The 67312-nt window shown below is 50.3% G+C and overlaps 5 protein-coding genes across 23 annotated transcripts in view; 2 read left to right on the forward strand and 3 right to left on the reverse strand.

Moving 5' to 3' along the window:
* The window catches only part of MFSD1 (major facilitator superfamily domain containing 1), a 20271-nt gene extending 17802 nt beyond the window's left edge, over positions 1-2469 (reverse strand). For 5 of the 14 annotated variants that reach the window (XR_009275153.1, XR_009275152.1, XR_009275151.1 and 2 more), the window contains exons 1-5: positions 2274-2469; positions 2129-2181; positions 1399-1511; positions 985-1027; positions 233-300 (exon numbers count right to left, since the gene is read on the reverse strand). Coding sequence is in view for 8 of the 14 variants with exons in the window: in XM_058812196.1 (XP_058668179.1) it covers positions 233-300; positions 985-1027; positions 1399-1511; positions 2129-2181; positions 2274-2427 (431 nt within the window). In the remaining 6 variants the exon portion in view is untranslated. The remainder of the gene's footprint in view (positions 1-232; positions 301-984; positions 1028-1398; positions 1512-2128; positions 2182-2273) is intronic. The other 9 variants (XR_009275154.1, XM_058812198.1, XM_058812197.1 and 6 more) reach the window with 5 other exon arrangements.
* A 17288-nt stretch (positions 2470-19757) lies between these two features.
* On the forward strand, positions 19758-27381 carry RARRES1 (retinoic acid receptor responder 1). The gene is made up of 6 exons (XM_058812104.1): positions 19758-20011; positions 24162-24224; positions 24988-25162; positions 25782-25918; positions 26534-26596; positions 26815-27381. Exons 1-6 carry the CDS (start codon positions 19787-19789, stop codon positions 26971-26973), a joined length of 822 nt encoding a protein of 273 aa, XP_058668087.1. The 5' UTR covers positions 19758-19786; the 3' UTR covers positions 26974-27381.
* Positions 27382-29598: 2217 nt separating this feature from the next.
* Positions 29599-45873, reverse strand: GFM1 (G elongation factor mitochondrial 1). Its single transcript, XM_058811836.1, has 18 exons — positions 45751-45873; positions 44962-45114; positions 44524-44656; positions 43930-44134; positions 43144-43260; positions 42483-42633; positions 42046-42200; positions 41231-41315; positions 39990-40127; positions 39395-39496; positions 39249-39305; positions 38791-38928; positions 38009-38091; positions 32560-32722; positions 31651-31795; positions 30820-30980; positions 30270-30323; positions 29599-30009 (listed from the first exon to the last, which is right to left on the reverse strand). The coding sequence occupies exons 1-18, from the start codon at positions 45802-45804 to the stop codon at positions 29878-29880; spliced, it is 2226 nt and encodes a 741-aa protein (XP_058667819.1). The 5' UTR covers positions 45805-45873; the 3' UTR covers positions 29599-29877.
* Positions 33095-39079, forward strand: LXN (latexin). Its single transcript, XM_058811837.1, has 6 exons — positions 33095-33255; positions 34272-34334; positions 35011-35185; positions 35713-35849; positions 36921-36983; positions 37592-39079. The coding sequence occupies exons 1-6, from the start codon at positions 33127-33129 to the stop codon at positions 37682-37684; spliced, it is 660 nt and encodes a 219-aa protein (XP_058667820.1). The 5' UTR covers positions 33095-33126; the 3' UTR covers positions 37685-39079.
* A 901-nt stretch (positions 45874-46774) lies between the features above and the next one.
* On the reverse strand, positions 46775-60702 carry MLF1 (myeloid leukemia factor 1). Of its 6 annotated transcripts, none has more exons than XM_058812084.1 (8): positions 60633-60702; positions 54909-55083; positions 52017-52061; positions 51102-51191; positions 50666-50794; positions 49080-49239; positions 48701-48833; positions 46775-48553 (listed from the first exon to the last, which is right to left on the reverse strand). In XM_058812084.1, exons 1-8 carry the CDS (start codon positions 60677-60679, stop codon positions 48451-48453), a joined length of 882 nt encoding a protein of 293 aa, XP_058668067.1. In that variant the 5' UTR covers positions 60680-60702; the 3' UTR covers positions 46775-48450. The 6 variants fall into 6 exon arrangements, with proteins under 6 accessions (XP_058668067.1, XP_058668069.1, XP_058668070.1 ...); XM_058812086.1 differs by lacking the exon at positions 60633-60702 and adding an exon at positions 55986-56068; XM_058812087.1 differs by lacking the exon at positions 60633-60702 and adding an exon at positions 55937-55957.
* Between the last annotated feature and the right edge of the window lie 6610 nt (positions 60703-67312).

Here is a 67312-nt window from a genome sequence, read left to right on the forward strand (position 1 = left end):
GGGATTGCAGAACAACTCCAGAGGGTTTGATTCAGCAACTCCTGGGTTTGGTTTTTTAAGTTACACAATGGAAAGAACTGGAGATCCTGCATTCCCCAGCTCCAGAGGGCTCAGATGCTCAGTTTTGGCTCCAAGTGGCAGCACTTTTCCAGGAGAGCTTTCCAGGGTTGGTTTTTGTAGTTTTCCAGATGGCCTTACCTCAAAGAGCACAAATGTGCCCTTCCAGACTCACCCAAAAATGAACCTGCCCACTTCCATCAGCCAGAAGGTGTTGAACAGTGCTCCCAGAGCAAACACCACCTGCACAGCAGCAAAGGAAAATGGTGAGTGTGCATTTCAGGCATGGAACAAGGCAGAACTGGCTGAAAACAGGAACAAAAATAGGTTTCCCTTCCCACATCCATTTCCTGCTCATCTTGGTTTTTGCTCCCTCTGCTGTTCATCATCTCCAGCCTGGCCCACCTGGGACTGGGTTATCCTCAACCAATTTCACATCAAACATATAAAAATGTGGGTCCTTCCCACAATTCCAGCCACACTCCAAGGTGAAATGTGGATCCTTCCCACAATTCCAGCCACATCCCAAGGTGAAATGTGGGTCCTTCCCACAATTCCAGCCACACTCCAAGGTGAAATGTGGATCCTTCCCACAATTCCAGCCACATCCCAAGGTGAAATGTGGATCCTTCCCACAATTCCAGCCACACTCCAAGGTGAAATGTGGATCCTTCCCACAATTCCAGCCACATCCCAAGGTGAAATGTGGATCCTTCCCACAATTCCAGCCACATCCCAAGGTGAAATGTGGATCCTTCCCACAATTCCAGCCACATCCCAAGGTGAAATGTGGGTCCTTCCCACAATTCCAGCCACACTCCAAGGTTCCCCTTCCCACCAGAGCCCAGGGTTCTCCCATTCCAGCTCTCTACAGTGAAACCCAACCTGCAGGCCCAGCCCATGCTCTGCTCCCTCCCTTGCACTCACCTGCCCAGCACACACAAAAATGCTGAATATTACAGTGCCCAGCCTGCAAAGAGAATAAAATCACTTCATGCACAACCACAATCCTTTATTTTCCTTACAAAACTCTATTTTAGACCTGCAGCAGGGAAACAAGGGGAGGTGGATGGGCAGTTAAAGGGTCTGTGCCATAAATTGTGCAGCTCAATGATTCCCACAGAGAACAGGTAGTACAAAGTGCTGGGTTTGAAACAAATTTATTTAAGTTATAAAGGAAAGGAAGCTCATCTATATTGTTAAAAAATCTTAAGTTGAGTGGGAAAAATATTGAAGAGGTTGATTATAACCTTGATAAGCTTTAGAATATAAAGTCCAAACCTCCCCTGCAGTTTTAGCCCAGGGTTCCCTGCACAGGAGAGGCACAAAGGCTGCACTCACCGGATCCCAAACACTCTGTCTATCAGGAAGCCCCCAAAGAAGCACAGCACCACGTTGGGCCACGAGTACCAGGCATAGAGTGCCATGAACTGGGCCGTGTTCACCTTCATGTCCTGCACAGCACAGGGGCAGGGGGAAAAAACCTTATTGCAGAGTCAGCATTCAGGAGGAGCCAAGCAGAAACAGCATTTCCTGTAATCCACACAATTCCTGATGGACTGGGTGGAAAGGAATTATTTTGTTCCAAGCCCTTCTACTATCAGGGGGTGCCCAAATGGTCTTGGGCACTGCCAGGGATCCGGGGCAGCCACAGCTGCTCTGGGCACTGCCAGGGATCCACGGCTGCTCTGGGCACTGCCAGGAACCAGGGGCAGCCACAGCTGCTCTGGGCATTGCCATAGATCCAGGGGCAGCCATAGCTGCTCTGGGCACTGCCAGGGATCCATGGCTGCTCTGGGCGCTGCCAGGGATCCACAGCTGCTCTGGGCACTGCCAGGAACCAGGGGCAGCCACAGCTGCTCTGGGCATTGCCATAGACCCAGGGGCAGCCATAGCTGCCCTGGGCACCCCGTGCCAGGGCCTGCCCACCCTCCCAGGGAACAATTCCCTCCCAAATCCCAGCTCCCATCTCCCCTCTGCCCCCGGACTCCCTTCCCCGCTGCCCCGTTAGCCCATGCCCACACAGAATCTCACTCTCCGCGTTTCTCAAAGCGCCCTGAGCGCGACTCACCCGCTGGACCTGGGTCTGCAGAGCGGCCGGGTTATCGTAGCAGAAGTAGCTGCCTGCGGGGAGAAGGGGACACCTCAGGGCTCCGTCCCGGCCCCCACACCCCAACCCCCCCCGGCACACGCCGCCCCCCGGGCCCGTGCCGCACCGAATCCCAGGAAGCACATGAGGGCCAGGACGAGCAGGCGGTGCGGGAGGCGGCGAGGGTCGCAGGCGGCGGGCAGGGCGCGGGGCGGGCCGGGGGAGCCGCCGCAGCCATCGCCGCCCTCAGCGCCCAGCAGCGCCCGCTGCTCCTCCGCCATCGCGCCCGCCCACGTGAGCGCCCGCCACGTGACACCCGCCCGCCACGTGACGCCCGCCCGCCACGTGACGCCCGCCCGCCACGTGACACCCGCCCGCCACGTGACGCCCGCCCCGCGTGACCCCGTTGCCATGGCAGCGCCGGGCCGGGGCCTGCGAGAGAGGCCCAGGGAAAAGGGAAAGTGAGACGTGAAATAAATATAAAAAATGGAAATGGAAACTGTGAAAAACGAAGTTCCGTTTTTTACGTTTAGTAAGCTTTTTAAATTTTTACGAGTTAAAATTTAAAAATTTTACTAAAAAGCCAGTATGAGACGGCAGTAAAGCAAAGGGTTAAAAACAGCCGGGTGCGTGGCACTCAGCCAAGAGCACAGCTGCTGTTCTGCAAACACCCTTTAGTTACCAGTTCTGTTGTATCAGCCTGATACATAGCCATAGACCCCCATGTCAGCATGATATTGTATGAAAAATCCCTTCACCAGGATCTTTTCTCCTGGGAAGCTGGGAAGCTTCAGCTTCTCCATGTTTTGCTGCTTTGGAATGGGATTTGGAGAACTGTTCATCCAGCATGGGAATTGTTTTTAATTGATGGCAAATCACAGCCAGCTGTGTGTGGTCTGTCACAGGTTTTTATTCTTCATTCTTGTTCTAGCCTTCTGGCTTCTTTCTCTTTTTTAGTATAGTTTTAATATAATATCATAAAATAATCGACCTTCTGCAAACTTGGAGTCAGTTCTCATCTCTCACCTCATCCTGGGGACCCCCACAACAGCACAACACCTTCCTCATGCATAGTAAACTTTTCCCCAAACTCATTTACATGCTCTCAATGAGGCACAACCACTTGTGATTTAAGCCAAAGGATTTATTTACCTTTCCAAGGCAATAATAATTTATTTACCTTTTTGAGGTGTAGAAAGCAAAGGGCTGAGTTTTACCTGAGATGCTGAAGAACACATTCACCTCCCAGCCACCCTGTCATGAATTTGGTAAGCAACCATGGAAGAAAGTCAAAACAACCTCTCCAAACATGCAGGTATCATGTTGTGAATCAGTGCAGACTCCTCTGGGACATCAATCACTTCATTTCCCTTGGTACATGTCTGTTCAGAGACCTGCCAAAAGAGAGATGTGTTAATAAATGAATCATGTTCAACTGCTCCAAACTCCTTTAGATTCCTTGAAATCTGAGCATCTCAGTTTAGCACAGTGGCTGTGAAAAACATGGTCTGAAATTACAAGGCTTCCTTGGAAAAGCAGTTGTGCAACAAATTTGAGGGTTTCAGTGACAAACTCAAGGGTTTCAGGGACAAATTCAAGGGGTTTTGTAAAAACTTGAGGGTTCCAGGGAAAAACTCAAGGATTTCTGTGACAAACTCAAAGGTTCCAGTGACAAACTCAAGGGTTTTTGTAAAAAACTCAAGGGTTTCTGTGACAAACTCGAGGATTCCAGTGACAAACTCGAGGGTTTTTGTAAAAAACTCGAGTTCCAGTGACAAACTCAAGGATTTCTGTGACAAACTCAAGGGTTTTTGTAAAAACTCGAGGATTTCTGTGACAAACTCCAAGGTTTCATTGCCACTTGAGGGAGCTCAAAGATAATTGTCCTTGCAGAGCCACCTGGAGTTTCCTGATTCCAGGGAGACAATTTCTATCCACAGGTCAAACAGATAACTGTGGGGAGCAAAGCTAAATCGAGCCTGGGGTTGTGTTTATCTCGTTGTGTGTAACATCAGGCTCTTTATCAGAGAGTGAGAAACTACAGCCATGCATCCAGAATATTTAACAGGAGCAAAAGACAGTTTTCTATTTGTAAATTCCCAGTATTTGCCTTTCCCCCATCACCTCCACCTTGCCCTTGGCTGTCTGTGATGTTCCTGTGAGCTCACATGCATTGCAGTGAGCGTTTACATCCCAAATAAATACAGTAGATTGCTATTAAACTGAGGCTTTAGAATGTTGGTTACAGATGCAGTTGGTGCCTCCCCATAAATCAGAGCTTTTAAAGTGCCATATGATGCCAAATGCTGTGGTTAGCAGCAGCAGATGGAGGAAATGCTGTGCACAGAACTTTATGGGGGCCATAAAACCCTCGTGGCCTCCCCTCCTTGCCCAGATCAGGTGCAGGGAGCACTCAGGACAGCAAACACTCCCAGGAAACAAGGAAGAATTTCAGGGTTCAGCTGCTCAGAGCCATTGCTGCCCTTGGGGAGATGTTTCAAACTGCAGCGAAGCAGGAGCTGTGTTCCACATGATTAAACTGACTCCACCATCATTGCCCCATTATCCATTTCCTGAAGGAAAACTCATCTTTCCCCCCAAAGGATGAGGGATCTGTCATACACAGGCATGCAAACAGTTTTTAACCCCTCCACGTGCTGAGGAATGGGTTATTACAAACCTCTGTCTCACTCAAACATTACTGGGTGTTTGTGCACCATCCCAAGGCAAGTCTGATTTGTTCAGAGTGCTGGGACTAGGCTGAGGAAGCTTTTCTGCCCTCTCTGAGAGCAAAGATCCTGGCCTGAGGCAGCTCCTGTGGCTGGGAGGGATCCAGTGCCACACAAACAGCTCCTGCCTCTGCTGAGTGCCACGAGCACAGGTGGGGTGGGTTTGTGGCTCCTGGTGTTAATAGTGTTCAACATTGTTCTGATCCTCCCTGAAATTCACAGCTCCTCCCAAGGGCAGCTGCTGCCAGGCTCCTTCTCCAAAGCCAGCTCAGGTAATGGAGTGGAAATTCCCCCCAGAAGAGTGTAGGAACACATTAGTGATGTGCAGCTTCTCAGCCAAGGCAGGACTTCCAGGAGATTTTTCTGATGTTCCTGGCCAGGCTGGACAGGGCTTGGAGCAGCCTGGTCCAGTGGAAGGTGTGGGATGAGATGATTTTAAGGTCCCTTCCCACCCAAACCAGTCTGGGATTCTGTGATTCTGGGAATTCAGAGGGCTGTGGGGACTGTACCTGAATTTCTGGGTAACACTTGAACTTGGCTCTGTGCACAACTTTCCTCTGTGCCTGTTTTCCTCAGGGTACACAAATTCCTGGTGGACCTTAACAGTGCTGAGTTCTAAAAATCCCCAAGTTATTTGGTGGAAATAGTGAACAACAATAGTTCCTGAGAGCCACTGAGCATTTCCATAGTTCATCTTTGAAAAGATGCCTTCTCAAACATTCACACTTCTTAAAACTCTCATGTTTCTTCCAGCAGGATGGACATGAAGGGTTTCAGGACATGAAGGGTTCCAGGACATGAAGGGTTCCATAGCTCAGCCCTGGAATTTCAGGAGGGAGCTCTGATCCTGACTCAGATGCTGCAGGGTGGTGCCACCCAGGCTCAGTGCCCTGGGAATGAAGGAAGTTCCCACCCTGGCTGTTCCCTCTGCTCCCTGCCCTGGCTGAAGGCCAAGGAGAGCTCACTGTCACAGGGCTCCTCATCCTCTGGAGAAGGCAGTGCTGGAATGGGTGCCAGAGGGAGCTGCTCCCTGGCAGTGCCCCCTGGCATCCCTGTAAGCACAGGAGCCCTCCTGTTCCCACAGCCAGAGCTGGGGAACGTGGGATCTCAGCACCTCAGGACGGAGGTGCAGAGAGGCCGAGACCACCCTTGGGGGGCTCGGGAATCCTGGAATGTTGCCAGAAGTGTCTGGTGGCAGGACTTTGATCCTACACAGGAGACGACGCCTGTATGAGGACTGGGAGGAATTCACTGGGTGAATGGTGAAGGGATAAGTTAATTAGAGTGTAAGACACAGGGTTTAGGATTTTGGTACAGGGGGGTCTAAAGAAGTAAGATGGAGGAATTGGGGCGTGTCCTGTCCTTCTTCTTCTTCTTCTTGGCCTCCATCTTCTGTGGTGGTGGTGGCACTTTGGGATTGGTTATTACTAGAAGTGCACCGGTTAATAAGGGTAGAAGGTATTGGGGAGAAATGATAAATATTGTACACGTAACTTAGGGTATGAAGATAAGTGACCGCCCGGGGGCTCGCAGTGTGCCCATGGCTGACTTGCTGTGCAGACCTCTGTCGGGCTGAAAGAAAATCTTTTAGATAAACAATTAATAAACACCGAGACCGAGACAAGATCAGAAGTCTCCTCTCGTCCTTTGAAGCGTCGGCTCTTCAAGGCCATCCCTGGGCCTTTCCAGGCCACCTAAACAGCACAGAAAACTTACAGGGGAACACCCCAAGAATCCCCAAGGATCCAGCTCCTCTCCCAGGCTCCTGCAGGCCCCTCTCAGCTCTGCTCTCTCCCTCAGCTCCTTCATTCCCAGGCACATCTCCTGCCAGCCTCCTGCTCTTGTCCTGCCCAAGGCTGAGCATTTCTGCACATCCAGCAGCTCCTCCTCAGGCATTTCCTCTGCCCTGAACGCTGCTGGAGCCTTTCCAAGACCTGCCTGAGGTGGGCTGGACTTCTTTCCCTCTCTCTGCTGCAGCCTGGAGAACTTTCCAAGCAAACAACTTTGATTCAGTGGGCCTGTTGTTCCCTGAGCTTGAATTCCTTTGCTGATACACCTGATCCCTCACTTTCAATTCATTCCTCCCTTCAGTGGAATTCCTTCTCAGCAGCTCTCCCAGACCTTGGAGCGGAGGAAATTCAAGTCAATTCCATCCCTGTAGTTGACATGGCTATGTTAAATATTCTCATTGGGTTGAGATGGTTTAAAATAAAACCAAAAATGAAAAATCACAATTATTCCAATAATCCTGAGTCATTTCCATATATCCAGCTTTATCTCTGAGTATGAGGCATTGCTTCATAACCCAAGAAAGTGATACTATGGGGGAAAAAATCACAGAAAGCTCTAATTTTGAGGAAAAGAGAAAAGGTGGGAAAGGGGGAGCATAATCATTTCCTTATAGGCAAAGAATTGGAAACAAGCTGGAGAGGGGATGAAAAAACCATTTCACAAACTGATAATTCAAATTAGAGGACAAGAAATTCTGCCTAAGTATTCGTTAAAGTAAGGGGCTGGAGAGGGAGGTGAAATGCAATTTTCTTTTTCATTTCCTTCAAAGAGTGAATGAGAAATTATTCTGCACAGCAAGAAAAAAAATCCCTTGTGATCTAATTCTGAAAATATATCGTTTCCTTTAGAAGCATCTTGCTCAACACTTGATTTCACAGTTTCACTGACAGATTACAATTCTTTGCATTTTTATATCCCTGACCTCCCCACCTTGTGGTTTCCAAGTGCAAACAATTTCCTCAATATTATTCATGGCCTGGCAGAAGGAAACGAGAGTTGTTTCCCATAACTGACAAGTGAATAAATCCAAGTGCTCCGGGTGAGTAACTGGAATACTCCCCTCACCTTTCCTGGTACACAGCCAGCTCATCCCACTCAGGAAGTGTGAAGGGAGTTATTCCTAGCCCAGAGTGTCAAGGAAAGGCCATTCCAGCTTCCCTGGCTTGGAAATGTTGTCATTTCTTAGGGAGCTCCAGGACTCACCTTCCTCCCTCGAGGCAGGGAAATGGTGCTGTGCTTTCACCACCTGGGTCTGAGCTGCTCCTGGGCTCCACATGTCCTTGAAAAGGAGAACAGAATTCCTTGAAAATAGCCTGGTTTGAGCAGAAGGAAATGAGTAAAGCAAGTTCTAGATGGTTTTAGTGGAAGTTGTGCTGTGCTGGGAGAACCTTTCCCTCACAGCCTGGTTTATTTCTATATTTACCTTTTCCATTTAGGCAAATCCTGAATTCCACCCAGCCCTTAGCAGCAGCACAAGGAACTGATCCCAGAGATGTGGGGGCCACATGGGATTTCACCTCTGCCTGCTTCCAGTGGGAACAACATTCCCATTGATATTAATATTTAAATGACTGAATTGCACATATAAACCAAATTCTCCTTGCATGGGGGAGGAAATACCACCGTGCTGACCAGGCCATGGACAGCTCCTGTGGAATCTGCTTTGGTTACACACAGAGGAGCTGAAACCCTTTTGAACAACAAGTTCTTCGTCCTTTTAGAATCATCCCAGAATCCCTAAAGTTGGAAAAGGCCTCCAGGACCATCAGTCCAGCTGTTAACCCAGCACTAAACCACATCCTCAGGATTTTTAAACACTTCAGGCAGGGGTGGGGACTCCACCATCCCTGCATGGCAACCAGGAGATGAAGTCAGATCAGAAGAAATTGGAGAGAAAATAAATGAAGTTTTCTTTTTCTCTCTTATCTGGAAGACAAATACAGCTTTTGGGTTGGTTTTTTTTTTCCCCTGGAAATTTGAGATCCACAACCACAAAGCATTCATAGAAAATCAGCTCCAAGTTCAAATATCTGACATCTGACAACAAGTGCCAAGGGCAAGGCTCTGGAAAGCGATAGGGAATGGAAAATGGGGAGGGGAAACTGAACTCAGGAAAGGGAACAGATAAAAATCCTGCTTTAGAGAGCCAGGCCAAGTAAGGACATCCCATCCTGCAGCTGGAGTGTTTGCTTCCTTGTGTGAGCTTGCTGGCAAAGCCTGAACTCACACTTCTTATGTTGCACCCCAACAATAGGAGCTTTGGGGCAGCCTTGGCTCCAGCAGCCCCCGCTGAACTCCCTGGGTCCAGCTGCCACGGAGCCCTCTGGGAAAGGACCTCATTCCTGGGGGACTGATGGCACCCCTGGGCTCTGCCCAAGCCTGGTACCCACTGGGGGGTTTCCTTGGCTCCCCTGAGTTTACATCCCCACCAAACGAGGAGAAACAACTGCTGAGGCTTTTATAGCTGCTAAAATCTGATTACTGCAGGGAATGAGAGCCAGCAGATGCACTGGAGACAAGGGAGGAGCACGTCTGAGCCCTGCTCTGCTGCTGGGGAGGGGGGAGGGCAGCACCCCCAAAACTCAGATCACGGCTCTCACAGCCCGGGGTCCAAATCTGCACCCTCAGGAATCCAAACCCTTCTTTTCCAAAGTCACTTCACCAAATTCACTCTGCAAATTGCTCATAATTCATCAGCTTTGTATAATTTTTTTGTCTAGAATTCACATGTTAAGTTTTCCTTTTAAGGCTGCCTGTTCCTTCCCTGCTGAGCATTCCTGCCTCCAGCCCGAGCTGTCCCAACATCATTTCAGCTTCTACTCCTCACATTCCCAGCCCATTTTCCTGCACTTTCTGCTCACCAAGCACAACTGGAGCTTTCCATAAGCCTCTTACAGTGACACCTGAAAGAGCAGTGCTGCTGTCAGCACATTCCCAGCCTTCCTTCCCGGGGAATATTTCCCAGAGCCAGCCTCACACCCTGTGTGCCCCAGAGGAAAAGTGATTTCCCTACCAGGCTGGAGGACTGGGATTCTCAGGGAGTTGCACCCAGCAGAAAATGCCTGAGAGTGGCTGTGGGTGGTGTCCAGCAGCTCCTCCCCTGTGGCCCAGCAACCTTCCCCAAACACCGAGTGCTTCCAGGAAATGGGAAACAAACACAAATCCCTCGGGATTGGGAAGAGTGCCTGGATGAGTCACTGCCCTCCACAGCCTTCTTCAAGGAAATGAGGAAAAAGAAATGAGTTCCACACAGCACAACTGGCTCCCTGGGGCCTTGGCTGGGGGTCTGTCCTACAGCCACAGCATCCCAGTCCCCATGGAGGCAGTGCCTGGCCCAGTCCCACTTTGGGGCTGGAAGAAAAGCACCAGCAAACAACTCTGCTGACACAGCAACCTGTGGTGGATCTGCAAGGAAACCTTTGTGCTGCTGCTGCTCTCCTGGTTGCTTTGTGCACTCTGCAAACAGATTTGGCAAGCAGGCATTGTTACCCTGGGATCCTCCTGCAGGGTTTATTCAGGGTGTTTAATACCTGCCACAGCCATCCTGCATTTCTCTGAGCTGGCACTAAATGCTGGCCCTCAAGTGACAATTTATTGTTGGTTCTGTTGGCTCAGGATAAGCCTCAAAGCCAATAATGGGTATTAAAGTGCCACTCCCAAAGTGTCCCATTCCCAAAGTGTCCCCTTCCCAAAGTGTCCCCTTCCCAAAGTGTCCCACTCCCAAAGTGTCCCCCCCCAGGGCTTGGGGATGCTCCTGTGGTTGTTCCCATCACCTCTCAGCTAAGGGATAAGCAAGAAAAAACAGATAAAATGTCTGCAATTCCTGTTCAGATCAACAGCTGGGAAGGTGCTTTAGCCCCCAGTCACTGCTGGCTCCATAACCAGGCTCTCTTTGGGTGGGAATCATGGAGTGCTTTGGGATGGAAGGGCCTTAAAGCTCCTCCAGCCCCACCCTGCCATGGCAGGGACACCTCCCACTGTCCCAGTGCCCAGCCTGGCCTTGGGCACTGCCAGGGATCCAGGGGCAGCCACAGCTGCTCTGGGAATCCCAGCCCAGCCCCACCCTCAGAGGGAGGAATCCCTTCCCAAGATCCCATCTAATTCTCTCCTCCTTAGTTTAAAGCCATTCCCCCTTGTCCTGGCACTCCAGGTCCCTGTCCAAGGTCCCTCTCCAGCTCTTTCAGGCTCCCTTTAGGTCCTGGAATCCCCAGTTAAATCCCCAATTAAATCTCCCCAGATCTTTCTCTTCTCCAAGCTGGACACCCCCAACCTTCAGGCAATAGTCTGAGAAAAATCTCCTGCAGCCAACTGCAGAAAAATGCACAACTATCCAACAGCTTCTCAAATTCTGCATTTTTAGTTAATTAAATAAATTGACCAGGGAAACCCAAATTGCTTTATGAGCAAGACTGACCTGAACCAGACTCTCCTAAACTCCTGCCCCTTCCTTGCTTTGGAAAGGAAACACAGCAAATGGAAAGATGGAAACACAGCAAAAATAAAAGAAGGAAGAATTGATTTGGTTTGATTTTGGTATTGATCTTCCATCCCTGACATTTCTTTTAACACACGACCTATTTCTGTTACCTCCTCCAGCTCATTGAAACCTTCTCAGACTGCAGTGATGGCACCTCCTGAGCCAGGCTTCTCTTGCTCTGTGTCAGAATTGTTTTCTGTTCCACTCACAATGAGCAATGAGATCATTCCTGCCAAAACTCTGGGTGAGTTCAGCACAGGTGCTGTGACTCTTCCCCTGGGACTGCCGGGCATTTCCTCTCCAGCCATGTGAAATATTAACATCACTCCCCTCCCTTTGAAGAGTCTGGCTAAGAAATGGCAAATCAAACCTGAATCACATTTAGGTATAAATGAAGTACCTCTGAAACCCTGCCATCACTACAAATATGGAAAGCTGATCATTAGAGTTAAGAAGGCTGGAAAAACCATTCATTAACAATAAATCTCTGACCTTTGGAGCTGTTAGAGTCAGTGTAAGTCCCCCAGTAGCACCTTGTGAATGCAGCAGGAAAGGATCCTGAGGTTCCCTGTGCCTCCCAACGGTGCCCCTGCAATCCAGGAGTTTTCCATGGTCACCATTCCCCTGGGGAAGAGGCTCTGGAGCAGAGGATCCACCAGGGCAGGGAGAAGGGCTCTGTGCTGATGGAGCATTTCCCATCATTGTGCTGGAAATACCCTCAGCACTCACTCCCCTCCATTGTTCTCCTCTGGAACCGAGGGCAGCCAGGATGAGGGAAAGAAGGAAACCAAAATGTCAACACAGGTTGGAGCTTTCTGCAGGGAAACTCTGCAAAGGCTTGCACAGAAATAAGGGAAAGTTCTCCCTTTTTCCTCTATGTAAGAATTTCCCCTAAACTTTCTCTATTTGTTTGGACAATTAAACACTCAATTAAAAATCCTTTCAGAGGGAAAGGTGGATGATATCAGAGATTCAGCCACAAAATCACATCAATCATGGGTTACACCTCTCTCATTAAATACATATATATATTGATTTGTAATTTATATAGATGTGGCACTGTGGTGTTTGTCAACACATCACCAATTTGAAGAGATCTATATTTAATAAAAAATTATAGCACCAAGGTCTTAACTGGCAGCAAATTATTTAATCTGGGATAATTTCATCAATTTCATCCATACAAATAGTTCAGCACACTCTGTAACACCAATACCTGGAAGAATAAAATTCTACAAGTCTGAAGGCATTTTTTCCTTTGGAAAAAAAATTAACAAACCCATCGTGGACATGGTTTTATAACCGAAATCCCTCCCTGGGAGGGTGGGGAGGGGCTGGGCTGGGATTCCCAGAGCAGCTGTGGCTGCCCCTGGATCCCTGGCAGTGCCAAGGCCAGGCTGGAGCACCTGGGACAGTGGGAGGTGTCCCTGCCATGGCAGGGGCTGGGAATGAGAGATTTAAGGCCCCTTCCAACCCATCCAGTCTGGAGTTCCATAATTCTGTGAACATTTGATGGTACCAAAGGCCCATTTTCCAAGCCAGAACCACCTTTTAGACATTAAATAGACATTGAGACATGAACTGTTCCCAATTTCATTTGCTGTCTCTCCTGAAAACTCTCACTTTACAGGAAAACCAGCAAACCTGAGTGCCCCTGGCAGCATTTCTGGTGCATCCCTCAGTGGAGCAGAGGGCATGGTGAGCACAGCCCTGTCACTCCTCTCTGGGATGGGGCTGTTGGTGGGGTGGGGGAGCTCTGCCAGACCACCCCAGCTCCCTCCCTTTCTTTCCCAGGGATCAGAGGGGAAGAGCTTTCTCCTTGGAGTGCCTCCAAGGGGGATGGAGCTGCTGGGTCCCTCTGCTGCTCTCCACAAGCTGCTCCTGGAGCCTGGCATGTCTGGAAGGCCTTTGGGCAGCTGCTGGATGGATCAAACCACACTGAGCTCACAGCTCTCACCCTTCCCTTGGAGCTTGTACAGGATCAACACTGGCCAGGCACTCCACACTCATGAAAAGCACCACACTGCCCACACTGAGCTTTGGAAAAGCTGAGATTTCACCAGATTTTTACATCCAAATATTCAGCTGGGCTCCCCCATCCTCCTGCTGGTTAAGGCTGTGGAGAAATAAACACAGTGGTGCTGATACATTTCTTGAGGAAACAAGGCCATGTTTGTCCAAACACCGTGACTAATCCAGGGAAAAAGATCCTTTTCTTAGAAGTTCTGGGAACACACAGTGATGCAGAACAGAACAAAGGAGGAGTTATTGCTAATCACAACCAAGAAAACGAGATTATTGTGAGATAATTCACTGACCAATGTGAGATGAGAGAAACCAAACCATGCATCAGTATGGAAATGAGATTTTATATACATTAATTACTTAAAGAACTGGACACTGCTGCTCTGTTTTAATTCCATGTCCATCTAATACTCAGACTAAAATGCAATCGTGGTTGATTTTTAAGTCCCAGGAGTGGTGCCTACAATAACCAAATAAGAACTTTGCAATACAGACAAATCACAATGTGGATTTTGATTTGTTCTGTGAAATAATTGTAGGGGTTTCTGAAGACCAACCTGCCTTTTCTGCTGTCAGGGTGCTCAGTCTGCTTCAATCACCTGGTTACTGGAAATCCTGCAGAAGAGTAAAATTAAAAACCTGCAAACTGTCACCACACACTTTATAGGGTGAGCTGAAAATTGGATAATAGAATCCCAGAATCATTAAGGCTGGAAAAGATCGCCAACATCATCAAGTTCAATGAATAATTCCATGAGTAATTTATGCATCTACTGACATAAATACAGGCTTAAGTGTTTAACTTTGAGCAAACCTTTAAAAAGCCTAAATACAAAATTTGTATGTGAAGATAAAACACCTCATTTAAGTTAATTAATCTCCCTGCAACACAAATTCTTGTTATAGCAGAATTAACAATAAATGTTTTCCACTCTAAATAACATCCCCAGCTCCTCAAGGAAAGTCTCAACGAGGAATTTTTTGTGTTGTATTTTGTCTAAGAGATGTTAACAATTATGAAATCAATAATGTTGGGATCACCTTTGGGGTGTGCCCAGAGCAGTGACAGTGCAGGGCTGTCCCCACAGGGGTTTCTGTCCCTTCTGGGTTTTGATGAAAGGAACCTCGGAGCTCAGCATCCCCAGCTCCTGGAAAGGGGCACAGAGAGGGGACCAGGAGCAGGACATGGAAAATTCCTTGCTCTGAGGGGCCACTGTCACCTTGCAGAGAGGGGTGGCTGCTGAGACAGTGCTGGGGAATTTTGGTGAGAATCCCTCTGCTGTCCTCACCTTGTTCCAAACATCCCTGAGGCATCACCCCCTTGTTGCGCAAATATTTAATGCCTTCTCCAAACATTGTGCAACCAAACACCTCCCAAGTTATTGTGCTGTTGCAACCCTTTCACAGGGGTGTGCACTGAATCTTTACAGAATCAGTGTCACAAAGTCAGCATTACAAGGGGATTTTTATTGCTATCAGGTAAGTAAATGTTAGCCTCAAACAAATTAAAGTTTTGTGGGGTGAGGGGTTGTGCCTCCACATCCATCATCTGCCAGGAATTCCACCTGGGCAGTGCTGTAGAGGCTTCATTGCAGATTCCCATCTTTTAGGGATCTGCCCAAACATCTCTGGAGAGGCAGAAGTGCTGCAAGAGCTGTCCACCAACCAAACATCCCAGCTGAGCTCCCCTGTGACAGCCAGCAAGCACTCCAAAAAGCAAATATTCCCCTCAGCAGCTCAGCTCCAAAGGGCTGCTTTAATTATGTTTGTTTTTAAACAGGCCTGAGCATGATCCCACACGCTTTTGTTACAGTTTCACAAGGCAACACGGTAATTTCAGGTTATTAACAGGGATTATTTACTGCCCATGTTTATTCCTGGCCCTGGGTGATGGCAGCTCACTGGGCATGGAAGGGATTTGTTTGTCTGGAAAGGTTTCTCTGTTCCAGAACAGCTCCAGGATTCAGAGGCAATTATCCCAGAGAGGTTTGCCAATGTTCTGTGTCTCTCCAACGTCAGTACCACGGTGATCATCTGCAATGATTGACTCCCTGTTTATAATCCATGTCCTCTCACTTTCCTGGGTAAAGTCATGGCAGATTCATTCCAATTTCCTTGCAAAACAACTTTTGGGGAAGTGCAGTAAAAGAGGATCCTGTAAATGCTGACGTGCTTGGAGTTTCTGTGCTTCTCTGTTTCACTGGGTTCACCAGGGGATTTTTCTGTGTGGGAATGTCTGACACTGCAGAAGTATTGGTTTGAGACAGTAAAAACCCCAAACTGAATGAAATGGGGCACTAAAGGTGACTTCACACCATGAACCTTCAGGCTGGAGGGGCCTCCAACAACACCAGCAGAAGTGCTGATGGATAGTTCACTGGAAAAGTGGGAACAGCAGCTAAGAGAGCTCAGAAACTTCCTGGTGCCATTTCAGTTGTGCAGGACCTTGGCACACATTTTAAACCCAACATAAAAACACACAAAATAATGCAAACAGCATCAATGAGCTTGGTTTTGACCAGAAGGCCTTACCAGACCTTCCTGGCCGACTTAAATATTGTCCCTTAAAAGTCAAGTGCTGGGGTCACCTAATTATGGCCTTCCAGTACCTGAAAGGAGCTACAGGAAAGATGGACAATTTGCAAGGGCTTGGAGTGACAGAACTGCTGACACAAAATACAAATATTTCTTTAAAAAAAAAAATTCTATTTGTGATTTTAAAATAATCAGAAGCCTTCAAACCCAAATTTTTCTGGAAAAAATGAGCCTCACTAAACCAATACCCATATTTTATTCCTATAGGTAAGGTCAGTCCAGCAATGCATTAGAAGGTGACCAATTCATGGTTTAGCCAGCAAAATATTTGGAGAGTCATTAAAAACAAATTCTTGGGATTAATTATTGAGACTAAATCCCAAATCAGTTAAAATCAAGTAACAGAACTTGTTCATAACTACAACAAGATGGTGAAGTTAAAACTGGAAAAGTTGCACAACCAAATAAAGTGAGTTTTGTCCAAATTCACTGTATTAAATTACAGACAGCTGGTAATGATTGTGAGCCAGTGAGGTCTGGTGTATACAGGGGATATAGAAATCGCCTCCAAATATGAAACTAATTAGGGATAACTGGCACTAAACAAGCACTTGATGTATGAAAAAGGAAAATGCAAACCTCAGAATGCTTTTCAGAGCCCCTGCCTTCACCAAGCCTTGCTTCCAGTTCCACAGGGTCCAAGTCAGCTGTGGCAGAAGTGTGATGCAAACCTTGGGAGCTTCCCAGAATGTCCTGGCTCCTACAGGGGTGGAGAAGGGGACGGGGAGAGAGCTCTGTGAGATGGAGCTGGCACCAGCTCTGCCCTCCTTGGGCTGCAGCAAATGATGTGGGATGAGAGGGGAAAATACTGCCAAGGACAAACCCCCCTGCACCACATTCTAATTAAGCACAAAACACACAATCATGGAATCATGGAATGGTGTGGGTTGGAAGGACCTTAAAGCCCATCCAGCCCCACCCCTGCCATGGCAGGGACACCTCCCAGTGTCCCAAGTGCTCCCAGCCCCAGTGTCCAGCCTGGCCTTGGGCACTGCCAGGGTTCCAGGGGCAGCTGGACCTGGGCACCCTGTGCCAGGGCCTGCCCACCTTGCCAGCCAGGAATTCCTTCCCAGTCTCCCACCCATCCCTGCCCTCTGGCAGTGGGAGCCATTCCCTGTGTCCTGTCCCTCCATCCCTTGGAAATAGTCCCACTCCATCCTTCTTGTAGCCCCTTCAGATGAGGCCTCAGTGAGGTCACCCCAAGGCTTCTCCAGGCTCAGCAATCCCAACTCTCCAGCCTTTCCTCCCAGCAGAGCTGCTCCGTGCCTCTGACCATCCTCGGGACTCACTCCAGCAGTGGATGCATCCCCCCAGGGCAGGTAATTCACCTCAGCTCCTCGGGTTCAGCTCTGACACACGGCACAGCTTCATTTCACCAAAGAGCCTGCAGCAACCTTGGCTCTTGGAGGCTGCACTTCCAGCTTTTGAGGGTCCAAAACCTTCAGAACTCAAAGGAAATACATTTCCTAAATGTTGTGGAGGCACAAAATCTTGCGCTTGTACACATTTACAAACATGCCCCAGCCTTGACCTGGACCTGTTCAGCACATGAACTTTTGTTTTTCCCAAGGCAAACTGTTTTGTAAATTCAGATGAAGGGCAGATTACGGCAGCACGATCTCTGCGGCAGGGTAGGAAACTGCGCTGGGATTGTCCCTGCTGTGTCACAGGGCTCAGTGTCCTTGTCACTCTGGGTTACTCACAGTCCCCGGGCTGCCCTCGGGAGGAAGGGAACTGCCCTGTCACTGGGACAGCAGGAAAAGGAGGAGAGGGCGAGGGGGAAGGAAGCGCATCCAGAGTCAGGGATGGGGGCCCAGGGCTCGGCTCTGAGCCTGGCAGGCTCCTTGTGACAAACCTTAGAGGCTTTTACCTCTGTTTATCAAACTCCCCCAGCATGGAAGGCGCCGAGGCTGTGAGTGTGAAACCCCCACGCTGGGTGGGTTTACCTCCTTCCCTGGGCAGCGGGAGCAGGAGCAGCCGCTCCCACCCCACCGCACCCTGCCGACATCCTGCGCCAAAGGTTCCTCACGGGCCATCCCCGCTCGCCTGTCCCTGATCGGCGCTTCCTGCGCTCCCACGGGATCCTCGGCGCTCGTCCCACACCCAGCGCGCTGCAGGAAGGGCAGGAAGGGGACAGCGGGACACGAATGGCACTGCCCGACCCCTCCCAGTGCCAGGAGGGCAGGCAGCCTCGGGATTCCGGCCTGAACGGGGCATCAGCGCTGCCACCTCTGCGGGGATAAACGAGAAAATGTTGGTTTCTTCCAGAAAAATATTGGAGACAAACGTGGCATGTGTCCCAATAAGGAAAAAATCATCCTTCAGCTAGCCTTGGCACCAAGCAGGGACACCTTCCACTAGTCCAGGTTGTTCCAAGCCCCCTCCAGCCTGGCATGAAAAGATACGAACCGTTAATTACAGAATCTGTTTCAGCAGGGAAAATCATAATAAACAAATTCAGGAAGGTTAGCTGGGTGGTATAAAAAGCTGTAATAAAGAATGATATTATACCTTTACTGTAATAACTCTTGCCCTCACTTAGGAAAGCCTCAGAAACACTAAACTTCCAGTTCTGTGAAAAAGCATTCCAGTAATAAAAAGAGACTTTAAGCTCCACAGGAGACAGTTTGAGTACTTAAGCAGAGTTTTGATTTAGTTTTGATTTACTTCTCTGAGGTCCCAACCCTGAAACCTGCCCCAATACTCATGCAGAGCACAAAAATAGATTCCCAGCTGCACATACAAACCCCCGTCTGCTGGGATGGTAATAGAGCAGGTCATTAAAAATCAGCTTTTTTAACACAGGAAGTGCTGCAGCCTTTTACATTTTACCACATTCAGTCTCTCCAAAGGAGATGCTTCCAGGAGGAGCAAGGCAACAAGCCCACTTGTATCCCAAACATCATTTTAAGGGAATCTGGCTGCTCTCTCTGTTGATTTTCTTCACGTTACCAAGACATGACTGTACTGGTTCCAAAAACTTCACTAAGTGAGATTTATCCCAGAGATGAATGCTTCTTGTGCATTGTATTTGGAATGTTTCAGCTGTGTCCCAGGCAAAGTGTGCCATGGTCTGAGTAAGGCTCTGGACTTTTGGGAGGTGTTGAGTTGTGGTAACGCTGAGAAGGAGCTAAGTGTGTTTTTGCAACCATTACCTGTGTGTGCTCTGATCTGTGTCAGGATTGCACATCTGGCTTGAGCTGCAGGCTCCCTTCAGACAAATCCTGTGACTGTCAGTGCCCCTGGCTCCCCTCAGAACCCCTGGTCCTGCTCCAGTTCCAGTATTTTTCAGGTCCCCCTGGCTCCCAGCCCTCCTTGAGTACCCCCTGTCCCCCTCGCCTCCTCTCAGATCCCCTGATCCCCCCTGAGTCCTCTTGGCTTCCATTAGGGCCCCTCAAATCCCTCCGACCTCCCCTGATACCTCTCAAACTCCTCTGGCTCCCCTCAATGCCCTTTGGCTCCCCTTAAAACCCCTGGTCCCCCTGGCTGCCCTCCAAGTCCTCAGTCCCCCTCAAATCCTCCTGGTTCCTCTCAGAACCCCTGGTCCCCATCAAGTGCCCCAGGCTCCCCTCAGTACTGACACCCCTTAAATTCCTCTAACTCCCCTCAGAAGTCTCAGACCCCCTCAAACCTCCCAGGCTCCCCTCAGTGCTGACACCCCTCAAATTCAGGCGGCTCCCCTCAGAAACCTCAGACGCCCTCAAATTCCCCGGCTTCCCTCGGAAGTCTCAGACTCCCTCAAACCCCCCTGGCTCCCCTCAATACCCCGGTCCCTCTCAAGTCCCCCCAGCACCTTCAACCCTCCTGGTTCCCAGAAGGTCCCGGCTACCCCCAAGCCCCCGGTTCCCCCCAGCCCGCGGGGCTCCGGGGTGGGAGGGCTGAGGGAAGGGGAGTCGCCGCCGGGCCGGGCCCTCCGGCGGGCGCTGGCAGCGGGCGGAGGGCGGGCGGGAGCAGCGGGCCGGGCCCCGCTATTTGTACGGGAGCGGGGCCGAGCCCGCCCCAGTGCCCGCCGCTGCCCGCACCATGCCGGGGCTCCGCGCCCTGCCCGGGCTCCGTGCCTCACCGCCCGCCTTGCTGCTGCTCCTGGCGCTCGCCTTGCCCCGGGGCAGCCTCGCCGTGCAGCAGCTGGAGCCCGGCAGCCGCTCGGCCGCGGCGGCGGCGCGGGTGGCCCTGCAGTACCGCAACTTCCAGGCGGGATCCCTCGGCGGGCTCCGGGCGCTCGGGCAGGTCCGCAAGGCTACGCTGAAGGTAAGCGGGGAGCCGGCGGGGTGTAAAGGGGCGCCGGGGAAGTGTAATTAACAGCGTGTAATTAATTATTACATTCGTACTGCTGTATGTAACTGAGATTAGCGCGTTCCCACGCAGGGCACCGGGCGCCTTCCCGCGTCCCTCAGGAGCCGCTGCCCCATCCTCGGGCATAGCCGGGTCCCCGCGGGGACCGCTGTCCATCTCCCCTTCCTCAGGAACACCCGGGTCCCCGCAGGGACCGCTGTCCCTCCTCCCCTTCCTCAGGGACACCCGACTCTCCTCAGGGACCGCTGTCCCCTCTCCCCTTCGTCAGGGACACCCGACTCTCCTCAGGGACCGCTGTCCCACAGCCTCATCCCTCAGGGACCCCTGGCTCTCCTCAGGAGCTGCTGTCCTGTAGTCCCTCCCTCATACCACGAGCTTCGTCTAAAGGCGGTGCAGTTCCCACCAGAAAATAAACCTTAATCTTCCAAAAATCACCTGGAATTGAGGTGGCAGAATGGGACAGGAGTCCCAGAGAGGAGCAGCTACGGGGACAGAGCCTTCCCGTCATGGGGAGCTTACCGGGGATGCTCGAGGTGGTACTGGGGTGCAGCCCTTCTCCTCCTCCAGGTCTGGGGTTTTTTTACAGCTTATTCACTTTCTGAAAGTACAGGATCAGGCAAAAACTTCTGGGGAATGTTTGTCCCGGGCTGTAGATCCTGGAAGGAATGCATCCTCTTCCTGGAGAGCCGAGGGATGGGATTTAAATCCAGCCCTGTGCTCCTGCTGCTGGGCAGCTCCTGAGAGCAAGGGCTGCTTGTTCTGGGTTCCCAAATCAACAAATTTGGGATTCTGGATTCTGCTGGGCAGCTCCTGAGAGCAAGGGCTGCTTGTTCTGGGTTCCCAAATCAACAAATTTGGGATCCTGGATTCTGCTGGGCAGCTCCTGAGAGCAAGGGCTGCTTGTTCTGGGTTCCCAGAACAACAAATTCTGCATCCTAGGGCAGCTCCTGAGAGCAAGGGCTGCTTGTTCTGGGTTCCCAGTGTCAGGTGCCAAAGGCAGCACTGGATTCCACTGGATCCTTTCCAGGATCTGGAGATCTTCCACTACTTGTCCTGTGTAGCTCCTAAAACTGAGTAAGAAAGTGTAGTGTTAAATCTCCCCTTTCCAAAAAGATGTTCCAAACCAACCAGGAATATCTGGGATGCATTAATTAATGCAGCCCCTGTGTTAGAGAGATTATTGGGTGCTGAGCATGGAGGTGCTCCTGGGATACTGAAGTTTTCCTGTGAAATTGCTACAAACACCTATGACAGGGATTCTCTGTTATTTTATACTCTCCAAAAGTATCCATGCTCCTTCTGTATTTCCTGGGCACTTTGCATATGTCTACATGTGAACATTTCCTTATATAAACACCTGTGCCTGGCTGAAGAATAAGTGAATATTTGTGGGGAGGGAAAGGGGTTTTTCCCCCTCCATCAGCCACCTGCCTCCTCATACAGGGAGGAAAATAACTGCCTCATTATAGAGAAGTGAAATTGCTCCTTATTTCCTCAGGGCTGGCTGCTGTAGGAGCTCCCTGGAACCACTCTCTGCAGTTTATTTCCTCCCCCCTTTTTTTTGCATACTCTGTGAAAACAAGAGGAGAAATGCATGAAAAGTGGGCACTTCCTTCTTTCCTGTCCTCCCCTGGAAAAAAATGAAAAGCATTTCCTGCAAGGAATTGGCTGTATTACATAAAGGCAAGGGACAAAAATATTGGGATTTGGGTATTTTTTAGGTTTGTCTGGTATTTAATTGTTTTTGAAAGTGGGCTAATTTCCTATTGGTTACTCTATTACTGGATGCCATAAAATCAGGATAATTTTTAGTGGAATTTAATAATGAGCACAGTAATTTAATACTAACTTTATTAGCCCACGAGCTGGTGAAACTGGTAATTGGAAACAGGGAACTCTCTTAGATGGGAAAGATCTTTCAAGTTCAGGTAAAATGAGACTTTGTTTCCTGGCAACAAAATGCAAAACCTGGAATAATCCTTACTTTGCTGTTGGATGCAGATGGTTTTTGTTGTCCCTTCTTTTCTCTTGAGTGAGGATCTTCTAGGAAACAGCAGCTCCTGGAGTTGTTGTCCTGCACTTTAAAATGGACTTTTGATAATGAAGCATTAGTTTGTGCCAGATAAAATCTCAGAATTTAAAGGGAAGCTTTGGGGAGCAGTGCCCTGTCCCAGTCTGCCCTGGAAATCCTAAGTCAGGAGTAGGGAGGTGAAGAGGAAAGGGAAAGGTGGCCTCATGCAACATTTGCTTAAATTGGGCTAGAAAATCCAGTTTTCAAATACCCAGATGGACATTTCACAGCCTCAGCTGGACACAACAGCAGCACCACAGCTCTGCTCCCTGATACCAGCAATCAATTAGAAATGTTCTGTCACCACAGCTCTGCTCCCTGATACCAGCAATCAATTAATTAGAAATGTTCTGTCACCACAGCTCTGCTCCCTGATACCAGCAATCAATTAATTAGAAATGTTCTGTCCCCACAGCTCTGCTCCCTGATACCAGCAATCAATTAGAAATGTTCTATCAATGTGCAGCAGCCAGAGCCCCACGGTGGGTGGGAAAGGCAGAATCCAAGCAGGGGCAGCTCTGACTCCTTCTCCCAGCCCAGTGATCCAGGCAAAAACTGATCCCAGGGGAAAATCCTGCTGGGGAAACAGAGCGGGACAGATGGAAGGGAAAACTGATGGAAACTGATTGGAAACTGATTGGAAACCGATTGGAAACCGATTCCTCAGGGACCTGCAGTGAAGCTGCTCTGAAATTGCTGTTTTGGCCTTCCCAGGAGTAAAAATCTGTCAGTTTTGAAAGTCACAGTAATTTGGAGCCCAGAAGTAAAAGAATCCCGTGACCCAGATATTGAGTGGAAAAATGAATTACTCACTTGTTTTCTTCCCTTTTTGGACACTTTTATCTTTGGCTGCTTCCCTGGGGGTTGCCAGACATCCCTGAGCTCTGCTCAGCCCACACTCTGGGATTGGGCAACAGCATTTGGGATGAGAGCGGGGAAAATAGTGGAAATAAAAGTTTCCCTTCTGGACTACAAACACTTTTGTACAATTATTTTGTGCCAAATGGAGCTTCTCCCTTCTCCCCGGTGAGCTCAGGAAGCCTCAGGTGTTCACACCAGATTAAATATTTGTTTTAGCTGTGTGGCATCATTTGCAAGCTGTCTAGGCAGCAGTAGTAGGATGGTAGTAGCTACTAGCAGTGCTGTGGGGAGTTGCTGCAAATCAGGAGGGAATCTCTGCTTCAAAACCCCCAGAAACACAGAATTCTGCACTCTTTTAAAAGTCCTGCTGAGTATTGCAGCTTCTCTCTCCTGCAGGACTGATGGTACACAGGAGCAATCCTGGGTCACTGTAAAAATTTAATCAGGTTAGGGGTGGTATAAACCATGGCAATAACATCTCTTAGTTGGCTTTACAGCAGTTGGAATCTTAGACTTCAATGTGGTTATTGCACGAGGTGAGACCCTTCCAAACCTAATTCCACTGCAATCCCTCTTTCTTTGGTGATCCTGCATTGCAGAAAGTCACTGTCACTACCCTGCCCATGTCCCACTGTCACTTGGAGGACAGTGTTTGAGGCAATACACAAAAAGGGCAAAGGGGAGAAGGAGGATGCAGAGAAGAAAGAAATTATCAGAAAGTCTGAGCTCATCTTCTCTGTTTCCTGCACCTCCTTCATGGTGAGATTTGGCTCCATACTGGACTTGCCTCATCCTAAAGCTGCAGGAGGGGATTTTTAATAAAAATAGAGTGACTGAAGCAATTGTTTACCTGCATTTCCCAGCTCTGCAGGTGCCACAGGCAAGTGTGAGCTGAGGATCTGCTGTGGGTATGAAACCCCACTCACCTTGAACCATTAGACATTTCCTGGGAAAAGTGTGCTGAGAACAGGAAGGCTCAGGGTTAGATAAATAACACAGAGGTTTGCTTTGGGACCTGCAAACAGCCAGAATTGTACTTAAACACCAAGAAGGACTAAAACTCAGTGATGCTGCACTCAAAACCAGGGAATCCAGAAGGACCCTCCCTCCTCAGAGCTCCTTGCAGCACACAAGGCTTTAATCCCACTGCTGGCTCCATCTTCTCTCTTCCAGAACACCCCAGAGTCTGGCCACAAGTATTACCTGCAGTTCAGCACTGAGGACTACAGGACTGGGGTGAGTTCCTGCTCCTCCTCACCCTGGCCATCAAATCCACTGCAGCAGCTCCCAAACAGGGACATGTGTGTCCCAAATGGATCTGCCACCATGGAAGGACCTTGCTGTTCCTCCCTGCCTGGCTTTGCTCCAGGGCTCACCTGAGTGATCCCCAGGCCTCAGTCCCAAAGGGAATTCTTGCTCAAGTCATGGAGGCCACCAAAGGCCTGAGTGGAACTGTGCAGTGGCCCAAGCTGGTGACAATGTGACAGTGTGGGGCCTGTTCCCCCCCTCAGGTCCCCGTTTTCCTGCTGTCCACCCCCCAAAATGGGAATCAGGAGTTGGCAGCTCCATGGTGTTTCCAATTCCACCCCTCCATTCGCTCTGCCCCAGCTGTCAGCAGCGTTTTACTGCCCTCTTCCTTCACACACACTTTGTGGAATTCAAATGATTTTCAGAACTTACCGTGAAGCCTTAGATTATTTTTGTTTCAAGGCTGGCACAATCAAAGTCCCTGTTATCAATTAATGTTGTTTTTTGAGCTCTCACAAACATATTTCCAAGATGACTTAGAGCATTGTCGTGCCCTGAAAGCAGGACAAGCATTAATGAAAACCTTCTGTTAAATCCCTTTAGCCTTGTGGTTTTAACCTCGTTCCTGGAAAAAAGACAAATAAAATCCTCCTTGACACTTTCCTAATCCCTGAACAGCTCCATACAAAGAATGAGTTGCTGGTAGATAAAATCTTGATTAAAAGAACAGTTTTAAACTCTCCCTTGACAGGAAGATGCTGGGAACTGCCTGGCCACAGTGCTCTTTCCAAAGAAAAAGTCTCGTCCTGTTGTCAGCATCAAGTGCTCCCACACCAAAGACCAGAAGGAAATCCAGGAGGAGGACAACAAATTTTACCAAAGGATCAGGCACCAAAGCAAGCCAATAACTGCAAACAACATTCCAGGTATATTCCTCCAAATATTCACCTGTATTTCACTTTATCTCAAAGGGCATGAAGGACACCAGCATTTGAAAAGGAGACACGTTACTGACAGCAGCACTGTCAGAGCAGTCCCACCTCCCCAGGGATTCTGGGGAGAACAGAGCCCCTCTGGATTTACCACTGGCACTCAGCCCCATCCTGTGAGGGTGGTTTGGGTTTAAAAGCAGCTCCACACCATTTCTGAGTCCAGTCAATGCAGATTGTCCTCCAGGAATAACAAGTGCCCAAACCCACACACCTCCCCAGCCGTGGTTGGAAACTCACTGAGGATGACCAACACCATTTTTCCATCCTGGAAAAATCCCATCTTTTCTCCCAGCTGGGTAAGGACTCAGATTACTGTGGATTTTTGGGTTTCTCACCTCTTCATGGGGATCCCTCTCTTGGCAGTGTCAGCTGTGCCACTCTTTATACTCCCCTGGGTCTGCAGGTTCAGCATCATCCCCCTCCCTGTGACACAGCAGAGGGAGGAGCCCTGTGCAAGAACGGTGTTGTGCCAGGCAAAACTGCTCTGAGGTTCATCATTCTGCTGCTGCCCAGCCAGAATTAATATTATTTTCTCTTTCTCCTTGCCTTGCAGACAGCTATGGCAACATCGAGCCTGCCCTGGAGCCACTGTGGGCTCTGGCTGTAGCTGGCAGCAGCTCCATCATGTGGGAAAAGTCCACGGAGACCTTGGGATACTTCCTGGCCCAAGTGAAGTCCGTGAGGCAGTGGGTGAGTGGGGCAGGAGGGACAGGGGCAGCACAGAGCCCCCTCTGAGGGGATTCCCCAGGTCCAGGGCCTGCTCCTCACCAGCAGCTCCTCCTCTGCACGAGCACTTTCCCAGGTTTTGCTGGGAAGATTGTCCTGACTGGATCTGCAGTTCCTGAGCCCCTGGGCAGAGCCCCCTGCTCACACCTGACACCAGCCCAGCTGGGCAGCAGCTCCAAGGCTGCAGCACATCCAGCAGCACTCCCAGAGCCCTCAGCCAGCTGGGATCCACGGGCAGCGTCCAGCTTTGGCTCCTCAGCTATTCAGCATCTCTCTGAAGGAGAGGTTCATGCAATTCTTAGATGTAATTGAGGGTTAAATTCAATTAATTAGCACCTGGTTTCAGTGCAGACAGGCTGCAAGGCCACACAGCTCTTGGTGTCCTCAAACATTCCATGCAGGAAGGGCTCCTAATTCCATCTTTCCACAATCAAAACCCATCTCACTGCAGCCAGCAACCACAGCCACAGGGCCCCGCTCATCTCCTTCCCTGAGCTCCAATAAATCACAGCAGACATTCAATTGTAACAATATAAACCTGTGTTCTGATAATTCTTCCCTTTTTTTACACCTGCCCAGATGAGGAGAGATGATTTTGTTGAGTTTGACTACACGGTGCTCCTGCATGAAATGCCAACCCAGGTAAGGAAGTGCCATGAACAAGCCCTCGTGCACTGGGCTGCAGCAGGGTGATCAGAGCTGTGTTGAATTCAGCAGGGGCTGGGCTGCAGCAGGGTGATCAGAGCTGTGTTGAATTCAGCAGGGGCTGGGCTGCAGCAGGGTGGTCAGAGCTGTGTTGAATTCAGCAGGGGCTGGGCTGCAGCAGGGTGGTCAGAGCTGTGTTGAATTCCCTTCCCCAGGAAATCATCTCCTGCCACATGCGCCTGACGTGGCTGCCCGGGCAGCCCCTGAAGGTGAAACATTTCTGTGCTCCCGAGGGCCACGGGGCAGAGCAGGGATCCGGGGCAGAGTCAGGATCAGCTGCTGGGCCTTCAGCTGAGAAGGGAGCCAGCTTTTGAGTGAAATCCTCCTTTTGTGGAGATGGATCCTCAGCAAATCCTTGTGCTACAGACCCGGAGCTGGGATCGTCCTTCCGTGCAAGTCAGTGATTGGGAGTGGTTTCACTGATTGTTCTGTGCCAAAATCAATTCCTGTCACTTCTTCAACAGCGAGATTCAAGTTCTGCAGCTCTGCCTGAACCCTCTGCTACTCCATATATACACAGATGAACATACAGCAGTTGATTTGATGTCACTCATTAACTGTTACTTAAGAGTTTGTAAACAAAATTAATATATTTGGATAAAAATCATGAGCAAAGCGTTAATCTGTCACTAAGAGAGATTTGCCTGCTGATTTTTTGCCATGTTTTGGGCTACAATCATGCTGATTTTTAACTCACATCTCCAATAAACCAAATGCCATCACTCAGGGTTGAGGCTGGGTTTTCTTTCTGCTGCTGTTGGAGCCCAAATTTCCACCTTCTCTGTCACCTTGAATCAAACCAGACCTGCAGAGCCAGGGAGGCTCCTTGGGGATGAATCCCCATGTTTGGGAACAGCTCCTGTGACATTCCTGCCATGTCCTGTCCCACCACAAAGTCATGGCTTTGTCCTGTGCCACCAAATTCTCCAGCTGAGTTCCCAGCAGATCCATCCCTGTCCCACCTCTGCTCACTGCAATGTGCCAAACTGTCCCAAAGTCACCTTTTTCCCCATCAGCCAGGTTTGTGGCAGGATAAATGAAATCCTAGGAACAGCACGTTCCTGAGGAACAGAGGCTCTGGGGTGGCTGTTCTGTTTAACCTGGGGTGATCTTCACAATCCTGGAGCTGTAATTGGGAACAATTCAAGGATTTCACACAACAGCTTTCCCTGGATGTTTTCAGGCTGGGTGATGTCAGCTTCACAAATTCCAGCATTTTACACAAATAAATCTGATTTCCTGACTGAAGCTTTTCCCCTCAGCACCCAATAAACTCGGGGAAGCAGCATTCCACACCCTCCTGGTGTTTTCTTTCCTACTGGGAGAGAACATTTCTCATCATCAGATGTGTGAAATCAGGGAGTCAAATTCCAAAATTCCTTAAAGAAGCTGGTGATTAAAATATTTTTTTTTGGAGTTAAGTCAAGAAAATAGGATGGATTTGGCACTTTGGGCCTCTGCTTTTGTCTCCTTACCTTTTTTGTGCCTCAGCTCTGCAGGGCTGGAATAGAGCACCAGGCACTTCCCAGGCACCAGGCTGGTGGAACTGGCTGCTCACAAACTCACAGCAGTTCAGCAGCTCCCCAGGAGCTTCTGGATAAGTAGCAAAGCTGTGGAATTCTAAGGCAAAATCTCCCCCAGCTGCTTTTAGGCCAAGGTTTCAGCCTAAAACCTCAAATCATACAGCAAAGTTCTTGGGGTTTGTTTCTCTCCCGGGTTTGTGGAGAACCAGCACATCTGGCAGAACTCATCAGCCAGGAATTCACATCACAACTGGTCTAAACAAAATATAAACCTCATAAATAGAAATATAAATCACACCAATAGAAATAAACCTCACAAACACAAATATAAACCCCAGAGACACAAATAACATCATACCCACCCTGTTTCCTGTCCTGTGTTGACACTACTTTTATCAGACATCTCCAAATTTTGGGGAAAGCGCTACATTTGCTTGTTTTAGAAAACTTCCAAATGTCTGAGAACCTGCAGGGCTTTTCTGGGAATGAATTCCAGCTGAGCATTCCCAAAACCAAAGCCACGGATGTGCAGGAATTGGGGATTTGTCCCAAGGCAGCACCACGTGGACACCCCACATCTTGCCTGGCATCCATCAGCAGCTCCAGGCCCTGGCAACTCCTTTCCCAAGGTTTCCATAAATCATTTTCCAGCCCTTCCAGAGGAGAAGCAGCCTGGCTGCTCCACTTGTTTCTGTCTGGGAAGCAGCAACGCCAGCGCTGTGCCAGGAATGTTGCTGGGTTTGAACTGGAACTTCACTCCCTGTTTACTGGAATCTGCAAAAACACTTTTCAGCTGAGCAGGGCAGGAAGGAGGAAAGAAAACTCCACGTGGACATTCTGGGAATAATTACAAATACAGAATGATGGGAATATCTTCTCACCTAACACCTTGGAGTCAGCAAAGTCAAGTGATTCCTGAGCTGAACATCGGCTGCAACTCGGCCTCTGGATTGCGAGATTCTGGGAAAAGGGATCTTGGGTTTGGATTTCTAATTCCCTCTGGATTGTGAGGTTCTGGGAAAAGGGATCTTTGGTTTGGATTTCTCACCAAGAGCCAAAAGCCAAGCCCATACATGAATCCACACCCCAAGCCCATTAAATCCACATCTCCAAGCCACGCAGTAATTCCATCTTGTTCCCAGCTCTGGGAAGAGGCAGCTCCTCCCAACATCCTTGGCAACTCAGCTCCGTCCTCGAGCACCAGTGAAACTGCATTTGGTGACAAGCACTGACTGATGGCTTTGCCCAGTGGCTTGAGATTTTGGAGGCTCCTGTGCCATTTCCAAAGGATTGGGAGGGGGAAATTCCATCTGTTCCCTGGAGGGAAGCTGGAGCACCATGTTCTAAGTGATGTCCCACTCCCTGTACCTGTCCAGCAGCTCTTACTTCAGTTTAACATTTCCAAATAAAGATGTATCAAGTAAAAAATAAAATTATTTTAATAGATCTTGATTAAGACAAATCATCAGCCGTGTTTTAACATCTATTTGTTCCAAGAGCATTTACACAGAGCAATCCCGTGGTGATCCCCTGGTGCTGCTGACACCAGCCCAGAGGAAAGGTTCCATGATAAAATTCCAAGTCCAAATCCCACTGGAGCCCACCTTACCCAGCCAGCCTGGGCTGCTCCATGGCTTGGAAAAGCGAGTTGGAGAAGGCTGGGACAGACTGTCAGTGGGCTCCAGAGGAACCCCATCAGCTCTTGGCTTTGCCCTTTTTGGCAGGAAGTCTCCCCGTTGCTTCCAGGTATTTGTTGATGATTTCCTCCTGGGTGCTGGCTGAACAGGGGTGGTATTTGGAGTATTCCATGGTGTATTCCCCTTTTCCCTGCAGAGGTGGGAAAAGAAAGAGAGGATGGGCCATGTGCAACCCTGCTGGGCACACAGCTCCTGTCTGTGAAGGGATCCCAGGGATCCTCCTGATCTCACCCAAACAAACTCCTCAGTACAGGAGAATTGTTTGGCCAGCAATTCCACAGCTCTGCTCTGATCTCATTCCCTGCTGCAGCTGCCAGGGACAGGATGATCCAATGAGCCCAAATGTACAGAATCAAACACGTTTTACCAGAAAGGACCAGGAGGACTCACCTCTGTGCAAGACCTCAGCTCTGTGGCATATCCAAACATATCGTTCAGTGGCACCTAAAATCCAAACACATTTGCTCAAAATGAGGTTTTTTCCATCACTTTTGGGCTATCAGCTAATTAATCCCAATTATGACATAAAGAGTCAGTGCTGTGTGTAAACAGCTCTGATTTAATGATCTGCTGTTGTAAAGCATCTGTTATTTTAATTAATTTATATTTGCAGTGTGTTTTCAGCAGAAAAATCTGAGAGTTTGAGTGCACCAGGAACTGGAATATCCTAAATTCAGTGACGAGTCAACCAGCAAGGTTTGAGGTATCTGCAGACACTCCTCCAAGGACAATTTGAGAAGCAGAAGGGCCACAGGGCGTGGCTGTCCTGAGCCCCTCACCCAGCAGGAAAACACCCAGTGATCCTCTCCAATCATTTTTAAGAGGGAAATAAAAGGAGGAACATTAAAATCAAGTCACCCTACAGCTGTATCCATATAAACTGAGGAAAACAATGGAATCCAACACGGGGAAGGGGAAGTGAGGAGCAGTGAGCACTGACCTCAGCATAGAGGGTGAAGTAGCCCTCGGAGCCGTCCTGGCCCGTGATGACGCCGTGGCGCCGGTTGATCCCGGCTATCACTGCCCCCTGGAACTCCACGGGAGCCACCACCTCCACGGCCATGATGGGCTCCAGGATGCGCACGGCAGCGTTCTCCATGGCTGGGGAGGGATGGAAACAGGAGTGCAACATCAGAGGGGAGCCTGGTGCAAGGCACGCTGCTCCCGTGCACAGCAGCAGGTGGTTCGTGGTTAATATCATGGAAAAACCACCAGCGACACATGGAATTCCAGCTCCTGGCCTTTCATTCCTGGAGCCACAATCACAGAATCATTAAGGCTGGAAAAGACCCCCAGGATCATCGAGACCAACCTTTGGCTGACAGCACTGTGCTCACTAAACCCTACTGTGAAATGCCACAACACGCTGTGTAAGCACCTCCAGGGATTGTCACCCCAGCACTCCCAAGGCAGCCCCTCCCAGTGTCCAACCTCTCCTTCAGTGAAGGAATGTTCCCTAAAAAAGACCCACTTTGGCCAAATGTTCTCTTCCCACCCCGTAAGGATGAAACCAGTGGCACTGCTATACTGAATTCTAGAAAAACAGGATTTCCTTTGTACAGCCACAGGAATTATTGTGCCTCTTTCAGGAATTGTATAAACTCTTGTGCATGTTCTGCTCCATAAAACTGGGTAAGCTTTGGGGGAATGGATGGATGGATGGATGGATGGATGGATGGATGGATGGATGGATGGATGGATGGATGGATGGATGGAATAGGGGGTGGGTAGGTAGGTGGATGGATGGATCCCAGCCAGCAGGAGGCTGTACCTTGTTTGAGGGCTCCCTCTCCCGCCCTGATGAAGGAGATCTCATTGGAGTCCACCATGTGGTGGGCGCCGTCCTCCAGCACGAAGCGCACGCCGGAGATGCGGTGTCCCGAGAGCAGACCCTTCTCACAGGCATCTCTGAACCCCTGGGAATGAACAACACCTCCTGTCACCAGCAGGGACTGCAGCCTCTGCACTGCCAGCCTCTGCCACCTCAGCTTGGTTGTACAAACAAAACCCACACAACCAGGGAAAAACAGCCTCAGGGTTTGCCTTTGTAACAGATCCCACGGCCAAACCCCAAAGGAAAGCTCAGTGTGGAAAGAGCTCTTGCCTGGAGAACAAGATTCCTTTAAGACCATAATTTTTTTCAGGATCTGGCAAAAATCTTAAAGTGTTGCAGCATGGAAAAATGAAGGAATAATTGTAGGTTATTACAGGAATTCCAAGATGTTGGTAGGTTAATTAAAGCTCTGTGTAATAAATTATACAGTGAGGCAGTTACAGAGGAGATAAAGAAAGAGAATTTGGGAACTGAGGCAGGAAATGCAGCTTAACTACAGTTTCCTCTATAACTGGCCTCAGAGAAGTCACAGAAGAATTGGGGTTGGGAGGAGAATTGTGAAGCCACAACCAGAAGCAGAAGAGGCCAGGAAAAAGCAGCTTGAGCAGGAGGCTCTCACAAGGGAAACAGAGGCAGCACACATCACCAAAAACAACAGCAGCTCCTGAATTAACTGGAAACCCCAGGAATGCAAGACATGGAGTAAAACCACACAGCTGTGATCCTGCTGCCACTGGAGCAACAGGAACAGCCTCCTTTCCTGGTAAGGCAGACACAGCAAACGTGGGTGGTACTGCAGGAACACAAGAGCAATCAGGATTTTCTGTGCCACAGAGGGGTCTGTACCTTTTCCACAGCGGGCACAAACTGCTTGGGAATATTTGTGCCAATGGTTCTGTCCTCAAACTCCAGTTTGGTGAAGTCCTCTGGCTCCAGGGGCTCCAGCACTCCGATCACTTTGCCATACTGGCCGGCTCCTCCCGACTGCTTCTTGTGGGTGAACTCAAACCTAAACCCAACAACACCCCAAACGCCAGGTCACTCGTGAAACCATCCACAGCTGTCTGTGGAAAACATTCCCATTCTGCATTTCAGACAATCACAGACTGGTTTGGGCTGGAAGGGAATTTAAATTCAAAATTCCACGGGCAGGGACACTTTCTGCTATCCAAGGCTGCTCCAAGCCCCGTCCAACCTGGACGCTTTCGGGGAGCAGCCACAAATTCCCTGGAAAACCTGTGCTAGGGCCTCCCCGCCCTCCCGATCTGCCATGTAAGGCCGTGTGACACGCTATCTATCGCAGGGCAGGGACGCTCTGCCCCGCAGCGCCCGGCCCGGCTCGGAGCCCGCCCCGCCCGCTGCGGCCCCGCCCGGCGCTTCCTGCGGGAGGAGGAAGCGGCTCCCGGGCCGTCCATGGAGCTGCATCCCGGCCGCTTCCCGGCCGCCCGCGCCGCCGCCGTGGCCGTGGGGCACCTGCGGTACCTGCGGGGCGGCCCCGGCACCGGGCTGCGGCTGCGGGAGCTGCGCCGGGCACGGCGCCAGGTGAGCGGCAGGGACCGGGAACCGACACCGGGAACGGGGAACGGCAGCTGGCACCGGGAACCGGGAGCCAACACGAGAACCGGCAGCGGGAACCGACACCGGCAAGGGCTTTCCCTCGGGCACAGCCGCACGGGAGGGGTGCAGGTCCCGCTCCGGGGACATCCCAAAGCCGCCGGGCGCGCCCCGGTGGCACCGCTCAGGTGACCCTGCCTCGTGCCGTGTCCTTCCCAGCCGCAGCCGCTCCGGGCTGGTGGCACTGTCACCGCGGCGGTGACACCGCCTGGCCCTGTCTGGGCTCCCGGCAGGAGCTCGGTGTCACCGCGGGCGGGGCAGCGCTGGGGACACAGCCCGTGTGTCACCTGTGGGCACAGCGCCGCCCAGAGAGCCCTGCCCTGGCACGGCACCGGCACCGGGCCAGCAGGAGGCTCCCGGGGAGGAGGAGGAGGGTGCTGGGTGCTCCTGTGCGTGCCGGGACACAGAACAGCCCCGCCCTGGCTCTGCAGGGACACCTGGCACTGCAGGGGCACAGCAAAGCTGGCACTGCGGGGACACCTGGCACAGCAAACCCCTCCCAAAGCAAGGGCACAGCAAACCCCACCTGCTCCCTTCTTTAAAGCCAGAAAAATACAGGGCATGATCCAGTTCATAATAACCCGCAAAATGGAATTAATAGAGGGAAGCACTGAAGGCTTGTAGGGGAGTATTTAACTAAGCAGCAAATTCTTGGGTAGTATCACACAGGAGCCCAAAATTGGTAATTCAGGGGTGTTCAAGGATAGAAGTGAGGGTGGAGAGGCCCTGGCACAGAGTGCCCATCCCTGGCAGTGCCCAAGGCCAGGCTGGATGGGACCTGGAGCAACCTGGGGTAGTGGAAGGTGTCCCATGGCAGGGGTGGCACTGGATGGGATTTAAGGTCCCTTCCAACCCAAACCATCCTGGGATGCTCTGATTTTGTCCAGGATGCAGCCATTCAGCATTTGCCAAAATAAATGTTATTAATATTTTCCCTTTTTTAGGACATTGATGGTGTGGGGCACAAGTACTACCTGGACCTGGAGCTGGAGGATGTCCTGGACAAAGTGAGTCACACTGGTTTCATTACACAGCACTTGATACTTTGAATCATGCTCCTGATTTTTCTGTGCTGCCAATCAGGCCCCAAAAAGGCTGAATTTTAACCAAAAGGAACCCACTGACCACATGGTACCTTCCACTACACCACCAGGCAATGGTGCAGGGAGGACAAGGACATTTCAGTGTCACCCAGCTCCACCTGAACAGCACAAGGGACATTCTGCACCCCAACACTGCCCTTCCATCACTGCAGAAAGCAAATCCCACCCAAGGGACATTCTGCACCCCAACACTGCCCTTCCATCACTGCAGAAAGCAAATCCCACCCAAGGGACATTCTGCACCCCAACACTGCCCTTCCATCACTGCAGAAAGCAAATCCCACCCAAGGGACATTCTGCACCCCAACACTGCCCTTCCATCACTGCAGAAAGCAAAACCCACCCAAGGGACATTCTGCACCCCAACACTGCCCTTCCATCACTGCAGAAAGCAAATCCCCCCCTCAAACATTCACAGAAATGCCAGGAATTCAACCTTGTCTTAAATAATCACAAACATCTGGGGACCAGACTCAGAGAAAGCAGCAACTACATACAAATGACATTTCAGAAGTGCAAATGACCCTGGTTATACACACACTCTACCAGCTAATAATGCACATCATTAACTCTGCCACAGGACAGGACTGTGAACTGCACTGCTGAGGTTCTGTATCACCTGGGCAGCAAAACCTCTGCTCCAGATGTGCAGCTGACAGTGCAGGGAGAGCTCAGGAGCACAGAGGAGGCAGACAAGGAGTTCTACCATCGGATCAGGAGCCTGGAAAAGGAGCTTGTGGCTGAGAACATCCCAGGTACAGGCCAGGGCTGGCACAGGGCTCAGGCCTTCACCTTTCTCTTTTTGGGGGGTCTGCAGTCACAGCCACTGCATTTATTCCTGATCCTGAGAGTTCTGGAAAAGCAGCTGGCACTGGCACCTGCCCCTGCTCCCTCTGAGGGTGTCCTGGCACAAGTGCACAACGAGGGGCTGCTCTCACCCCAGAGCCAGCCCTGCCCTCGAGCCCTGGGATTTCTGTTCAGAGCAAAAAGTGGAGGAGAACACCCTGGCGGTGCCCCAGGCCAGGCTCTAGGGGCTGGGAGCAGCTGGGACAGTGGCAGGTGTCCCTGCCGTGGCAGGGGTGGCACTGGGTGGGATTTAAGGGCCCTTCCCACCCAAACCATTCAGGGTTGTGTGAAGTGGGAGGAGAACCCTGTGGCGATGGAGCAGCTGTTCCCAAGCTGGGGAAGGCAGTGTGGCAGGACTGGAGCAGCCAGCCCTGTGTGAGGTGACAATGCTCTGTGAAGGGCTCTCTTTCACACCCAGCGTTTGTTTTGATTGCAGACAGCCACGGGAACGTTCCCCCAGAGCTGGAGCCCATCCACCTGCTGGCCTGGGCGGCCTCTGGCTACGTGATCTGGCAGAATTCCACTGAAAACACCAACTTCAACCTTGCCCAAGTGAAACACGTGAAGCAAGTGGTGAGTTACCAGCAGGGACAGAATCCCACACTGGGCTGGGATGGAGGGACATTAAAGCTCATCCCATTCCCCCCCTGCATGGGCAGGGACACCTTGCACAGCCCAGGGTGCCCCAACCCATCCAGCCTGGCCTTGGCTTTCCCTGGAAAGTACTCACGAGCTAAGCAGTTGTGGCAAGGACAATAAATTAAATTAACAGAATTCCACAGATCCTCCCAGTTCTGCTGTGTTCTGTTAGAGAAAATCGATTCTGAGTTAAGAATAACCCTGAAGTGATCATCAGCTTTAAATTCAAGGCAATTTTCCACAGGAGCCAGGAAAAAGCAGCAGGATTTGGGTGTTTAGAAAACCAAAAGCTCCAGAAGTTTTGTCCCTCTGAACAGACAGTGAATTCCCAGGAAGTTCTGGGTCTGAAGGAAAGTCAGGAATTCCTTGTGGGAGGATGGATTTGTGAATGTTTTGCTCCCTCTGATGGCATTTTAGAGAATTCACAGCTGCTGGAGGGCTGTGCACCAGCAAGAGTTTAAAGATTTTCTCTAACAAACTTAAGGATAAAGGACACAAATAACTATTAACTAACCCAGATTAACTGCCATCTCTCTAGTTTTGTCCCTTTTTCCCTGAAAACACAGGAAAATAATCTATTCCAAAGGCCAGGGATTATTTTGTCACTCAGAACCCCTGGCTGTCACTCACTGTAAGGCCTCTGGAGTGTCCTTATCCTCCTGACAATTTTATTTGGGATTGTTTGGGTTAAACTGACACCTGCTAGAATGAGGTGTTCCCATCCCAAAGAATTCCTGACAGGTCTGGTCTCTGTAAGGCAGGAATTAGCAGTTTAAAGCTTTACATTCACTGTCTCCAGTGCAGTTTTGGAGTGCACAGAAATTCAAACCAAGAGCCTTTAGTTTTGTTACAATGCCTGAGCTCCTCCTGCTTCATTTGTGATCAGGAGCTGCCAGTTTTATCTGAAATCCATGAGGGAATTTTTGTGATAACCACGGAGAACTAAACACTTTTTCTGAGGTGGGAGAATCCCCAAATTCAGCCCTTTTCATCCTGTCTTTGCAGAAAAGAAATGATGATGATCTTCAGTTTGACTTTGTGGTTCTACTCCATGAAATGGTGTCCCAGGTAAATAGTTTTACTCCTAAAAAGACTTTAGTGGGTGTTTTAGGACTGCAGCTGTGTGAGCTCCAGCTCAGACACAGATCTGATGCTGCAGGGTGAGCTCAGGGTCCCCATCCCTGCCTGTCTCAGCATTCCAGGAACAACAGCAGCAATTCCCAGCTGCTCTGGGGCTTTGCTGGGAATGGCTGAGGCTCAAATCTGGTTCCTCACAGCTCTCCTTGGGAGATCCCAGTGCCACAGTGGGCAGGGCTAAAGGGGAGGGGCAGCTGGAGCATCCTGGATGCTGAATTCCAGAAAGGATCCTCCATGGCCCAGGATAATCCCAGTAACCCCCAGCAGAAACCCTCCCAGAACAGCATTTACATCTGTGCTAATCTCCAGCAAAATTCTGGGATCTGAGCAGGTTTTTCATAGGAAAACCACAGAAAATTGGGAAGGGAAACTCCTGACTGTAACAATCCAGGGATCTCCCTCCCAGCTCCCAGCTCCACTGCTCCTGACCCCCTGCACTCCCATTCCCTTGGGTTTAATTCCCAAGTTTCCCATCAGGAAGCTCCTGGCTGGCTTGGGGGGCAGCAGGGGCTGCTGACAGAGCTGTGTGTGCCCCACAGGAGGTGCTGCCCTGGGAGGTGACCCTGCTGTGGCACCCCCAGCGCGGGGCCCGAGTGCCCCAGAGCGGCGCCGCGGGGGCACCGAGATCCTGAGGGCAACTGGGAGCAACTGGGAGCAACTGGGAGCAACTGGGAGCTCCTGAGAACAACTGGGAGCAACTGGGAGCAACTGGGAACCCTCAGCAACTCTGGGAACTTCTGAGCACCCCTGTGAAGCTGGAAACACCTGGAAACTCCTGAGCACCTCTGGGAAGCCCTGGGAGCTCCCACACCTGGAAGGAGCAGGTGGGAGTGGGGACCAAGCACAGCACCAGACATGAAATGAAACCTTCCTGGGTGTGTCTGATCCCAGAATTCCAAAGGGACCTCCCCTCCCTCCCAGGGATGAATGCAGCAATTCCCAGCAGGAATACTCACGGCACAGGGGCACAGATGTTCTCCCTGAAGGACACTTTGGGCTTCCCCATGGTGCAAGGACAGCCATATTCCCTCTCCATCCTCTGCAGGAGGAAACCCACAGTGGTTAGGGTCATTCCTTTGGGAATTATTTAGTAACTTCATCAGCATTAATCACTTTTTTGGTTGGGGGTTGGATTGATTTTTGAGGCTTTTTGTTTTTTGGTTTTTGGTTTTTTTTAATTAACAAATTATTCCCCATCAACTTCAAGACATGCATCTTCAGATGCAGGGAAAGGAAACAAAATTAATTATGTTATTAAAATTCAGGTTTTTCAAGGCAAAAATCACTTTTTTCCTCATTTTGTCAATATTTAAGATACATCTTTTTGTGTTAAGATTAAAACATAGACATCAGCTGAAATGAAACAAATCCCTCTAACTACTCCTTTCTCCCTACACCAGCTTTTATTAGGGAATGATACATTTAAAACCACAGAAACAGAGGATTTTTCTGTAGAAATTAATTATAATTAGGTATTATTAATTATCAGAAGCAAAGGCTACTAGAGCAAAGTGTAGTGTTTAATACATTTTTTATGGATCGCACCAAATCCTAAAAATATTCCAGGCAAATTTTCCTTTTAGAAACCTTCAGAACGGAACCACTAGAGAGAAAGAACCTTCAAATGTTGACTTAAAAGTCCAAGTTTTCCCTGAGCAGCTGGAAGGAACAGGGAGGAGGAAGAGGAGATGGGAAAAGAGGCAGAAGCAGAGTCCATGGGATGTGCTCCCCCAGTTACCTGGGCATAGATCTCCAGGTGCAGCTCCCCCATGCCAGACACAATGGTCTCCTTGCTCTCCTCATCAAAGTGGACCCTGAAGGTGGGATCTTCCCTGGTGAAGCGGCCCAGGCCTTTGGAAAACTTATCCAGGTCATTCTGAAACACGAGCCAAGATTTACTCAACACCCATCAGTCACTCCAAGAAAAAAGCCTCAAGTTTTCCCATCCATGCTGAGCATTTCTGCTCTTTGGGTTATTTTATGGGAGATTTCTAACTCTTGATTAAAGTGTTAATTATTTATTTCAAGGTCATGCTTCTGGCTGAGTGACGGCATCCAGCTCTGGGTTATCCAATGGATAAAATCATGGATATTTGGGATAAAACACTTTCCAACAGTGCTTAGACTGTTCCATGAAATCACAAAGCAGCAGAGGGAGGGAACTCAGGGAGAAGAGGTTGGTCCAAAGGCTCCTACCTTGTTGGAAGGCTTCATGGCCACGGAAATGACAGGATCAGGGACGTGGATGGATTCCTGTGTGGCCAAGGAAAAGGAGATTACAAATTCCAGCAAAATCCTGGTGACTGGCAGTGCCTGAGGCAGCCAGGGCCAGGGGGGCTCACCATGGAGATGTCAGTGCTGGTTTTATCCGTGAACGTGTCCCCGCTGGCACAGTCGATCCCAAACAGGGCACAGATGTCCCCAGCATAAACTTCATTGACATCCTGAGGGAAGGAAAACTCCTCTGCACACAGCACTGGGATCAGAGCAGCTGGGGCTGCCCCTGGATCCCTGCAGGTGTCCAGGGCCAGGCTGGACAGGGCTGGGATCACCCTGGGATCGTGGAAGGTGTCCCTGCCCTTGTGGCTGGATGATCCTTAAGGTCCCTTCCATCCCACACCATTCCAGGATTGATTCTGTCCTTCCCTCACACCCAAACTCCGCCTGGATTGTAGAAGATCCACAAACACTGTGTTTTAAGGCTTGACACTGAGCTCCTTGAAAACTCTGAGCTTGGATAAAAAGCTCTGCAAATCTCCCTCTTTATTCAAAGGACAAAAGGGAGGGCTCGGCTTGGATTAATTCTGGATCAAACGAAGCAAAGACCATCCTGTGCTTCAGGATCATCATCCGGGGTGACCCAGGGGCTCAGCAGTGCTGACCCACCCAGGGTGGCCCAGGGGCTGGCAGCCCATCCCTGGGGAGGGACCCACTCACCTCCATGGTGTCCGAGTGCATCCGGACCAGTCTCTGCACCCTGACCTTCTTGCCCGTGCGGGTGTTGTAGATGTAATCTGACTTCTTCAGCATCCCCTGGTACACCCTGACGTAGGTTAACTGCCCAAACTTGCCAGCCTGCGAGCACAACCCACCAAGATCTGGTCATTCTGGGAACCACTGATGCCTCAGGTTTTAGTTTTTATATTTTTCACATTCTGTGCTGCTTTAGTGTGTGGGTCTGAGCTTCTCATGAGGGTATGGTGAGCTGTGTGCGCAGAGCAGGAGACAAAACAATTCCTGCTCCAGCTGGGCACCAAGGACAAATGACCCAAATCTCAGCCCAGGAGCACAAACCCCGTGGGCTGGAGAGAGAAAAACAAGCAGGGTGGGACTGCAGGGGCTAAAGCTGCAATGGGACAATGAACTGCAAGGTGCAAATGGAGCAGAGCTGATCCCAGGGACAGACCCCGGCAGCGCTCGTGCATTTTGGGGCCGTTTTGGTTCATCTTGGGTGCAGCCCTGGCTGGGCTCTGGTGCTGCCCAAGGTGGATCCATGGAGGAGATCCTTTGGGTAAATCCCTGCTTTATTCTGGGACTCTGCCCAGCCTCTGCTCCAGGGCAGCCTGCACAAGGCATCAGCAGCTCCAATTCCAAGCACCAGCTGCACTGACTAAATGTGGTGTGAGTTTCCACACTACTACTGGAAATGAAAGATTCTTAACAGCTTTCATTTGGCTCTGCAATGGAATTTGGCAATTTTCTGAACCAATTTTTCACTCCCAAACCTTCCCAAGAGACTCATGCTACCATGGAATGTGGCTAGCCATTTTCCATATTCCATAGGAATCCTGAAGTGCTGCTCTCTAAGTAGCAAACAACTTATCTGCTTAAATCTCTGCACTTTTTCCTCTCTGACTCTCTCATGTCCCATTGTTTCCAAGGCCAGGATTTTTCCCTGAAAATATTTCCATTAAGCCAACAATCCTCTAGATGTTCAAGTTTTAACTAAGAAAACCAGGAAATACTTGAGGTCCAGAACCCACCCTGAAGTTCCAAACTGGCAGAGTTTTTGGATTTTAGGGTTGAAGCCTTTTTTTTTTAAAAAGAAGTTAAATTTCAATTGAAATCAAATATAAACTGCTTTTCAGTATAAAGTGGTTTAAAAGTCTGCTGTAGGTGAGTTTTGGTAGCCCCACCTGGGCTCTCCATGACTGTGGAAGGAGCAGAGTGAGACTCACCTCCAGCTTGAAGGCAAGGCCAATAAAAGGCTGGGAATCGTCACGAGCAGAGTTCAACAGGAACTTGGTTTGGTCCTGAGAATCCCTGAGAAACAGGGATGAGACGGGGGAGAGGTTAGGAACCAACACAGGAGCTTCCTCTAAACATTTACAGGCTCTGCTGTTGGGGGTCACACGTCTGGGTGGGCTCTGCTCCCAGGGACAGGAGCAGAGGGAACGGCCTCAGTCTGGGCCGGGGCAGCTCAGGGTGGAATTTCCCCATGGAAAGGGTGGTGAGGCCTTGGCAGGGGCTGCCCAGGGAGCTTTGGAATGTCCATCCCTGGAGGTGACACTCAGAGCTCTGGGCTGGGTGACAAAGGGAGGACTGGGCACAGCTTGGACTCAAAGATCCTGGAGCTCTTTTCCAGCCTCAGGGATTCTGGGATTCATGTCCATTAGAATAAAACACTATTTACACACTTGGCACATGCTCCCTCCTCTAGGCAGGCCTAGCTTTAAGGGCTGCCATCAATTCTAGAGAATTATCTGACAATCATTTTCCAAATGCAACACTGAATGTGGTAAAATCCCAGCACAGAGTAACCCTTGAATGAGAGAGGAGCTTTGGGACTTTGTGCCCAATGCTGGTGGCACTGTTTGACACCAATGGTAAAGGATTGTGGATCCTGTTAGGAATGTTTCCTGCTTTGAAACTATTCCATGGAATCCCAGACTGGTCTGGGTGGGAAGGGTCCTTAAAGGCCATCGAGGGCCATGGGCAGGGACACTCCAGAGCCCTGCTCCTGGACACCCCTGCTGCTGCTGGATGCACTCACCCCTGGTTGAGGAGGGCGTAGTTCTCCACCTCAGAAGGGTTGGGAAGGTATTCCAGGACAGCATCCAGCAGTGGCTGCACCCCTTTGTTCTTCAGAGCACTTCCCACGAGGACAGGGGTGAAGGATTTCTGCAGCGTTGCCCTCCTGATTGCCAGCTGAAAAACATCCCTGTGAACTCCTCCTGCAGCACAGCCCAACTCCCTGGATTTCCTGGGCCTCTCCTGGAGCAAAGAGCTGCTCCCACAGTCCCCTCGACACCCCCCAACACAAGGGCTTCCCATAAAACCTGCTCTCCAGAATTCTCCAACAGATTGGGAACGGGCCCTCCCTGGGGGGAGGGGGGGAATGGAGTTCAGCTGTGGTGACACAACTCCAGTGAACAGAATTCCTGATACATTGATTGAAGGATGAGGGAACAGGCAGCCCAAGGAAAGTACCTTTAACTGTGCAGCTGTGGGAATCTTCTCCTCCAGGAACAGCTCCCCCAGGAGCTCATCAGCATCGGCCACGCACTCGATGAGCTCCCGGCGCCGCTCGGCAGCCTCTGCCCGCAGCTCCGCCGGGATCTCCTCCACCCGCACGCTCTGCCTGCACACACAGGGGCACAGGGACCCCCAGGATTGCACAGGGACCCCCAGGAGTTCCACAGGGACCCCCAGTAATCTCCAGGAATCCCACAGGGATCAATCAGCCTGCCCACCCCTGGCGTGACCACCCTGACTGAGAACACTCCACCCTGGGAAGAATCCCCTGTGAAGATCAGTGTGTTATCTCTGGTGTGGGAGGCTCCTTCCCACTGCTGGCAGGGATCAGGGAAACCTCCCAGCAGCTCACCCACAGCTGATCTCCATCCCAGGGAGCCACACACGCTGCAGGATCCCCGCATGGAGCACTCTCCTGCTTCTCCAGGTGGGAAGTGTGGCCACCACCCCTTCACAGCAGCCAAGTCCTGCTGCAGCCACCCCCACCCAGAGCTCCCTGCAGGCCCTGGGCACGAGCCCTTCCCAAATTTCCAGAGAGCTGGGTTTCACCTCTGAAGAGAAACTGCAGGAATTCTTCCCAGCTCCAGTTAGAAAAGAAGCAATTTCCAGGACTTACCCAAGTGCCCCATCAAAATAGATTGCTTTTTCTTCAATGAGATCTATAATTCCTTTAAAGTTTCCTTCCAGCCCAATTGGAATCTGAACAAAAGCTGCATTGTGTTTCAACTTGGATCTGAAAAAGGGAAAATAGGAATTATTGAATAAAAAAGTAATTTCTATGTGTGTGCTCCAGATGGTCTTTGAGCAACATCCCCCTCCCACAAAATCCATGTTTTGTCCTTTGGACAGTGCCCAATTCTGCCAATACGGATAAAAACCACCCAGCTGTGGTTTAGGGCTTTGTGTCCCACCTTTTGTATCCCAAGAGGGAGCAATTCCCACGGGAAAGGCAGCAGGGGAAACCAGTTTGAGATTGATTGCTTGATTAAAGGAGTTGCCTCCCCCTTAATGAGTATTAATGAGATTATCTCATGGATGAAATTAGGCAGGGAAAGGCTGGGAGTAAACAGGACTTCCAGGAATCCAAAGCACCCTGTGTCACCTCCCTGCTGGAATTTCAGCAGGATCCAGGGAAAACTAAGGGCTGCTCTCAAAGTGGGTCCTGATACAGTTCCACCAACAAAGCAAACACCAAACCCCAGCCCTTGGTCATTGCAGGTCCTGGCTGACACCAATATTTGGGGGGTTTTGGAACAATGGAGATTTGTCCTGGCTCAGGTCAGGATTTAACCCCGAGTCAGGAATTCTCCAAACTGCAGCTCCCAAGAGGAGCCTTTCCAACACTGCTCCTAATGAGCTGCCACGGGGATGGAATTTCAGGAATCACTGCAAATGCCAAAACCTGAGCTGCTGCACTGCTCTGGCCGGGTTGGAGCCCATCCTGTCCAGTTTGTTGATGAAGGTGAGGAAGGGGACGTTGTAACGCTTCATCTGCCTGTTGACAGTGATGGTCTGGCACTGCACACCTCCCACGGCACAGAGAACCAGGATGGCTCCATCCAGCACCCTCAGAGACCTCTCCACTTCAATGGTAAAGTCCACATGGCCTGGATAACAAACACAAATAAAATGATAAATGCACTGAAGTGATGGAGCACAGAGTCACGGAATGGTTTGGGTGGGAAGGGACCTTAAACCCCATTCCAGCCCTGCCATGTGCAGGGACACCTCCCACTGTCCCAGGCTGCTCCAAACCCCATCCAGCCTGGCCCTGGGCACTGCCAGGGATGCAGGGGCAGCCCCAGCTGCTCTGGGCACTCTGTGCCAGGGCTTGCCCACCCTCACAGGGAACAATTCCTTCCCTATATCCCATCTATCCCTCTGTCAGTTTGAACCCATCACTCCACGTTCTATCACAACCAGGGACACAAAGATGCAGCACATGCCCTGTATCCATGAGGAACAGCAATCCCCAGGTGCTGCCAGCTGCCCGTACCTGGCGTGTCAATGATGTTGATGTTGGTGTCCTTCCACATGGTGTAAGTGGCTGCAGACTGGATGGTGATGCCCCGCTGTCGCTCCAGCTCCATGGAGTCCATGACAGCTCCAACTCCATCCTTACCTTTCACCTTAGGAGAAATTAAAAAGTTAGCTCAAGGAGTTTGCTAAGAATTCACATCCCATCCCTGGAAGTGTCCAAGGCCAGGCTGGCCAGGCTGGTTGCTTGGAGCAACCTGATCTGTGGAAGGTGTCCCTGCCCATGGCAGGGGGTGGAATGGGTGAGCTTTAAGCTCTCTTCCCACCCAAACCATTCCATGATATTGTGAATCCACATGCAGGAGTGATGCTGCACGGACTGAGCATCCTCCCTCATGCAGAAGAACACAGCGTGGAGGTGAGTCCCAGGAACATCCCCATGGGAGCTCGGCCCGACCTCGTGCATCTGCGCGATCCTGCCCGTGTAGAACAGGATCCGCTCCGTCAGCGTGGTCTTGCCGGAGTCGATGTGAGCCGAGATGCCGATGTTCCTGATCCTCTCGTTGGGAAGGACCCCCGAGGAGCAGAGCCGGCACGAGGTCAGCAGGAGCTGCAAGGCAACACAAGGGCACCGGCTCAGCCAGGGGTGATCCAACACAGCTCACAGGACACCAGCAATGGGACCGGGGGAAACGGCCTCAGGCTGGGCCAGGAGAGGCTCAGGGTGGACACCAGGAGGAATTTCTCTATGGAAAGTGTGGTCAGGCTTTGGCAGGGGCTGCCCAGGGAGGTCTGGAGTGCCCATCCCTGGAGGTGTCCCAGGAATTCCTGGAGGTGGCACTCGGTGCTCTGGGCTGGGGACAAGGTGAGCATCGGGCACAGCTGGGACTCGATGGTCTTGGAGGGCTTTTCTAAGGTAATTTATCCTGGGATTCGCTGTGCCCATGGCTAAACTGCCAAACCGCTTCCCCACGGCTTCCCGTCAGTCTATGGCGAACCGGTCACCCCGAGCCGAGTGGCCTTTCCAGGGTCACCTCGGAGCTGTCACCGCACCGCGCACCCCGCCCCGCGGCGCATTGCCGGTATCCCTATCCCCATCCATGTGACCGGGAGCTGCTCGTTCCCTGCAGCTGCTGCGGCCCGTCCGGGCTGTCCCTCCGCCCTCCATCCCTTCTGCTCCCGGCCCCCTCCCCTCCCTGAGGCGCCGTCCCCTCATGCGGGCGCGGGGCGGTCCCGCCGCCGGTACCTGGATGTGCTGCGGGCGGCCGGGGGCCAGCCCGGCCCGTAACACCCTGAGCATGGCCCCGGCTGCGGCTGCGGCCCCGCTCCCGGCTCCAATCCCGGCTCCAATCCCGGCTGCAGCCCCGGGTCGCTCCCGCCTCTTCCGGGGCTCCGCGCAGGCGCCGCGGTCCCGTCCGGTCCCTCACGGGCTCCTCCGGTGGCGGTGGGAGCCCTGAGGGGGCAATGGAGGCGGGGGGTTCTCATCTCCCCCCCAGTCCCTCAGGGAGCGGTGGCACCTGGCGGGAGCCCCAGGGGCGGAATGGAGAGGGGAGGCTCTCCTGTTCCCCCGGCCCCTCACGGGCCCCTCAGGGAGCGGCACCGGGCGGGAGCCCTGAGGGGAGAACGGAGAAGGGAGGCTCGCACCGAGCCCATCCCGGAGCCGCCCTCGGGCTGGTCCCTTCCCGGGAGCCTTCGTGAACCAGCCGTGGAGTCCCGGTGTGCGGAATTCTCCCGAGTGCGGCCTGAAAGGGGCGGATTTCAGCCGAACCATGGAGCGGACGGAGCCCGCACCGGCGGCGGGGTCACAGCCCGGGAGTTTGGGAATTAGCAGGAATTAAAAACACCTGCAGAGCGGCGCTCCCTGGCCCGGGGGGCTGAAGTGCCGGGAATGGGGAACACAAGGTTGGGATGGGGCACGGGGACCCGTTTGCAACACGTCGTTGAAATCTACTCTTGATACAAAATTACTCCCCGGGAGCTGCTCTCATACCTGCAAAGGCTCCAGGAGCGGCTCTGAAACTGAAAGAGGCCCTCTCCGTACTCTGGTTCCACCAAGCTTTTATTTTTGTGGAAAACGCATGCTCACCTCTGGAAACAGAGGGATTTCCAGAGAATCCGGGACTGGTTCTGCTAAATCCCATCCCATTCCATCCCTCCATGGGCAGGGACACTGCCGAGAGCCCAGCTTTCCTTCACTGAACCGTTTCAAAGCAGCCCAAACTAAGTAATGCACAAATCCCTCTGCAGTGCAGAAAAACCAACAAACCTCATAAATAATAAATAACTTTATTAAAGAGTTGCATTTTCAGATGATTTTACAGAGCACAACTTGTGCCTTACATTGGAGAACAGTCTTGGTGTAGCAAAGGGATCTGGAGGGAACATTCACCTCTTCCCACTGTCACTTCAAACCCAGAATTTTGTTTTATTTCACACAAAAATCTGAGTTATCAGGTGAATTTTCAATTTAACAGCAGCAGCTCTCTAAGACTGTTGCTGTTAATTACTGAGATTATCTCATAAATTAATTGCAGAATCCACGTTGTCTCCAGTGGATGGAAAACGAGTCCCTGACTTTAAGGGATGTCCAACCCCCCCCCCCCCAATCCCCACTGCTCATTAAAGGGTTCAATTATTGCCATTAACATTGATCACATCAACTTATTGCCACTGATACTTCTCTAATTCAGGAAGAGACCACAAGCAAATAATTGTCCTTCCCTTCTCAGAGCTCAACAGAAGTGCTGCTTATTGGGTTTGCACATTAATAAACATTAATTAATTAAAATTAAATAACCTTAAGCAGGAAGATAAAATATGATTTAGAGGCTTTTTGGCCAAACAAATATTACTCTTAACTTACTAAACTCTATTTTATCATACAAACAGTACTTTTAAAGGCTACATTATAATGGAGCCTTGAATTTATATAAAGCTTTAGTGTTATTAATTTATATTATTTAATTAACAGGAATTCTTTCTGCTACACCACAGGGATAATTCTGCATGGTAGAACAGTACAGGGACTGAACACCTGGAATCCCAGGATTTTCCTGCTCTCAGGCACTGCTGGCTCTCCTAAACTATCAAATGTAGATTTAGGGTCATTCTACCCTCAGTAAAACCCTCAGTAAAACACAAAGAACACAGAAAGGAGAGGGGTTCCTGTATCCAGGGCTCTTCACAACACAAGAAATGGTGAAATCATTCCAGTTAAGCTCATTTCTCCCATGTATTTTTCCCATGAGTAATTCCTAGTTGCAGCTGACCTCAGGACACTGATATTACTACAGTATAATTAAAGTAATGAAATACTACAGACAATCCTCAAAATGGAAAATGATGGGCTAACTCCACAGAAACAAAGCATCAGGAATACAAAGTTGACAGATCAGGCACAGGAAATGAGGTGCAAGCACAGCTTATTAACATAAAAACTCTGATACATGTAAAGTATTGTCATATTTCAGTATTTCCTCTCATTTTATGTTACACCACAGTGAGTGTGGGGGTTCTGTAACAATTTATCACATGATTTTAAAGTAGTGCTTTGCAGTGTATTCAAATTCTAATAATTAACCTAGAAAATCAGTAATTATTTCAGCAACCTAAAATAAAGGAAATTTGCTTTCTGTGCAACTCAGAGTGGGAAGGAGGAGCTGCAGTACCAGGCTTAGTAAAGCCTGAGATTGGTGCAGGTGGAGCAGAAGAGCTCTGCAAATCCAAGCTGGTTTCACCAGGCTTAGAGATGTTCCATAAAGTGCTTTTAGGCAGAAAGTTGCTGGGCTGGAATTCACTGAGGTCTGAGGACACTGAGAAGCAGGAGGAGCAAAGGCACAACACAGAGCAGAGATTGGTCACAAATCCAGGTGTATTTTTATGGATGCGAGCACTGAGCACCATTCATCTGCTCCAGGGAACCTCTGTCCCCAGGGAATGGGGACAGTTAATTCCTGGAGCCCTTCAGGGGGGCAGGAGTTCCTTTCACACTGAGAGCCTCCAAGGAATCCCTGGGCACCCTGGATCCCGGAGCTCCCAGGGGCTTCTCTCTGCAAAAACAACAACAACGGTCACAACCTCCACGAGAACAGGAGGAATAACACCTGCAGTTCCCTTGGCACATGGCTCCAGAACTGGATCTTCCTGCTGCTGCTGGAACCCCCTTACCCTGCAGGACAGCAGGGAACAGTTTTTACCTCCTCGAGCCACCTTCCCTGGGGCTGTAATGGGCACTCCTGGATCTCGAACCTTGCACAGCTGCTCTGCTTCGGCAAGGCCTGAACTTCATGATCTCCCTCTGCCACTCCTCATCAAAGGTGCCAGCCTCAGCTGGAAAACAGACACGTTCATTTGAAATGTTAATAAAGAGGGGAAAAAAATTAATGAGTATTAGGGGGTTTGGGTAGCAATTTTAAACTTCGTAGCCCACAATTCTCCACATGGCCTGCAACTGCTTTTGGGGATATGTAAAAGAGAATTTGGATTTAAAGGTGCCTTTTAGGATATCTCAAGCTGGAACTTCCAAATCAGAGAGTGAAACACTGTAAAGCTCATTAACTGCCTAAAAAGACCTACATTCATCCAGGTTGATGAATTCTTGGTTCATCTCCTCATCCCCAGTCTTGGTGTTCTTGGATCTTCTGATGACATGAGCCCGGTCGTGGATGTGGTGACCAACAGAGATTTTCTCCAGGCCACTTTCAGAATCCTTCAGTGCTTTTCTTGTTTCTTTAACCTGTTAAAAAAAAAAAAAAAAAAAGGGAGGGAACTGAGTGTCCTTCCAACTAAAAATGAGGTAAAAGGAGTTCACAGAATCCCAGTGCCACCCCTGCCATGGCAGGGACATCTCTCACTGTCCCCAGTGTCCAACCTGGCCTTGGGCACTGCCAGGGATGCAGGGGCAGCCACAGCTTCCCTGGAAGAATTCCCTTCCAATATCCCATCCAACCCTGCTCTCTGCAGTGGGAAGTCATTCCCACTTGTCCTGCCACTCCAGGCCCATGCAAAGGGTTAAATCCTTTAAATCCTCCCCCAATAATTTGTTATCTTTCCTTTACAAAAGTCAAGTTTTCCAGGCTTTTCCAATTCTCTCATTTCCCGTGTTGGCTGTGAACACACCAACAAAACACAAATCAAGCCTCTTTTCCTTCAGCCACCAGAGAGGAAGATGAAACAACACCTCAAGATTTTTAACTGGGTATTAATTATTGGGGAAAACCCCTCAGTTTAAAAATGCCTCAGAGCCAAGGTTCCAACGTTCTCCTTGGCAACACAAGAGCAACACCCGATGCCAAAATTCCCAGCGTGAGGAACAAGCAGTTACTGGGCTGTGGTGCTGGCTGGCTTGGAGGGCAGGCTGGCCCTTATCAGTGTGCTGGGCTATTATTAGCAGCCTTGTGATAAGGGCTGTGCTGGAGCTGGGACATTCCCAGCCAATCCTGCCCACAGCCTTTAGGATCCTGTCTAGGCTTTCACAGCCCAGGCCAGGTTCACATTCCCACCCCCAGTTCCCAGCAGGATTAGACACAACAGCTGCAAGGGAGCTGCAGCCCAGGGTTATGTAAGTGTCTGCTCAAAGGGGTGCTTGCAAGGCAGGGCTTGCACAAATCAGTGCCTCTACTGGAGTTCAAGTGGACAGGAAAAGGATTCATTACAGCAAAGAGAAGGGCACTGGAAAATTGCTGCTCTGTGCTCTGCTTTCCCAGCCTTGGATGGGTCTGTAATTTATTTTAGGGTGTACTTAAAGCACAAAATTACAGGGAGGAAATCAGGCCTTTAATACAGAGCAGGGTTGGAGAGCCCTGTGTTTTCCTCAATCCCTAAATCTTCTTTGTGCAGTCAAGGGGGGTCAGGCTGTGCTTAGGGAACAGGGACAGGAGGAGAGGGAACAGCCCCAGGCTGAGCCAGGGCAGGCTCAGTTGGACACCAGCAGGAATTTCCCCAGGGAAAGGCTGAATAAACACTGCAAGGGGCTCCCAGGGAGGTTTGGTGTGCCCATCCCTGAGGTGGCACTCAGTGACCAGGTGGGGACTGGGCACAGACTGGACTCAAGCCAAGCTCAGTGATGGCAGGGTTCTGTAAACCCCAGGAGTAACTGTGTGCAGGGAAAGCAGCTGCAGGCCCTGCTGTGGTGGGCAGTGCCCAGCTCCTGCATCACTCACCCCTCCCGGAGCCGTGCGGGTCTGGCTCGTGGCCTGGAACACCTTGGGAGGCTCATCCCCCACTCTGGAATAGGTCATCATGGAGGAAGAGCTGAAGCTGTGTCCCTCGGGCTGGATGGACAGGTCATCCTACAAAGCAAGGCAGGCTCACTGCTGGAACTTAACACTGTGGCTAAGAGCTATTCCTCATTATTTTATTATGGAGAATATCCCTGCACAAAATTAACCCTCATGGCACCACATTCAACTTCAGTTTTATCTTCAAAGAATAAAGAAAAACTATAAACACAATATAATCTGGGCAAAAACCCCTTTAATTCTTACTATCTCCTTGAGAGTAATCCCATTTTTCTTGGCATTATTTTCTGAGGAATATTTGCAATAACTGGCACTCTCCAGAGCAATAAATTCCAGAATGATTTTCTAAAGAACTCACGAATTTCCTGTGCATTTCCAGCATGTTGTTCCTCATGTTTGACATCATCCTGTCCATTGCAGAAAATGGATCCATAAAATCTGCATCCCACTAGAAAAAGGGGAAAAAAAGACTCCAGTCAACACAGTCTCAGCTCTCCCCAGTCCTGGAGCTGCTTTTCACATGCATTTTATCTCAAACAGCTTTTCAGAATGCACTTCACACACAGACAAGCCAAAATGCACCTCTTCAAAAGGAAATTGAGGGAGCTGGATTAAGATGGGAATATTGGGAAGATGAAAGTGGAAGATTTGTTACTCAGATGTCAAACTGGCCACAAAATGAGTTTATTTAACAAAAATATTCATTGAATATTCAAGTATCCAATTATTTCACAAATGTGTTCATAAACCTCACCAACTTCTGCTCTGAAAGTCCTGCATGACTCTTCAGGGTTTAAATTTCAATTAATTCATTTCCAGAGTTATGTATTTAAATGCAGCTTTCATTTTGCAACATTGAAGCTCAAAATGAAGTAAAATTAAAGGACAGAAAATTTTCAACTTATTTAAGTACAAGGAATTGGAATGCTCTGGGCAAGAGCTCTGGGCAGGGGATGGATATTGAACAGGACATTGCAGACCCCAAAGCACAGCTGGAAAACCCCAAGCCCACCTGCAGGGGCTGCCCTGCCCTGCTGGGAGCAGTTTGTGCCACCCCACAAAGGCTGCTCCAGCAGCACTCAAGGTTTGCAGCTTCCCCGGGGTTATCCCATCCATATCCACAGCTCAGTGCCCCAGGAAGGATTTATTTCCCTGGATTTTCTTATTCCCAAACTGCAAACAGCACCAAAAGCAGGATGCAAGCACAGAGCTCAGCCTCTGCCATGCTTTGGTTACACACAGCTTACACAGGAGCTACTCCAGGGATACTAACCCCTCTCCCAAAACCTGCAAAAGGCATGAGGGAGAAGCTGGTGGCCTGCAAAAAAAGGAGCAACATCTGGAATCATTATCAGGAACAGCAGAAATGACTTTTATATGCAGCAGATTACATGAAACATTTCACATCTAATCAAAATCACCCATGAGGGCCTTGGTAATGAATTAATTAATCCCTAGGTATGCGGAAATAATATATTTACACTGATGATATTAGAAAATGATAACTGCCACCACATCTAACAAATATTGATAAGAGTGTGCGAAAAGCACTTGGAGGTTGGCAAACATCTGAACCCCACAAGAACCTTGGTGCTGATTCCACACTTCAGGCCCCACCCTGCAATGCTCCATTCCAGTCAGGCAGCACTGAAAGCTGATTCAAATCAGCAAATCAACAAATTATCCCACAGATATTGAGGACTCCTGCATGGCAGGGCAGTGAGATCCTGGGAAGCACAGGGGTGTTTGCAGGAAAGCCAGACTGGAGAATCAGACAAGGGCTGCAGACACTCGGGGGGCCAGAAGGACCCAACCCCTGGCAGGAACTTTAATGGAAAAAAAGGAATTCTCCAGCTCTGGAATAGCTTTAGGAACTCTTCAGGTTTCTGTCAGATTAGGCACAGCTGTAAATAATAATATATTTTTTCTCTATATATCAATTCCTCACCAGTAAGAGTTATTAGGCATACAAAGCTTATAAACTCTGCTTTATAACAGAGCCACTAAAAGCTGTTAAACATTTGCCTTATATACAGGATAATCAGACCTCCCAAAAACCCAATTAACAGCATCTCTTAATATGCTTTAGCTCATTCCTCCTTCCCTAAAAACTGAGCCTGCTGGAGAAAGGAAAAGCAGTTTTAAATTAGAATCCTACAGTGGCACTCCTTGAGTTGTCCCAACTGATTTGGTTCTTTTTAAAGCAGTTGTAGGCCTGCTGCAATTTAATTAAACACAGAATTACAACACTACTAATTAGTGTCAGTAATTTGAATGAAGTGTATTTTGACATGGCAGCAAAGCTCCACCTTTTCCTATACAAAAATGTAATTTTAAAGGTCTCAGTCCTTGGTGGAGCAGCAGTTTGAGATCTCAAGGCAAGGCAACCAGTGCAGAGTGTGGTGTGACATCTGACAGCTCTTCAGTGAACAGGAGGAACATCAGAGGGGCCTGGGAAGGGCTGGGCAGCTCTGGAATTCTTTCACCACAGAGCTCCTGGAGCTGTCACTGTGCTGCAGGCACAGACAAAGGGTTTGGGGCTCACCTGTGCCCCTCACTGCACAACAGGGACACAACCCTGAGCTCTGACAGGGTCTGTCTGCAAAGGAACAGCTCTGATCTGGCTTTGGGCACCCCTGATCCAAGGGCTCAGGGTCAGCAGAGGGAGGATGATGATGCCCTAATCAGATGCAGTTTCTTTATTTGCCAGGAACTGTCTGAGCAGGGAAGGAATGTGCCAGCCCCTCTGGAGCTGCAGGTGACGGGCTCAGCTCCAGCTCTGGCCTCCAGCCCCTGTCACCTGCCTTTCCTCAACAGCCTCTGGAAATCCAGGGGGAAGCAGGAAAGGAACAGGGAGGGAGCTGCTGAGAACCTGCAGGGAAAGGAACCAGCTCCCAACGTCCATCCTCTATAAATACAGCTCTAGATAAGGGCTACATATGGTGATCCTGCATGGCCAGAGCTGAAAAAACACTTCAATTAAACACACACCATCAGTTTCACTTGGTAACACACAGAAATACTGAATTCCACACCAATTTCCCCAAGCTTTAATTCTTAGGGGTTTGTATCTGAAAGAATATCAACAATAGCCCAAATTCAGAGCATGAAGTGTCTATTCCCAACTGCAAAGCTGAAACAGGGGATGGAATATCCACCCCCTGAGGTGGTGAAACCCAGGCTTGTGGAAATCAAACTGAAACAGCTGCACACAAGGGACTGAAATGCACAAATATGTCATGGATTTATGGAATGGGCTGGACCTGGAAACAACCTGGCCTTGAGCACTTCCAGGGGTAGGGCAGCCACAACCAGGCACCTTTTTAAGTTAACATGGAAAGGAAATACATGTAGAGAACATGTGGGACACTTTTAGTGCCTTTCTCTAACAGAAACATTTAATGTATTGCATTTATGAAAGCAAGCACTGGGTAAGTGATCAGTTTGTTCATTAAATGTCTGTTCAGTGATCAGTCAGCCCAGACAGATGTTCAGCACAGATAAGGGATGTGCCATGAGGGAAGCACCAGAGGAACCCTTCCATTTCCTGAGTGATGGAAGAGCTGAAGGAGGCACCGGGGCAGTGCCAGGGCTGTTCCCCAGGCAATGCCCGTTCAGGGGGCAGTGCCAGGGCTGTTCCCCAGGAATGCCCGTTCCAGGGGCAGTGCCAGGGCTGTTCCCCAGGCAATGCCCGTTCCGGGGGCAGTGCCAGGGCTGTTCCCCAGGAATGCCCGTTCCAGGGGCAGTGCCAGGGCTGTTCCCCAGGAATGCCCGTTCCAGGGGCAGTGCCAGGGCTGTTCCCCAGGAATGCCCGTTCAGGGGCAGTGCCAGGGCTGTTCCCCAGGAATGCCCGTTCCAGGGGCAGTGCCAGGGCTGTTCCCCAGGAATGCCCGTTCAGGGGCAGTGCCAGGGCTGTTCCCCAGCAATGCCCGTTCAGGGGGCAGTGCCAGGGCTGTTCCCCAGGCAATGCCCGTTCAGGGGGCAGTGCCAGGGCTGTTCCCCAGGCAATGCCCGTTCAGGGGGCAGTGCCAGGGCTGTTCCCCAGGAATGCCCGTTCAGGGGGCAGTGCCAGGGCTGTTCCCCAGGCAATGCCCGTTCAGGGGGCAGTGCCAGGGCTGCTCCCCAGGAATGCCCGTTCCAGAGCAGAGTCCAGGCCATCACTTACCCTGCGGGGGCCCCTGGTGGCCACCTGCGAGTCCTGCTGGGCTCTGCCGCCCGCTCTCCTCCCCGCCGGTCTCTCCCCTCCCTCCGGGAGGCTCAGGAGCGGATCCCGCCCAAAAGGCTCGGAGAAGTTCCTCATCGCCCGCCTCATGTGCTCATGGTGGGCAGCAAAGGGATCCCTGCACGCCAGAGAGCACCGCGTTATTCCAGCTCATGGACAACGGCTCCAGGATAGCTCAAACTCTGCTTTTTAATACTCCATAAGGTTCTTTATCCAATTTTTTTTACTTTAATAGGACTCAAATGGGCAATCTCCCGTTCCTAACAAACTCTGATTTTCTCTTCCCTTCCCATCTCTAAGGTTGGGTGTTTGAGATCTATTTCCTCTCAGCTGCCCTCACTGCCCTCCTGGCTGTCCCTATTCCTCTTCCTCATCCTCTCCAGAAATATCCATCCTTGCACCTTTCACTCCAGCCCGTGTTTAATACCTGCCAGAACCATAAACTGGCAGGTATTATTATATAAATAAACCATATTTCCAGTTCCCAAATTTCCTTCTCCCTGTCCCACTTAAAATACCTTAAAATGCTTAAAAATAACCATTATCCTCTAAATTCAGGCCAGTTCCATCTATAGTCACCCACTGCTGCACCTGTGCCTTCCCTCTCCACAAATCCTGTTCCCACATCCCTTTCCTGTGCTTAGGAAGATTCTCACTGGCTTTTTGTTTCCCTCTTATTTTCCCCTCCTCCACTGGTGCAGAACTCCACCAGTATTCACAAAGCTTGGCTTGCAAGGAAAACCTTGCTCAACTTCCCCAACTCTCCAAGCTGGTCAAGCCCTGATATTCCTACTTAAGGCCAAAAGAGGAGCAGAGCAGGGATTTTTCTGAAGTGCAGGGTATGGGCAGTGCTGCTGCCTGAGGGCCAGGCTGCAAATGGACACAATTCCCACACACAAATGGACACAATTCCCACACAAATGACCCTGCTTCCCTTCCTCCTTGCTACCCCACTGAAAACCCTTTACTACCATGAACAGTCATTCCCAGGTGTGGTTATTCAGGTTTAGCACAGCTCACCCTCCTTCCCCTCGGTTCCTGCACTCCCCACAGCACAGGACAGCAGAGCCTTTCCTCGGACACCTCAGAGTTCTCCAGGCTGCTCCTGACCTCTCCCTGCCCAGCCTTGCTGCTCCCACCCTTATCTCCAGCCCCACAAACAGCAGCTCCCACATCACGTGGCTGCTTTGATCCTGTGCCAAAGTCACACTTTATGTTTATTCTTTTCCCTTTCAAGTGAAAAAGACAAATGTGAGGTTGGATTAATTTTGAAATAGGATTTTTTTAAACACAAAAATAGCCCTTTAAGCTACACCCAGACTTAAACTCAGCCCAGAAAGTGTTTTAGTGATGCCATGGAGCAGCCCCTGCTCTGCTCCCAGCCTTGGCTCCAGCCCTGGCTGATAAGGAGCTCACCCGGCCCAGGATGAAGAACAGATGGAAAAAGCTCTGGCATGAGCCAAGGGCAGGAACCACACCAGCAGCACCTCGGGATGTGCACCATTCCAGCAGATCCCAAACCCAGAGAGGCTGGGTTATCACACACAGAGAGCTCCTTGGTACCAGCGACAGGGAAATCAGACACAAACTCAGGAATGGCAGGCTCAGGAACACGAGGAAAGGCCCTCAATTCCAAATTTTAGGGAGTAATTAATAAAAAGAATTAATGCTATCAAGCTTCAAAAGAAACACTCCAATTTTGGTATGAGTAGGGTAAAACCAATGGAAAGGGAACAGAAAATCCATGTGGAAGACAAAGTTTCCAAGGAATTAAACCCTGGTGGTTCCAATGACTGAAACTCAAGCCAGAATTGCAAGAGGAGCAGCTCACCCTGACAGACACAGATGTACTGAACAAGGCACAGTCTCTGCAGGGGACCTGCAGCAACTGAAGATCCTTGCTCCAAGCACAAATTTTATGGGATGACAGCAGGTGTGGGACACTCTAATTTAACAATTATTGACTTAAATACGACCTTTTTTGAGGGGTAGAAGATACTTTTGATGAGAAGGCTGAGATTTTTGTTATAGCATAGAAGTGATGAGGAGAAAGTGAGGGGCTCACAGGGCTTTGCACAGCACATTTGTGCCCTTCACGTGTTAAACACTAAATTATCTTTAAAATTAAATTCTGCACGGAGACAAACAATTTATACATTTATTGCTCCAGCACTCTGCAGTAACAGAATTTTGTCTAATATGTATTAACCTGACCCTCACCTGACATTAAACATGAAGTGTAACGTTAATGCTTACTTCAGTGCATGAAAAATCACTCCTAGAACAATAAACCCCACTTATTACTTTTGTAAACTGTACTTGGTATTAGATGTGTTTCTTTTTATTAGCTATTAGATGGAAATATTAGATTTTTCCCCCACTCAGGAAGTTATGTAAGGCTGCAGCTGCAGATTCCCCCCGGAGAGAACACCTGGCACAACAAACTAAAGAGAATCAAATGCAGAGTGTGCAGCTGGCAGGGCAAACACAGCCCCTGCACCTGGGCAGGGGGTCAGGGATGAGCCCAGCCTGGCCCTGCACCTGTGGGTGAGTGAGTGAGTGAGTGAGTGAGTGAGTGAGTGAGTGAGTGAGTGAGTGAGTGAGTGAGTGAGTGAGTGAGTGAGTGAGTGAGTGAGTGAGTGACTGAGTGAGTGACTGAGTGAGTGACTGAGTGAGTGACTGAGTGAGTGACTGAGTGACTGACTGAGTGACTGACTGAGTGACTGACTGAGTGACTGACTGAGTGACTGACTGAGTGACTGACTGAGTGACTGACTGAGTGACTGACTGAGTGACTGACTGAGTGACTGACTGAGTGAGTGACTGAGTGAGTGACTGAGTGAGTGACTGAGTGACTGACTGAGTGACTGACTGAGTGACTGACTGAGTGACTGACTGAGTGAGTGAGTGACTGAGTGAGTGACTGAGTGAGTGAGTGACTGAGTGAGTGAGTGACTGAGTGAGTGAGTGACTGAGTGAGTGAGTGACTGAGTGAGTGACTGAGTGAGTGACTGAGTGAGTGACTGACTGAGTGACTGACTGAGTGACTGACTGAGTGACTGACTGAGTGACTGACTGAGTGACTGACTGAGTGACTGACTGAGTGACTGACTGAGTGAGTGACTGAGTGAGTGACTGAGTGAGTGACTGAGTGAGTGACTGAGTGACTGACTGAGTGAGTGACTGAGTGACTGACTGAGTGACTGACTGAGTGACTGACTGAGTGACTGACTGAGTGACTGACTGAGTGACTGACTGAGTGAGTGACTGAGTGAGTGACTGAGTGAGTGACTGAGTGAGTGACTGAGTGACTGACTGAGTGACTGACTGAGTGACTGACTGAGTGACTGACTGAGTGACTGACTGAGTGACTGACTGAGTGAGTGAGTGACTGAGTGAGTGACTGAGTGAGTGAGTGACTGAGTGAGTGAGTGACTGAGTGAGTGAGTGACTGAGTGAGTGAGTGACTGAGTGAGTGACTGAGTGAGTGACTGAGTGAGTGACTGAGTGAGTGACTGAGTGAGTGACTGAGTGAGTGACTGAGTGAGTGACTGACTGAGTGACTGACTGAGTGACTGACTGAGTGACTGACTGAGTGACTGACTGAGTGACTGACTGAGTGACTGACTGACTGAGTGACTGACTGACTGAGTGACTGACTGACTGAGTGACTGACTGACTGAGTGACTGACTGACTGAGTGACTGACTGAGTGACTGACTGAGTGACTGACTGAGTGACTGACTGAGTGACTGACTGAGTGAGTGAGTGACTGAGTGAGTGAGTGACTGAGTGAGTGACTGAGTGAGTGACTGAGTGAGTGAGTGACTGAGTGAGTGACTGAGTGAGTGACTGAGTGAGTGACTGCCGCTTCCCCGGGACAGCTGCTGCACAGGGGCTCCAGCCCAGGCACTATTTCCAGTCCAGCACCAAATCTCTCCTTATGAGGCAGCTGGAGCCCATTATGACTCTATTTTGGAGCTAATCTTATCTGAGGTAATCAGCTCATTTCCTCCACTCTATGCAAAGCAGACTGACAGGACAGTGCTGAGAAAATCAAGTCTCAATTTCCAGCTCGTCTTTCACACACACTCCCTGCCTCCACCTCCTGCAATCCTTGTGGCTACAATAACAAGGAATAAATTAATAAATAAGCAACTGTTATTTCAAACAAGACATAATTTCTATTATAACTTTAATTTCATGCAGAGGATTGCATAGGGAAGTTTCCTGCACAGAACTCACGAGTTGTTATAACAGCAGGAATATTCCTAGAAACCAAGAGTGCCAATGTGTGTGGCACAGCTTTGGGAATTCTCCTGGAATGTGCTGTAGCTCAGCAGGAGATTCTCCTTTAAGCAGCCCCAGCAGAGCTGCCAGTAACCAGGAGATGCAGACAACAAACCACATCACAGGGCCTGCTGCTCCTTCCTCACCCACCCCTTATCTCGGCTGCTAATTAAATTCCTGAGAGTTTTTTCAAAGATTTAAAATAATTATTGAGGCTCCTCAGCGTGCTCTGATCCCATTTCCATGCACTACAAATCACAGTTTCTGACCAAAGACATGAAACGGGGCCAGAGCAGGTAATTCAGCAGCTCCGGCTGAGGGGAGAAGCACCTGCATCACTCACTATTTATATTTAGATTCCAGTGGCAAAAGAAGATTCCCACACGGAATAAACCGGGCTCAGACTTGAGTTCACAGACAGGAGCCACCACTGTGCTCACGGTATGGAAACAGAACCTCAGAATGGTTTGGGTTGGAAAGGACCTCAAAGATGGTCCTGTCCCACCCTCTGCATGGGCAGGGACACCTTCCAGCACCCCAGGCTGCTCCAAACCCACCCAACCTCGGACAACTCCAGGGATGTGGCACCACGGCTTCTCCGAACTGCCTGTGCCTCACACGGGATAAGAACAAAACCCAATCTGCTGGGGTAAAGCAGCACCGTGCCCTCGGGAAACGAGCACAAGGAGACAATTTGCCATCAGTGCTCTCACACGCGCGTCGGCAAAGTTTTAATTGAAGGACAGCCGGTGCTCTAAGCAGGGCTGGCACTGAGAGGAGTTCAGAGGCCGCCCGTGGCTGAGCCATTAATTAAACACGCACATAAAGCCGGATGAGCTGCACCGCTCGCAACCTGTACTTGGGAACCTGAAGAGCAAACAAACTCCAGGATCTCCAGCAAGGAGGCGAAGATCTCCTCTGTGAGAAATGTGGATTAAACCCTTCCCTGCTGAGAGGGGAGGCAAACCCAACTTTCCGCTATGGAAGCTCGCTGAGGACGTTTAACCCCCGCTTGGCACGGGCGGTACCGGCCGGGACACACGGGCGGTAAAACGGCCCCGACAGCGGCATTAACCCCTTTAACCCGCCCTGGTCGCGATACCTGCCCCGGACCCTTGAACCCACCCCGATCCCGGTCCTTCCACCAGCACTGACCCCTTTAATCCGCCCAGCTCCTGACACCTGCACCGATCTCTCTAATGTGTCCCGGTCCTTCCCCCTGCCCCGACCCCCGGAGCTGCCTCAGCCCACAGTCGGTCCCACACACCCACCCCGCCCGCCCGTTTCCAGCCCCGGACCGGCCCGTCGGAGCCCACCGCCGCCTCAGCCCGCTCTCCCCCCGCCTCACCGCCGTGCCCCGCAGCCGGCCGCCCCTCACCTGAAGAAGGGATCATCCTCGAAGCACCTCCCGAGCCCCCCGAACATGGCGGCGGCCGCTGCGCTCTGCGCGCCCCCGGCCCCGCGCGGCCCCTCCTCACCGCGCCGCTCCGCCCCGCCCCTCCGGCGCGCGCGACCTCCCCCGGCCGCTCCCATTGGCCGGTCCGCAGCGAGGGGCGGGGCTCCACCGCGCGCCCCCGTTGCCATGGCGACCGCGGGGCCTCCGCTCCAGAGGGGCCCCGGGAACGGGGAAAGTTCCGGAAATTCCCGAAATGCGGGAAATGCGGGAAATTCGGGAAATGCGGGAAATGCGGGGACCGCAGCCCCTCCCGCAGCCCCCCTCTGCCACCGGCTGCCCCCGGTCCCGGGGAGTGCCGGGCGGGGACAGGCCCGGCCCCAGCGCGGCTGCGGCGCGTCCCGCTCCTCGGCGATTTGAGAAAAAATTCCTTTTTTTCCAGTAGATGGCAGTAAAATAAAGCTGCGGGCTCCTCCTGACGGCTGGAAACTGCGGGACGGGGGACGGAGCGAGAGGCTGCGGTGAGGGACCCAGAGCAGCTATTGCAGGGATCCAGCGGGATGCCCTGCTAATCAGAATATTGACAAGTAATTAATAAATGACCACTGTAAATGATTTAATCGCTATGCTAAAGACGCTGCTCGTGGCATTTTTACTGTAAAGAAACTTTACCTTCAGAGCAGTTTTAAATAATCTTTGAGTAACTGCAGTGCAGAGGTTGAGGTTACTAAACTATTTGTAATATTCTGTGTGTGGCTTCAAACAAAGCTGAGTTCCGTGTGAGACAGTAAAACCCGTCCCCACTGGCAGGAGATGTCCTGAGAAGCCCAGCAGAGGCAGAGCTGCTCCCTGAGCTGGTTTATTTGCTGCTGAGCTGGTTTATTTGCTGTTCTCTCATCCCCAGAGCTCACCTGGGCTTGATGCCCTCAAAGGCCACCTGGAGCAGAGGCTGGAAATGATAAAGGAATAAAGCAGGGATTTGTTAAAAGGCCTTGACAGGACACACCCTGGGCAGTGCAAGAGCCTGGCCAGGGCTACACACAAGATGGACCCCAAGTCACAAGTTTTCACCCTTTTATCAGTTTTGGTCCATTTCCACATTGGGTTCATTGTCCAATTCCAGCTCAGGCTGTGCAGTCCCACCCTCCCAGTTTCTCCCCTCCATTCCCTGCTGTTTGCACTGCTTGGGCTGAAGGTGCAGCCTTGGTGTCCTTGGTTCTGGGCTGGACAGGGATTGTTCTGTGTGCCTGAGCTGGGAGGGGAGCTGCTGGCACTGTGTGTGGGGTTCAGAGTTACACACTGTGAGAATGCAGTGCAGAAAATGAGAAATATAAAAGCTGAAGGCATCAGGGTGACCCTGTCCCTGCAGCATTCCCTGCCACCAGTCACTCCCCAGCCTGGAGTGAATCCCAAAGCCTGGGATCTGAGGGAATTCCACAGGATCACCTGGTTGCTGTGATCTGCAGCAGTGCTGCAGCCTCAGTTCGTTCCCCTCTGATGTCCCTGCATGGGTGGATCCTGTTGGAACAAGGATCTCCTCTCCTGACAGCAGGGAAACGCTCCAGGCTCCTCTAATCCCAATGGTCATCCCAAACAGGCGTGTTTCCTGTAGGGAATCTGAGGAGGGACAGGACACAGGGAATGAATTCCCACTGCCAGGGGCAGGTTTGGGTGGGATTTTGGGCAGGAATTGTTCCCTGGAGGGTGGGTAGCACTGGGATGGGACTCCCAGAGCAGCTGTGGCTGCCCCTGCATCCCAGGCCAGGCTGGACACTGGGGCTGGAGCACCTGGGGCAGTGGGAGGTGTCCCTGCCCAACCCAACCCAACCCATTCCATGACTCCCTCAACTCAGCCCTGTAAAAATAAATCATTTCTACCCCACTGTGGAACTGTCCCACAGCTGTTCCCAGCCCTCCACATCCCCCACACTCCCCTGGTTCATCTTGTGCCCACTCTGACTCCCAGGGATGGAATCTCTGCCAGCCAGAGCAGCTCCAGCCCTGAATCCTGTGAGGAACCCAGAGATGAAACTGCAGAGGTTGTTTCTTTCCCATTTTCCTGGATCCTGAGCAGGAATCCCAGGATGAGGCTGCAGAGGTTGTTAATTCCTCATTTTCCGGGATCCTGTGCAGGACCTGAGGGATGAGGCTGCAGGGGTTGTTCCTTTCCCATTTTCCAGGATCCTGTGCAGGATTTGGGGGATGAGGATGCAGGGGTTGTTCCTTTCCCATTTTCCAGGATCCTGTGCAGGAATCCCAGGATGAGGCTGCAGAGGTTGTTAATTCCTCATTTCCCTGGATCCTATGCAGGACCTGAGGGATGAGGCTGCAGGGGTTGTTCCTTTCCCATCTTCCAGGATCCTGTGCAGGATTTGGGGGATGAGGATGCAGGGGTTGTTAATTCCCCATTTTCCAGGATCCTGTGCAGGATTTGGGAGATGAGGATGCAGGGGTTGTTCCTTTCCCATTTTCCAGGATCCTGTGCAGGATTTGGGGGATGAGGCTGCAGGGGTTGTTAATTCCTCATTTTCCAGGACCCTGTGCAGGACCTGAGGGATGAGGATGCAGGGGTTGTTCCTTTCCCATTTTCCAGGATCCTGTGCAGGATTTGGGGGATGAGGATGCAGGAGTTGTTAATTCCCCATCTTCCAGGATCCTGTGCAGGATTTGGGGGATGAGGCTGCAGGGGTTGCTCCTTTTGCAGCTGTAGGAAGGAGCTCATTATGGGGTGCTGTGTTTGCACAGGGATCTCTTTAATTGCCCAGCCCTTCTCCAGCTCTGGGGCTGCTGCAGCTGCAGCTCCTTTGTGCAGATTAAAAGAGTTCTGTGAGGAGCTGCTCGTGCTGCAGCTCTGCCAGGCTGGAGGGCATCTCCAATGAGATTAATGATGTCTGCCCTAATGGAAGAAAACTTTGCATAAATGAGATTATGGTTTCTGCTGAAACCTGCCAACTCTTATTCATTTGCAGTAAATATTATCTTTAATTAAAAGTTTTAAGGTATCTTGTTCCTGAGCTAATGAGATCTACAGTGATTTCCCTTAGGAATTAATTTACCTTCTTAATTCTTATTCATTTTGGTGATAGGACTATTTAAATCTGCTCCAGACTTCAGAGCTTCCTTGAGCACTTTCAGCCAGAACAAAAGGTCATTTTGCCATATTGATGTTTGTTGGTATTTGTAATTCCCTTGTTCTCTCTCCATTCCAAAGATCCCTGTTTAGTTCCTGCCCCAAACATTTCCTTCCAAGCCCTGAGTTCCTTTTCACTCCTCATGCTGAGAGGTTTCCCTCCCACCAGTTTGGGTTTGTGTTTTCTGTTGCCTCCAGAGTAAAAGTCAGTTCTGGTGATGCCCAAAAAGACTCTGATTGTGATCAACTTTTTATATAAAACACACTAAAATCTGTGGGAAACACTTGGTGAACTGCTGAAATATTCCCAGGGAATTTTTTCTGCCTTTCTGGGAAATCATCCACTCTAACTCCTCTAATAATCCAAAGGATTATTTTGAAGCAGCTTTAACACTTGGAGGTGAAAATTGCATTTCTGCAGATGTGTTTGAGTGGGAAAAGTGCCAGACTGGGCTGGGAGAGCTGGAGCCAGAGCCCTCCCTGAGGCTGCACACACACTGCTGGCCACACTGGAATTCATTCACTATTAGAACTAATAGACAAGGTTCCCTTCTTTAAAACAGAAATACAGATGCAAATTACCCAGCAAATTTCAAAGGAAATACCCGGTTTGTACACACAGAGAAGAAACCAAGAGGAAAGAAAGAATTAATTCTCCTTAGCTCATTATCAGCAAATTTTTTTGCTGAAATCCAATGTGAATCTCCTCTGAAGATGCTGGGTCTGACAAGGTTTAAAAGCTGGGTAATTAATTACCCTAATGAGGGAAATGGAGCAATCAGAGCCAAGTGTTGACCAGGGGTGGTTTTGTTCTGATGAAATATAAAATACCTGTTCAGGACTATGCTGTCAGCCTACTTGGATAAGTTGAACCCTATTTTATAGAAGATGCAAGCCAGGGAAAGACAAGTCCTCCCTTCTACAGAAAAAAAAAAAAAATCAATTTCTTTTACTCCTTTCTACAGAAAAAATAATCAATTTCTTTTACTATTATTCCAATCTTTTCCATTCCCCACCCAACAACTCGTGACAGAAAACCTCCCCATGTCCTCTCTTTGTGCATGATTAGGAAATATCCCTAAAAAAGTGCCCTTGTGTGCCTGCAGCTGATAAAAGGAGTCACTCCTGCCTGCAGGAACTCCTAACCCTGAACTTGCAGCACCAAAAAAGGGGAAGAAACACATTTTGGGGCCGGGTTGGGTTATAAATAGAGCTGTCAGCAGCTCGTGCAGGCTGCTGATGGTGTCCCTTTTATAGCCCAGCTCCCTCACCCACACTGATGGGAGATTGGCAATTAGGGATGGGCTAATGAACAGTGCTGGGAGCAGAGATCCCTCTGGGAGCAGGAGGGACCTTGGGGTGTGCCAGGGCCACTCCAGCCTGCCCTGCCCATAAAGTGGGAAATGGGATTTGGGTGGGTTCCTTTGAGGAAGCTGAGAACTGGTACAAAACCCAAAGTAAGACACCAATGTGGGTACAAAACACCTGCAGGGATTGCCAGGCTGGAATGGCTGGGATGGATCCTTGGTGTCCCCTTTGGGATTCCCCAGGCTGGAACTGCCAGAGCATCCCCAGGAGCTGGATGTGACACAGCAGCCAGGTGTGGCACCTCACTGCCACCCCAGCCCATTCCCAGGAGAGCCAGGAGAAGCTTTTGGGGCTTTTGAGAGGTTCTGGATGTTCCTTTTCAAATCATCTCTACAGTGGAGAGTCCCTGAGGTTTGGGTTTAATGAATCCCTGGCCTTCATTTCCCATTGTGAGCCAGCATTTCTTTAATCAGCCCTAATTTTGTGACATTATTTTCTCTTGGTTTTGTTTAGCAGAGTGACAACTGAGGCACAGAAATATTCTCCCCAAACACCAGGAGCACTGGGAGCTCCATCCCTGACCCCAGGATTTGATCCCAACTAGGATTTGTTCAGATGGGCTCTGGTGCCATCCATCAGTCACTGGGGATGGAAAAAGCCTTTGGAAGCACAGGGAATTCTCTCTCACTTTGCATTCCCAAGTCACCAAAAATACCCATTGAAGGTGCTTGAACACCTTGTGTGGGATCTCAGAGTTATTCCTTAACAACTCAGAGTTATTTGCCCCTGCAAGGGAGGGACAAATTCCTGCTCAGCCTCGGCCCCAGCAGTGGGGCAGGAGAGGGAAAAGCACTCACTGGGTTTTGGGGCTTCCCTCAGCAGCACCTCTGGGGAGCCCTGATCCCTCTGAAAGCTGGAGAGGCAGCAGGGGCAGAGATCTGGATTTGGGCTGGATTTTGGAGGTTTTTCACAGGAAAATGTGTCTCAGGTTAATGGTGAACATCATCAAAACTGAGCCCAGGTTTGGCCACGGCCTCAAGCTGGAAAATCAGACAAAAATACAGAACAAAAAATCTCACCAGAGCAGCAGGAGCTGCTTGACTTATTTGGGGCTTCCAGGAGCCCTTTTCCAGAGGGATCCCAATCCAGGTTTTCCTGGGACTGGCACCAGGTGAAGGCACTTTCAGTTTAAAGCCCGTGCCAGCTCAGGCCATGCTGTGTTTGTTCCAAAGGGCTCTCCTGCCTCAGTGGCTGCAGCTAAAAATGCCTCCTGCTAGTTCAGCAGATCCCATTAATCCCATGTTCCAATTAGTCCTGGACAAACTGAGGGTACAAGTTATCACAACATCGAGTTCCTAGCTCAGGTTCTGGCTGATGGCACAGCAGGGCAGGGATAAATTGTCAGTTCCACCAGCCAGGAGAGGTTTCACTGCTCACTGGAGAAACACCCAGCTTCTATTACACAATTACTTCTTAATTGCATTTCTTGCAGCCCCAAACTTCCAAACATTTAGCTCTGCTTACCCAGCTAGTGAGAAATAGCAGAATTAGTAAAAATAAGGATTTCCCAACTATTTTGGGAGAAATGGGAGCACCTGGGGCCCTGCTTCATTCTGTGCCCAGCAATGTCAGGAGCAAGGCTGAAGGAAACCCGAGAGGGCTCAGCTCAGCAGGGCTCCATCCCCAGCAGCTCCTGTTTCCATTTCCCACGGATTGGCAGAAATGAGGTGTCCTCACCCCTGCAGCTGCTCCTTCCAGGTGGGCTCAGAGCTGCTCTGCAGTTTCCTGAGGTTTCAATGGATTTTTAGTGGGAGAGGCCTTTGGACTGTGCTGTTCCACAGCTGATTTCAGTCCACAGGTGACATCAGCTTCTGCCAAGGCAGCTGGTGATGAACTGTTGGTAAATGTCACATAAAAGCAAGGACTGGAGGAAGATGTGTAAGAACATGGAAATTATTATTTGATTTAAATATCTCTTCAGCTCCCAGTTGCCCAGTTCAGGAATTTGTACGAGGCCTGAAATAAGACAACAAGAATTTATAACAAAATACTGTTAAATTCACTGGTACAGAATCAGGGAAGCATAGAATGCTTTGGGTGGGAAGGAACTTAAAGATCATTTAATTCTCATCCCATCCATGCCAGGGACACCTCTCACTATTCCAGGTGCTCCAAGCTCACCCAGCCTGGCCTTGGGCACTGCCAGGGATGCAGGGGCAGCCCCAGC

Source organism: Ammospiza caudacuta, chromosome 11, assembly GCF_027887145.1.
Source record: "Ammospiza caudacuta isolate bAmmCau1 chromosome 11, bAmmCau1.pri, whole genome shotgun sequence".
Lineage (NCBI taxonomy): Eukaryota > Metazoa > Chordata > Aves > Passeriformes > Passerellidae > Ammospiza > Ammospiza caudacuta.

Excerpts from the sequence above, each read along its gene's own strand:
- GFM1 (XM_058811836.1), bottom strand. The coding sequence starts at position 45,804 with ATGCTCAGGGTGTTACGGGCCGGGCTGGCCCCCGGCCGCCCGCAGCAC. Across the intron at positions 39,306-39,394 it reads CCAGCACTGACATCTCCATG|GAATCCATCCACGTCCCTGA; the intron begins GTGAGCCCCCCT and ends TTGGCCACACAG. Across the intron at positions 32,723-38,008 it reads AACATCTGTGCCCCTGTGCC|GTTTGAGTTCACCCACAAGA; the intron begins GTGAGTATTCCT and ends TGTTGGGTTTAG.
- RARRES1 (XM_058812104.1), top strand. The coding sequence starts at position 19,787 with ATGCCGGGGCTCCGCGCCCTGCCCGGGCTCCGTGCCTCACCGCCCGCC. Across the intron at positions 20,012-24,161 it reads TCCGCAAGGCTACGCTGAAG|AACACCCCAGAGTCTGGCCA; the intron begins GTAAGCGGGGAG and ends TCTCTCTTCCAG. Across the intron at positions 24,225-24,987 it reads CTGAGGACTACAGGACTGGG|GAAGATGCTGGGAACTGCCT; the intron begins GTGAGTTCCTGC and ends CTCCCTTGACAG.
- MLF1 (XM_058812084.1), bottom strand. The coding sequence starts at position 60,679 with ATGTTCGGGGGGCTCGGGAGGTGCTTCGAGGATGATCCCTTCTTCAG. Across the intron at positions 55,084-60,632 it reads GAGGATGATCCCTTCTTCAG|GGATCCCTTTGCTGCCCACC; the intron begins GTGAGGGGCGGC and ends TCTGGCGTGCAG. Across the intron at positions 51,192-52,016 it reads TTGCAGGTTTTGGGAGAGGG|TGGGATGCAGATTTTATGGA; the intron begins GTTAGTATCCCT and ends CCCTTTTTCTAG.
- LXN (XM_058811837.1), top strand. The coding sequence starts at position 33,127 with ATGGAGCTGCATCCCGGCCGCTTCCCGGCCGCCCGCGCCGCCGCCGTG. Across the intron at positions 35,850-36,920 it reads TGAAACACGTGAAGCAAGTG|AAAAGAAATGATGATGATCT; the intron begins GTGAGTTACCAG and ends CTGTCTTTGCAG. Across the intron at positions 36,984-37,591 it reads TCCATGAAATGGTGTCCCAG|GAGGTGCTGCCCTGGGAGGT; the intron begins GTAAATAGTTTT and ends TGTGCCCCACAG.